The sequence below is a fragment of the Hemibagrus wyckioides genome, linkage group LG23 (assembly GCF_019097595.1).
Source record: "Hemibagrus wyckioides isolate EC202008001 linkage group LG23, SWU_Hwy_1.0, whole genome shotgun sequence".
Taxonomy (NCBI): domain Eukaryota; kingdom Metazoa; phylum Chordata; class Actinopteri; order Siluriformes; family Bagridae; genus Hemibagrus; species Hemibagrus wyckioides.
Window position 1 is genome coordinate 9,489,594 of NC_080732.1, and position 72,089 is coordinate 9,561,682.

Genomic DNA, 72,089 nt, shown 5'->3' on the forward strand with positions numbered 1-72,089 from the left:
AATTTCATTTTGCTGGTTTTACCCTGTTTTGCTCTCACAGAAGAACAACAGCATAAAATAATTATTTGTCCCAGTGCGGTGGCTGATTTAGTGCCAAATGCAACAAAAGACAGTCAGTGATGTTCTGGCAGTGCCAGACATTTAGATTAAAGTCTCAGAGTGTGAGCGCAGTTACGATGCACATCTAAAAACCACCAATAGCATAACTGAATAGTATGAAATTAAACTCATGCAATGGATAGAAATATAGTAGTGGCAAAGACAAAAGTTAAAGAAACATGCTAACAGACAGGAGAAAAAAAAAATCACTACCCAAACTTACTTTCTGTGTATGCTGCACAAGCCTTGATCTCACTGACTGATGGCATAAGCAGAGCACAGTAGTTTATTTGATCACAATTACAGTGAGGGAAAAAATTATTTGATCCCCTGCTGATTTTGTAAGAAATGATCAGTCTGTAATTTTAATGGTAGGTTTATCTGAAGAGTGAGAGACAGAATAACAACAAAAAAAACCAGAAAAACACATTTCAAAAAGAGTTATACATTGATTTGCATTTTATTGAGTGAAATAAGTATTTGACCCCTTTGCAAAACATGACTTAGTACTTGGTGGAAAACCCTTGTTGGCAATCACAGACGTCAGACATTTCTTGTAGTTGGCCACCAGGTTTGCACACATCTCACATCTCAAGGAATTTGGGCCCACTCCTCTTTGCAGATCCTCTCCAAGTCATTAAGGTTTTATGGCTGACCCTTCAGCTCCCTCCACAGATTTTCTATGGCTAGGCCACTATAGGACCTTAATGTGCTTCTTTTTGAACCTCTCCTTTGTTGCCTTGGCCGTGTGTTTTGGGTCATTGTCAGGCTGGAATATCCATCCATGACCCATTTTCAATGCCCTGGCTGAGAGAAGGAGGTTCTCATCCAAGATTTAACAGTACATGGCCCCGTCCATCGTCCCTTTGATGCAGTGCAGTTGTCCTGTCACCTGGGGATGGTGTACTTGGGGTCATAGGCAGCATTCCTCCTCCTCCAAACACAGCGAGTTGAGTTGATGCCAAAGAGCTGGATTTTGGTCTCATATGACCACACCACTTTCATCCAGTTCTCCTCTGAATCATTCAGATGTTCACTGGCAAACTTCAGATGAGCCTGTACATGTGCTTTCTTTAGCAGGGAGACCTTGCGGGTGCTACTGGATTTCAGTCTTTCACAGCGTAGTGTGTTACCAATTGTTTTCTTGGTGACTATGGTCCCAGCTGCCTTGAGACCACTGACAAAATCCTCCAGTGTAATTCTGGGCTGATTCCTCGCGGTTCTCATGATCATTGAAACTCCATGAGGTGAGATCTTGCATGGAGCCCCAGACCGAGGAAGATTGACAGTCCTTTTGTGTTTCTTCCATTTGGGAATAATCGCACCAACTGTTGTCACCTTCTCACCAAGCTGCTTGGCGATGGTCTTGTAGCTCATTCCAGCCTTGTGTAGGTCTACAATCTTGTCCCTGACATCCATGGACAGCTCTTTGGTCTTGGCCATGATGGAGAGTTTGGAATCTGATTGATTGCTTCCTTCTGTGGACAGGTGTCTTTCATACAGGTAACGAGCTGAGATTAGGATCACTCCCCGAGAGTGCTCCTACTGTAATCTCAGCTCTTTACCTGTATAAAAGACACCTGGGAGCCAGAAATCTCTCTGATTGATAGGGGATCAAATACTTATTTCACTCATTAAAATGCAAATCAATGTATAACTTTTCTGAAAAGCATTTTTCTGGACTTTTTTTGTTGTTATTCTGTTCAGATAAACCTACCATTAAAATTATAGACTGATCATTTCTTTGTCAGTGGGTAAACGTACAAAATCAGCAAGGGATCAAATATTTTTTTCCCTCACTGTATATTCATAGAAGATCTTAAATTTATAATCATGCTATCTCACTGTCTGTTGTAGGATCTAGTCAAGATGTGAGTGGGATCATATCAAAGATTGTAACAAGAACGGCAAAAAATGAGCCTTATTTGCTTTCAAGGCTGGTGTATGTACAACACTAACTTGAAAGGCATAGAAAGCAGAAGGATGTGGAATGATCAGAGTTATTTCCGACCAGTCTTATTCACTAGGCTGTGTATTACCCCCACAAATTATACATCCACAAGCTCACTCTCCAAGCCTGCATGAATAAAATCATCATGCCAATTTGCAGTGAACAGACATTTTGTGGAGTCTAAATGTGTCTAAATAAAGCAACCACTGAATAATTCATGGTTTCAACATAAGAAAGCTTAATAGTAAATCCATTAAGAAAGTACATCTACATACATATGGCTGTAACTCAAACAGATTTATTATTTGCATCTTTAAAATCATAAATACTCCACAATACAAAAGATATAAACTAGAAATGAAAAGGTCATAGCTGAGGAGTAGTAATTTAGTAATTCAGTTGTTTGTGGCAGCAGAGAGAGATACAGCAGAAGATAATAAGGCAGTACATTCTTCAGTACTGCGTCCCTTCAGATCCCTGTGGCCAAAAATGTAGTCCTGTTATGTAAGATACTCAAAATAGCTGACTGCTGCCTTGTCACTGAAAAGCATACATGAAAAAAACTGACGAATATGATAAATATGAGTGAGAGCAAGACTGCACAGAGACACAGAAAAGAACACAGAGAGAGGCACAAGTGGGTGTGGGAGTGTGAAGACAATGAGACCAAACAAACCTGAATAATTCACTGTATTCCACAGCACTGTTCGAATTCCCGAATCAGAAGGTGTGCATTCATTTTCCTTATTCCACAGTGGGCATGAATTCTCTAATCTAATTGGTCAGAAGGTTCATTGTTTCTGTATAACAGCAGTTTAGACAGCAGTTCTGACATTCATTAATAAATGAGTATAATTGTTTGAAAATCACAGTGGTATAAGAGGAATAAAACACTCGTTTCACGTCAGATCATTTCACACCAGCCCACTGTGGATTATTAACATATAACAGCACAGTCTGTAATAAATTAATATGTAAGTGTACAGAGCTGATACATAAAATGATAGAATATTTCAAATAGGCTGAACATAATAACGTTTCCTTAAAAGATGGCATTAGAGTTTCACATATTTTACAGCTATGACCATGACCATCATAATATCAAGCTCTTTTCATCACACAGCTGTCTATTTCTCTGAGCAAACACAAGCTTTCATTTATTTATGCATCATCTACACACTGCTGAGAAAGGTCAAAAGCACTGCATCAAGATTGCACTTCGAGTCAAACAATCCACACCTACTATTTTGGAGCACTCAAAGCGACCTCAGACCTCAGACGCCCTGTCATCTACTTCTGCTACACAAACTAGTGTTATGTCTTAAATCACATACTTAAACATCATTCTAGACCATTACTGAGTACTAAAACTAACCAGGTTTTAAATTATGATTATTATTGGAATTTTAAAAACCTCTTACATTACCTTCACACTTTCTAGAGTTTCTAGATTAGTAAGGTCAGAGTTTTTAAGGTCACAGTTAATGTAACTGCATATGAAATCGCTAAAAACTGTACAATTCCAAGTGGACAACTAAAAGGTGTAGATTGGCCTATTACTCTTATAGATATGCGTTTCATAAATCCGATACAATGCTCATTTCCTCTAATAGCATGTGATGCTATGTGAGGTAAGCCTAGTGTTTGCTGCCACGCTAATGAATAGACGATGCCAGTTACAGTGATGTGAGGATGTTTAATGACTGAATACTGTTCAGTCCAAATGTACAGTAGCTAGCTAATGCAATTTGTTTAAAATCACCTCGCTAACATTATTTAAAAAATACAAGCGCACTGTTAATTTTTCCATGATGTTCCTGACTGATTAATACCACGTAGGTCGATTATTTAGGCAATGGTACCTTGTATCAGTGAGTACCAAAAAACACTTGGCTCAATCCATGTGTGCCCCTAATCATGAATCTATATAAAATAATTCAAATTAAACAAATTCAATATTTGATAATCGCAAAAATATATACCCCATCAAAAAATTACGTCTTAAAACTGATCTGAAACACAGGCACAAGTGTAGCACTTTGTCCAAACCGAAAGGATTACCATCATGGAGTTACTATATTAAGATGTTTTATGTAGCTCTATGTTGTTTTACGTAGCACCATGGTCCTGGAGAAACATCGTTTCAATTCACTATGTACAGCGTCAGCTTTATAAGATTGAAATGATAATAATAAGCTTGACTCTTAACTTGACTCTCAAATGAAACCAGTACTAATAATGCTATTTTAAGCAGTAGTGTCACACTAATATAAAATAAGTATGATTGTGCATCCTCCATTCTTATCCAATTAGATAAGAATACAATACATGCACACAGACACAATCACACACACACACACACACACACACACACACACACGGTTGAGTGTTTTAGTTGCCCGGGTAATGGAGATGACCATCTGTGAGGTGGCTGGGACAGAGGGAGTGAGTCACAGCTCCCAAACAGAGACATGCATACTCACACACACACGCACACACATGTGTGCTCACATATACACATTCACGCACACACATACACACACTCCTACACACTTCTGCTAACAAATGCATAAGCAGGAGATAAACATGCAAGCAAAAAGAAAAATTATGCAACAATCTGGGCTGTGCCCTACCAAGGATTTATACTGTCCTGTATGTTACTGACCCCAAAAAAGGATCAAAGAACTTTTAATTCCATCACAAAATCTTCTAATATATTTAATAACTGTAGTTAAAAAGTTAAAATGCAAGCTTTGATTCTGAATGTGATTCATATAAACTACTTACAAATTTACGCTTTTACTCTTTTACTACTTTCAAACTTGCACTCTAACGTTGTACTGTAGTTTTTAGTGAAATGTACCAGGTATGTTGCACAACTGCACATATCAATAATATTCATTCAAGTAGAAAATGTTTAAACAAACAAAAACTTTGTAGCTACATATTTACAAGTATAAGCAATAACTCACTAATAACCATCTTGTAACATGTAGAAATCGTTTATTGTGAAATAGTCAAGTCTTGCATACAGTCCTGCTGGGCTATTGGTTTTTATTTTGTAGTGGCCCACCAGACAAGTAGGTTCAACACCCAGAAAAAAAAAGAAAATAAACATAACCATGTACTAAAAAATTTAAATGTGCTGTACTTCACATCATATGATGCACCCTAATGCTGTGTGTGTGTATATATATATATATATATATATATATATATATATATATATATATATATATATATATATATATATATATATATATATATATATATATATATATATATATATATATATATATATATATATATATGCTCTAACTATAGAGTGTACTAGTAGCTCTGCCTTCCATGACTTGCTGTACTACTGCATGTGATAAGTGTGTTCATTTTTCCAATTCAGATGTATTTGGAAACACACACAAAAAAAAACGTCACATCATCTCATCGAACCACACACAAGTCTCACTAAATGTGCAACACTTATTAAGACTGCACACTAGCATGTCTCTGCATCTCTCTATGTCATGTTTATCCATGATCTCCTCTATGTTTTGCAAATACATGTTAATGCAGAAGAATAAACCAGGTGTCTCTCTCTTGTTTCCTACATAGTCACCTCACACTGGAGATGAAATAAAAACACTAGTCAGACTCTAAAATCCTTTACATGTGACAAAACATCACCACATCTCATATCTCAGGACAACAAATTGCTGACTTTGTTCTGAGGGGTAAGTACACAACGACTGTGTACTTATTTGCTTTTCTTATTCTGTATCAATGCATTTAACTAGGTAAATAGTTCACAAGTTATAACATCAATACATATTTTCCATCCATAATTCTAGGGACCTGATGTGAAGCAGGTTTGTTTTATGTTGATTTTCCTTGCTTATGAGTTGCCGTTTTAAACAACTGCAATAAATTAGTTAATTGTGCAGAACTGACAGCATACATAAGACAGGCAAATAAGGGTTTCCATCATCTCAATTTTAAGGAAAATACAGGAGGGCATAACAAGACTACGCTCAGTTAGATGCAGCAACCTCCAGCCAGGAAAAACAAAGAAAAACCCCCCTCAACTCTAAATTTTTGGAACACAGAGCTCCACCAAATTCACTTAATGACAACAAATTAACATGTGTGCTCACAGCATTAACTGGGAATTAGCACTTATGGAAGACATTATTGTTTTTTCAGCTGCTCCCTGTTCAGGGTCGCCAGAGTGGATCATTTGGTCCGATATTTGTGATATGAAAAAATTAAACCAAAATAAATCATATCAGAACCTTTTCTACCTTTTCATCAGAGTATTGCTGCATAAGGGTCCACACCCATAAACTAATACTCAGTTGAAGCACCTTAAGATTCTGTCATGGCATTGAATCTTTTTAGGTAAGAATCAGTATGGCGCATCGTGACTTAGCAATATTTTGCCATTGTTCCTTATCGAACTGGCCTGGTATCACCTGTGCATAGCCCTTGTAAGTTCACCCCACAAATATTTGACTGGATCTCAATCCGGGCCATTCCAGAACCTTGATTTTGTTTGGGTCTGCCATTCTTTTGTGGATCTGAAGGTGTGCTTCAGGTCATTGTCGTGCTGAAAGGTTAAATTCACTTAATCTTATGTTATAGCATAAGCCCTAGAGTATTTATTATTCCTACCAGCCTGATTAAAGTCAGGGTTTTAGCTGATAAAAAAGAATCATGATGCAGACTCCATGTTTCATAGTGGGGAGGGTGTTTTTCCCTTTTTTGTTGTGCTGTTTTTTTTTGTGTGCCAAACATATTTTTATGGCCAGAAAGATAAACTTTGGTCTTGGTTTGGGGAGACTGGATGTACTTTTTGTGTAAAATTTAACATTATCCAGGTTAGGGTAGGCATTTTATTTTTACCAACACAAATGTCACATGTAGGGAGCATGTACTTGCCAGAAAATGCTTCAATTCTTTAAATGTTGCAGTATGTCTCTTACAATTTTTTGTTTTTCTTTTATTTCCTAAAACATTTCTGATTTGTTGTCACTTGATTTTTACGTGGCAAATTTCACTATAAATATCAAAAAGGTTCCGTTAAGACTCTACACACACACTTGCACACATGTGCATAAAGAGGAAGAGAGTGAAAACTTGGTTTCTGACTAGCATACAGCACTGGCAGGGCTGCTGGACTCACCAAAAGACAACTGGAATGAAGGATAGTGTGGCAGAAATCCAGCCACACTATCTTTCATCACTGCAGAACCACTGGCAGTCCCACTCTCAGAATGTCAGATTTTCGCAAAAATACTTTACATTTTACAAAATCCCAAACTATTAAACCACAATCTCCTCCTTGAAGAAAGCAAACAATAACTATGCTCCTTATAGAAGACAAAGGCAGCAACACTTGTGTAAAAAAGAAAAATATCATTATGCTTTTAGAACTAAAACACCTGTTCATAGGTAAATTAAATGTGGTATTTAGCCAGAAAACAAGTCACTTTCTTCTAGTTAACCACTGATAAAAAAAAATACTTTATATGACTTGTTTTTTTACTATAGAAAACATGATTCCATTATGCAGACACACACTTCTCCAATATTTACAGAGATGACATTAAATTTGGATAAATTACAGCATTTTGCAACAATTATAAGTCATGCTCATCATGCATTTCAAATGTACAGACACACAGACTGATATACACAAGCACTCATAAGGCCAGATTTTGTAGAACAAGTGTCGAGGGTGAACAAGAGAATCTACCACTTACCAGGTTAAAATAGACTTTGAAAATTTGTAAAAAAATTTTGGTAGAAAAATGCTGCAGCAAGCAAGTCGCATAAAATAGGGCTGCAACTTTATCCACTGGGATCTATTATCTATGGGAGAAAAGCAAGTCATTATGAAGCTTAGAAAAGAGGGAAAATGTCTTAGCTCATATGGAGTTGTAGGAAATACAACCCACTAGTAATTCGCTCCTTCTATAGCAAGTTTATTATTGTCTGGATGTGAGAATTTTACCACTGAAGAGACGTAAAAAATTATTTGTTGAAGATGTCGCTCTGATAAAGTAATTAAATTGTGAATGGAAAACTGAGACCATAGAATTGCTCCAGACTTGCCAGGGGCCGCAGTCCTCTCTTGTTAGCTCACTCCACAGGTTTTCAAAATGGTTTTGGTCAGAAGACTAAAATGGCCATGAGAAAAAGTTTGATTCTGTGTCATTGAACCATTTTGTGTGGATTTGGATGGATGATATGAATCACTGTCATCTGGAACACCCAGTTGTGGTTTCTTGGCAGAATTAGCCACACTACATTTAAACACTCCTGATACATGAGTCCATGATGCCAGTATAAACACGGTTCTTATAGTCTATGGAGAAAAGACACTATACCCTGTAGCTATGCTTCTTTTAAAATGCCTGTTGTGAAGTAACTCTTTTCTGAGCATTCTTGTGTACAAAAGAATAAAGAAAAGGGAGTGAGGGAGTGACATTGCATCCTGCTGGGAAACATTTGCCATGTTAGCTATTTTAAGCTTGAATGTATCTTAATATCTTACCGCCTATTGTTACAACTAGTGCATTCAAAACAAAAACAGCCCAGAAAGGAAGTCTAGACTGTTACAACCGGAATAATCATGTAGTCAAAATGACATGCTAAAACTCACAAGAACACACCACTGCTGGGCTGTGAAACTACTTGAGGTCAAAAATAAAACACCATGCCTTAAGTAAAAAGACAAGTTCTGCTCTTAGTAACCTGTAAATGATTTATTTTAAAGCTCAAACAAACTACTTAGCAACCTTGATGGACAGGAAACATCTTCAGTTGCTACTGAGTCAAAAACCTAAAATAAACTTTTAGGAAATACCATACATAGCCCACAGTCACTGCTTTTAACAACACCACAGACAAACAAGTCTCTGTCTGGAATCTGATGTGTAACTATAAGGAAACCAGTAGCCTAAAATTAAGTACATAGCTATGCAGTCACCAGAAAAAACACTGAAAGTAGAAAAGGTTGTACTGAAGACCTCAGTGACATAAAACATTGCTCTGCCATAGAAAGCCACCTTTGCTACAAGTCATTTTGTGTAATACACAGTGGAGATCAAAATTCACAAACTATTTAGACTTTTTTCAAAAATATTGTTAATCTTCATCGCTCAGAATGTGAAAGGAATATCAGCTGAGGGTATACAACTGTTAAACTAGCATGCTTTACAAAATAACCAGGGTGCTTTAACAAAAACCTTTATATTGTAGAGAATACATTTTCAACAACAAACAAAACAGACCTATAACCATTATAGCACAAAATAAGATTGTAATCTTGTTTCATACTAAAGGTTTTGAGGGTTACAGCTGTCAAACATTAGTAGGTAGTAAGTGTAGTGAGTGTGATGCCCTTGCATTGAATGTCTTCAGCACATCTGAGGCCGCAGGGCATCAGTAGTTTCTCACACTGCTCTGGTGTGTTCCTGGTACACTCTTCAAGTCTCTTCCACAGTTTGGTAACTGTAGTGAGTTTCCTAGCAATAGCTTTGTTGCCAAAGATTTTCCAGAGATTTTCAATCCAGTTTAAAGCAGGACTCAGGCTAGCCATTTCATTATTTCAGTGTTCTTAGCTTCATGAAACCCATTTTGCAGTGAGACAGGGGACATTGCCATTGCTGGTTGGGATACGCTCACAGGGATGAAACTGCCTGTTGCCATAGGAGGTTCTGTAAACTTAATCTACAAGATCCCTCTAATTTCTCACATTTTGCAGATTTATCAAGGGGTATATAAATGTATAAATGTACGACCTCAACATTTTTTATATATATATATATATAATATATATATATATATATATATATAAACATAAACACCTGGTTTTAGACCACAATAATTCATTAGTATAGTGTAGGGCCTCCTTTTGCGGCCAATACAGCATCAATTCATCATGGGAATGACAGATACAAGTCCTGCACAGTGGCCAGAGGGATTTTGAGCCATAGTCAGAATAGTGGCCAGGTCACTACGTGATCCTGGTGGAGGAAAACGTTTCCTGACTCGCTCCTCCAAAACACCCCAAAGTGGCTCAATAATATTTAGATCTGGTGACTGTGCAAGCCATGGGAGATGTTCAACTTCACTTTCATGTTCATCAAACCACTCTGTCACCAGTCTTGCTGAGTGTATTGGTGCATTATCATCCTGATACACGGCACCGCCTTCAGGATACAATGTTTGAACCATTGGGTGCACATGGTCCTCCAGAATGGTTCGGTAGTCCTTGGCAGTGACGCGCCCATCTAGCACAAGTATTGGGCCTAGGGAATGCCATGATATTGCAGCCTAAACCATCACTGATCCACCCCCATGCTTCACTCTGGGCATGCAACAGTCTGGGTGGTACGCTTCTTTGGGACTTCTCCACACCGTAACTCTCCCGGATGTGGGAAAGACGGTGAAGGTGGACTCATCAGAGAACAATACATGTTTCACATTGTCCACAGCCAAGATTTTCGCTGCTGGCACCATTGAAACCGACGTTTGGCATTGGCACGAGTGACCAAAGGTTTGGCTATAGCAGCCCGGCCATGTACATTGACCCTGTGGAGCTCCCGATGGACAGTTTTGGTGGAAACAGGAGAGCTGAGGTGCACATTTAATTCTGCAGTGAGTTGGGCAGCTGTAGTTTTGATACAATCCGGGTTAGCACCCGGACATCCCTTTCAGACAGCTTCCTCTTGCGTCCACAGTTACTCCTGTTGGATGTGGTTCGTCCTTCTTGGTGGTATGCTGACATTATCCTGGATACCGTGGCTCTTGATACATCACAAAGACTTGCTGTCTTAGTCACAGATGCGCCACCGAGACGTGCACCAACAATTTGTCCTCTTTTGAACTCTGATGTGTCACCCATAATGTTGTGTGCATTGCAATATTTTAAACAAAATTGTGCTATTACTCTGCTAATTAAACCTTCACACTCTGCTCTTACTGGTGGAATGTGCAATCAATGAAGATTGGCCACCAGGCTGGTCAAATTTAGCCATGAAACCTCCAACACTAAATTGGCTAGTGTTTCAGTTTCATTGTCCAACCCCTGTGTGTATATATATATATATATATATATATATATATATATATATATATATATATATATATATATATATATATATATATATATATATATATATATATATATATATATATTTCATGTGATGTGTATATAATTCAAAATATATGTGTGTGTGTGTATATATATATATATATAGTTTCGATAAGCTTATGCAATTCCACAACATTTATTTCTGTCCAGAGCTGCATTCATTTCCCACCAAAATCTTGTACAGATGATGGGAAAGTTGGACCACTGTCTTCAACACATCCCAAAGATATTCAAAGGGGTTAATGTCTGGACTCTTGTGGTGGCCAATATATGTTAGAAAATTGCTTTCTGGACAACTGAGTCTGAGTCAGTTTGAGTCTGATGTATATTCAGGTAGTCAGCTGATCTCATTTTTTGGGCAAATAATGTTGCTGAACCTACACCTGACCAACTAAAGCACCCCCAGTTCATAACACTGCCCCCACAGGCTTGTACGAGAGGCACTAGCCATGATAAGTGCATCACTTTATCCCTTTCTTTTTTTTACCCTGATGTGCAGGTCATCAGACCACATGATCTTTTTTTATTGCTTCAGAGTCCAACCTTTATGCTCTCTAGCAAATTAAAGCCTTTTTTTCCTGATTGGTCTCACTGATAAGTGGATTCTCTATGCATTGTGCATGTGGAACTTCTCTCACTTACACTATTAAATGTGTGATTTCTTCTACTTTTTTTTTCACCAAACATTTAAGAGTTCTCTGATCATGATCATCCAAGACTTTCTGACCACATTTCTTCCTCAAAGATGATGGTTCACCATTATCCTTCCAGGTTTTATTAAAGTGTAGGACAGTTCTTAACCTAATTTAAGTAGTTTCAGCAGCAAATTCCTTATTTGCTTTCTTTGCTTGATGTAGGCCAATAATTTGACCTTTAGTTCGGGTTAAATAACTGGTTGCTAACTGAAACTTATTAATTACTGCAGTAATTATCCAATGGAAGGCCCTTGCATTTTTGCTTAGACAGACAGACAGACAGACAGACAGACCAACTTTAGTTAGCACAAGAACACTAACTGACTTTGGGGAGGTTTGCTAATTTCCCTGAAGACTATTCTAACCTCAAGTTACAGCAGCATTAAATATTGACCCTGTACCCTGTGCATAATTTACCATCAACATACAAGGGGGAAATGACTCAGCTTTTATAAACCATAGACTGTCATAAACCATGTAAATGACATTTAAATGAATTTCAGAATGTGTGTGTCTAAGCATTTGAGTGAGTGAGTGATTACAGTGTGCTGAATCTGCCAATTATCTGCACAATACACTGGTGCTAATACTTCAAATATACAGTGGACACCCATACATGCACAGACTCCTTTCTCAAACTGCCTTTCCATAATGATTCAATACAGGCTAAAAAACACCGCAATTATGTTTCAGTTAATGTAATTTTTTATAATGCTGAATGCTGTGGAGGCAAAGGCATGGCCCAGAACAGGTTTGTGAATGGAGGGCAGAGCCAAGGGCAGTGAGTGGAAAGGATCACACACCTGGGCTGAACGTCAGTAATGACTGTTTTCTGTTGCAGTGAGCTTCAGGGATAAAAGAGGGAGAGGCAAGAGCCAAGGAGAGAGAGATGAACTCACAGAGCCTTGTGTGTGTGTGTGTGTGTGTGTGTGTGTGTGTGTGTAGATACAGGGTGCATGTTGAAAAGCAATATATAAACATGAAGAAAGGATAGGATCTTTAAGCCTTCCTCCAGTTTCCTCTTTCCTGAACCTTCCAGAACACACTACACTGGTGCCGAAACCCAGGAAGAGCGAAGATACACCATAATGAAGTCCTTGCCAATGGATGAAATTGTTAAGACCCTTGCTGGCATCCACCAACACAACCTCAAACGCTCCTGGACTTGCAGACAGAGCAGCCTAGATGGCATTCTGTTCCATAGTACAGAAATATCAGACCAAAGTCATTATACTACAGTATCCAGGGTAAACAGGAGCACAGGGAGGACAGTCATGCCAGGATGATTTGGATGTCACTTTACCAATTTGTCAGCACCTTCAAAGTCTATATACGTGTTATGAGCAGTGTACATACATGCTGGAGTCTGGCTGTTAGACAAGGCATTAAAATTACAGCTGTGCAACACATCTTGCAGGTGTATATTAACCGCATACCCTCAATGGCATTTTGTAAAACTCTCCAATTACAGTTATTTGAGATATCTGAGGGAGTTTTCAGGTTAAATCCCAGGAGAGAATGTCATTTTTACAGATGGTAAAGAACAGAGATAACAAAACCTGAGCCATCATTATATATATATATATATATATAAATATAACAAGCACAAACCCTACAAGTAAAAAAGTGAAACCAGTTGTATTAAGAGATGTATGTAGTTCACATGGAATTGTTTTGTTGTAAAAGCCATGCTAACACTGTGAAGACACTCCCATCTTTGTCATTTATACTCAGATCACTGATCAGAGGCAAACTGTTCATATTGGCATTACAGATGTCCTCCAGCAGCATTATTTAGCAGATATATGTCTGGAAATCCTCTGCTATATGAATAGAATAAATGAAGTACTTCAATTAAAAATGACTCATTTGAATAAGCAATAGTTTAAAAACAGGAGTGATATCAGGAGATTATTTTGCACAGTTTGCCATGCTTGAGTGCTTATGTGGGAAATAGAAATTAATTCTCAAAGTAAGTTGTACCTTTTTGTTTGTATTGTTTCATACAGTTTTTCTGGGTGAGGGTATGTAGGTGATAATAATATTATTATAATTATTATTATTATTATTATTTATAAGTTGTACCTTTTCCTCAAACTGACTGGCTAGAATGATGCACTCTCAAGTTAATGGTATTCTCACAACAGTGTTGTCATGAGTTAAGATCACAGAAAACAGGTCTGGCTAATGTGATTTTAAAATAATAATAATTATCATTATAATTTCTCCATTAAAGCATATAAATACATTATTAAAATTATTTAAAAATTAAAATAAAGAAGGCATTACATAAAAAAGGAAGACATCTCAGTTGCCACATGGCTTTGCAATGTCTGAAGCTAGCATGCACCAACAGAGTATTTATTCTACTGTGTTAAAAGCCCTCACATTTTCCCCACATACTCCTTCTGTCAATTCTTTTCCTATCTTTTTTATACCATTTGTACGGAAACCACTCCTGTAATCCTGTACTAAATCAATTTCTGACCTCTCTTAGTTATCTTATATTGGTCTTACTTGGTCTTTAGCAGATCAACCTTGGTGATCTGAATCCTTATAGCTTAAATAATGGAGTTTAAGCATTTGCACTAGCAAATTTACAGGAATACCAAATGTCAATCACCCACAACCATACTGCTCAATATACATTCACACACCCATAAATGTGGCTGATCAGAACATTGCAACACAGCTGAATCAGTCTATATGATATTCTATGATATTCTAAACATTTTTATACACCGACGGAAATTGGATCACTGCTGTGTCGACATCACAAACCTGTTTGTAATAACCGTTCACAGCCTTGGTCATTTGTCCACTTAGATGGCCTAGAAGTTATGTGCATAACACTAAAAATTGTTTTATTGTTTGGGGATGTCAGGTGAACGTTCTCTCAGCATTACGTACGCTGAGGGTTTTTTAAAGAAAAAGAAAAAAAAACAGGTGATTAATAATTACTAAAGTTGGTTCCATAGGAGACATTGCTGAGACATTACAGCATATGCAATGTCTGAGTGTAAGACAAGTGGCGTGTCATTTATGCCACAGGACTACACAGCCACAGCACAGAGCAAGTGGTGCATAATTTTACAGGCTCTTGGGTCAAGAATCGACATTATCTTTAGCATCATATTCACATAACTAAGCAAAAGAAATAAAGGTCTCCACTGCCTCCAGGTTCACCGCCTTGCAGGGCTTTTGTCAGGTTATGATTGTCCCACCTGTAGAACAGATTGTATTACTGATATCAGTGGTTCATGTAGTGATATGGAAACACAAATCATCATCTTTTTTTGTACAGGAGCATGCAGTGTAGTTACAGAACTCATTAGTTCCTCACAAGATCCTGGAATTCTTTAGTTCCTCAAAGGTTTCTGGAACCTGTCTGGAACAGGGCATATAGTCACATGAGTGCAAATGTAATTGTGTAACTAAAAACAGACTCAAACACATATCATATATCTACATGCGTTTTTTATAAGGTTTTTATGATAGTCTTTTTCTTTTCCTATTATTTCAAGCTAAAAGTGTACAGCAGATGAGCTAAACATTACATAAGAGTCCCATAAAGACTCTTATATAGTTATATAAAACAAAACAAATTTTGGCCATAAAGTAACATAAATGGCTGTCTCAAAGTCAAGCAGCCCCCAGCAATATGTCGAAGTACTTATTTTAAAATACAGTGAAACCTAGACTTATGAGTGACTCAACTTAAAAGTTTTCCAAGATACGAGCCGTCGCTCGGTCAATTTTTTGCTTTAAGATACGAGCCGAGATCTGAGTTACGAGCGTGCAAGCTTACGCCACCCGCCACTAGGTAGCCCAGAGAGCGGTCAGTTCACGTGGTTATCTCTCCAGGTCGTGCGTTGGCGCTGTGTAATGACACTTCATCACTCATTTTCCAAACATTTTGAAAGGGAGGAAGAAACAAACCTCCTTGGACAGGTTTTTATTGAAACGCCCTGCAAGTGAACGCAAGGAAAGTGTGGCGAAAAAGGCAAAAGTCAGTGAAGAAAATGATTAAGTGAAGTGAAAAAAAAAGTAGCAATTAAGTTTAGCGATAAAGTGTAGCATAGTGTATAAGTTAAATTTAGCAATTAATTGTAGCATTAAGTGTGTAGCGAGTAATGAAATTAAATGAATGAATGAAATAGCCTTTATTTGTCACATATACATTGAAATTATACAGTGAAATTCTTTCTTCGCATATCCCATCCTTGGAGGTTGGGGTCAGAGCACAGGGTCAGCCATGATACGGCGCCCCTGGAGCAGAGAGGGTTAAGGGCCTTGCTCAAGGGCCCAACAGTGGCAACTTGGCGGTGCTGAGTTAAGCGATAGAGCACGAAATGAAAAACTCCGCCTATCTCCTCCGCCTATCTCCTCCACCTCCGCTAGCATCTTCGTCTGATCTTCAACGTAAATACACTTAATAAAACCAGTTTATTTCTTTACATTCTCTTTTATTATGTATTATTATTTTTTATACATTACTTGTTATTTATAAAGTACATTTTTCTTATTTAAAAACACGTAACAAAAAAATGTTGTGGTTTTTGGTGGGCTGGAACGGATTAATAGCATTTCAATTCATTTTAATGGAGAAATTTGATTTGATATACGAGCAAATTGAGTTATGAGCTCGGCCACAGAACCAATTAAACTCGTAAGTCAAGGTATTACTGTACATTGAATAACAGGCCAAGGTTCGGCCCTGTGATGATATCTTAAGTTAATTTGCATTTAAAATGGATCACAAAAGCCACATCAGCAATCTGAAAATGTATACTAAAAAGTTGTAGGTGTTTCATCTGTGCACACCATTTACTGGACTACTACAGAGCTAATGTTTTCTAATGAATTAATTCCAAGGTCTATAGACAGATTGGTCCAAGTTAACACTCCTTGTATGGTTTTAAAAGTTAAAACTAGAACCCTAATGACTTCCGTAGTGTGACACAGTGCTTGCAGTAACTGCCAAAATAGGAGTGTGGTTCGTGTGCACTTTAAGACTGGCACTTCTCTATTTCAGCTGGTTTTTTTTTTTTTTAAGAAGAAGAAGAAGAAGAAATTGGAAATATTACAACATACAGAAGCACTGCATATATTACAAGTGGTTTAATAAAACTGATGACATGATTTCTCCTTTCACTACCTACTACCAAGTGGTAAGTAGCTTAATGAAACAACTTTGCCAGAGATGTTCTCCAGGGTCAAATCAACTTTGCTAAGCTAGGTTCCAATATTGATTTGGTAACAAAAATCATAGCGCAGCCACTCTGCTAACTGGCATTTCTTTCAGCATTTGAAGCAAAGTTTTACCAAACAATCTACAACAAGATAGATCCAAGACACTGTTAACAATTTAAAGTAGATTCCGCTTTGTTCACACTCATGCAATCAAAGAAGTCACTGTGACTGGGGTAAAGCTAAGTAAACAGATACCTAATATTTAACATTGTCATACACCTGATTACTTCTATCAAATATTGTCCTACCCAACTCGAACATTTTATATGAAAACAGTGGAAAAAAATCAATTCAGAAATCTCTTAACTGAAATGCTAATATTTTTCTTTCTTTTGTAGTAAATGGTAAATTCACTACAGGCAGTACACCTAATGGTAAGAAAAGACTAATAAACATAAGCTTTAAAGCGAGGCAGCAACTCTTCTATAAATCATTATCAGACACTTCAGCTCAAAAATGCAGTTCCTCACTCAGGATATCAGTGTATTTACATTAAATGGCCATAAATGTATTACTTTACAGTGATTTGCAGAATGCATTATGCAGATGATTTTAACTTGTGCTCAGAGTCTTTTTATTTACTGCTGTAGAGTACAACACTGAGGTGTTCAATATGTATGGTCATGAAATAAATTCTGAACTCTTAAATATGCCATCAAGCTTCAACTATAAATGCAAATCCATTACATATACAGTGGGTTTAACATGCACGGTGTATCAAAGTAAAATAAAGAAGTCATTTTCCACAGACCAAACTGAATCACAGGGACGTGAACAACAATGAACTGTGTACGTAAAATATATTACTCTGTGTTAAAATACTGACAACTAAATATCTTTTAAATTTCCAAACACTAAAAAACTCATTACTTCTACCATGACATCCAAATCACCCCACAAACAAAACTGATCACCAAAGCTGACTTATCACTTATCACTGTTGTCCCTAATGACCAATCACTGATCACCACTGCTCCCACCAACCAATCGCTGTCCCCAATGCCCAATCACTGAGCACCACTGCTCCCACCAACCAATCACTAATCGCGACAGCTTACAACAACCAACCACAGATCACCAGAGCCCTCAACAACCAACCACTGTTCGTCACAGCTCCCAATTCCCAATCCCTCATCACTTGTGCTTTTCCCAACTGTGTACACTTTGTTCTCACAGTTGTACACAGTTGTTCACACTTCTTGGTTATATAACACGTAATAAATTTAGACCATCACTGCTTTATTTGTGTCTCCCTAATACTTCCACTGGCTATTTTTTTTATGCATTCATGATTCATATTTTAAAACACATAGGGTAGCATTGTGGTGCAGTGGATAGCCCTGACACCTCACAGCACCAACAACCATGGTTCAGTCATGAGCTCAGGTAACTGTCTGTGTGGAGTTTCACACGTTTTCTCCATGTCATTGTGGGTTTCTTTTGGGTTCTCTGTAGTCCTCCCACCTTCCAAAAACATGCCATTTGGAGGACTGGATATACTAAATTGCCTTTAGGTGTGAATGGGTATATAAACATGTGTACATGGTGCCCTGCAATGAACTGCCATCCATAGAGGGTATATCCCCCTCATACCTACTGTTCCCAGGACAGGCTCCTGATCCACTGAATGAAGATGAAGTTAGTATATGGTGCTCTGACCAAAGATAATTTATCTGTATGAAAAAAAGTACAATCTCTTATATTTTATTCTGAGACCTCCTTCACGTTTTAATATCCAAATCATGACAGTGCAATGAATATAATCTAGCTGGTAACTTAACTTTGAGGAACTTTCTGGACATGCAGTAGCTACATTATCCAGAAAAGTGTTGGCAACATTGTGAGAGCCTATGACAGACTTGATTTATTTATTATAATGATTAGATTAATTTATAACAGACTTTTGATTGCACTTCTAAAGGCGTTGGAAAGGGGAAATTGAGCATGACTGATGCTAATACTGAGAAGAAGTGAATATGCTAAACGTTTTCAGGAAAAGGACAAATTACTTTTTTTAAGGACAAATAAGTGCATATGGTATTTCTAATTGCACTGCCAAGCTGAAATAATATTATAAGAAATGCAAGTTGAATGGTAAAGCTTTCTGTGCGCCATCTGAAAAGCTCTGACTAGCTTATATTTGTCAGCTGGTGAAAAACTGAAGAAAATCGCCCACTCTGCATCTGTTTCTTTTCTTGGACTCATCACCATCACTGCGGTTTGATAATACACCCTGACATATGCAGGCCATGTTTTTTTTGCAGCTCTTACCTCCTCTAGCACACTGACGCTGTTCCTGCAGCTCTGGAGGCGGGTCGTGAAGCTGGACGTCGTGGGGGAGTTGTAGTCCTCCGTCGTCTCCGAGAGAAACTCGGACACCGATATTTGATCCGGCATCCTACAACGAGGTGTAGTCCAAACAAAAGGTGGAAATGTGTCTTGAGAAAACGGAAAGTATTCACAGAAAATAAACTTCCGATGCGCTGTGTGTAGCGGCGCGCGCAAGATGCCAGCCGCACGCGCAGCACACACCAACGTTAGCGGACGGAGTGGGAATGCACAAGCAAAAGCTTTTGCCTTCAAGAAACAAACCTCTGGGTTTTTTAAATCATATGTTAAATACTGCCCCGTTTCTTCTTTGTTTTTAACGTTTATAAGCCCCGGACGCGCCTGTCTCAACGATCTGGTCCCAATTCCATCACACGCCGTGAAATGAGCTAGCGACGGATGGACACATTCCCGGTGGTGATGTTCAAGTGCCAAACAAGCGTCGCTAATGCTAGCTGCTAATAAAATGGCATTTCGCAGTGCCCACCGTTTGAAATCCACGAACTAGACAACAACCGGACTGTCTGATTATCAACTGGATTTTAAAGCTAACTGCATCTCTCTCTCTCTCTCTCTCTCTCTCTCTCTCTCTCTCTCTAGCCTCTGCTTCATCCGCCCACAGTGACGGATGTAGCATTGCGCATGCTCTGAGTCACGCGCCGGTCTTGTGAAGGGGAGGAGGGTGGGGGGGTTGTAGGAAATAAATGTTACTTACCGAAATCATGACATTAGTGGAAAAAATTGGTTCGATATTTTATAAAGCGTTATGTAGTGCTATTTAGAACACATCGATGGTGATTGACTTTGTCTAACAGCAGCCCTGACAAGGTGAACCACAGGATAATGTTAATATTACGCTTGTTAAAACTGACTAAAGGACTTGTATGGTGAACCATCCACACAGGTCACATGGGCTTTAAAAATCGTGAAGCTTTTGCTTATTATGTTGTTTTTGGAAGGTGTCTCTAATATCAGTGCTCTGTAACAGTTTGTCTGTCAATAGCTGTAAAAACATTTTAAAGTAATTTTCTATAACAGCATGCCCCAAAGTGTTTTTATTGTTTATTTATACCATTTACATTATGTACAATAACTTGCATAAGTATTAAACACTGATTATGAACACTTATTTATTAACTACCTATATTTATTAACTATATTTGCATGCCAAAATAAGTTTTATTTCTTACCGGTTCCATAAAGGGTCCCTTGAGGAAAAACTTAACCGGGAGGTTGATGCTCTCATAACTTTGCAGTCAGTTTTTGGCCTTAATAAATAAATAAAATCACAGGGTTTCAATTATTGAAGGAAAGGTCCACAATTTGTTTGCTTGTTTGTTTCTAAATTTTATATAGTATAATATTTATTAATACTAATATTTAATCTTAGTGCTCTGGTCCAGATGGTGATGAAACGTAAATGAAACTAGGTATAAAAAAATATCTGTTGACATTAATTTTTATTTAAAAAACAAACAAACAAAAAAAAAAAACAGTATGTTCTTTAAGCTTCATTGTTGATGCCTTGTCTTTAATTCGTCAGACCTGAACTATACACACTTACCCCAAAAGTGTCTTCTTGGTGTTGCCTGATTACATCAAGTGATCATCACTTGATCATCACTGAACATCAAGTAAAGTGTCAGGGCAAGAAAAGTTTCCCCGTGTGCAATTCATGGCATCTCTATACTCATAGCCATCCTTAATGAACTCAGCAGAGAGATTTTGAGCTTTTGTAAGTGTGTGTATGTGTGTGTGTGTGTGTGTGTTTGTGTGTGTGTGTGTCCCCTCCATTCAAGAGGAAGGGAGAAGCTACGAAGTGTGCAGAAAAATAGCCAATGACAATAGAGACAGGATCCAGAAGTTATAGCAGCAGGAAATGAGGAAATGCACTAGCACAGTGGAAGGAAATGGCAGAGATGTGGAGGAGTTTCCTCACGTGTATGAGTATCTGAACAGCAAGCAATGTCTGGAGTTTTACAGAATAACCTAATCTCTCTCTCTCTCTCTCTCTCTCTCTCTTTCTGTCTCTGAAGAAAGTATGTCTGTCTGTCTGTCTGTCTGTATGTATGTTGTAGCTCACAGTACCTGCACAGAAGAAAAAAACTAGACAACAAATCTCAGTCACAGTTTTGCTTCAATAGCAGGAAGACTAAAAATAAAAAGATTAAAAAGCCTCTACAGTTCCTAGGAAACAAAGATGATGGCAATAGTATGGAGAAGGAAAGGAACAGCTCATCATCAGAAGTACAGTCATTGGGGAAAAAATGAACATTATGGATAAAACAACAATTGTGTGGTCTTCACTAGCTTCTACAAAATATAAAAATATACATATATAAATATGTAGTAATTTTATCCAAAAAGTAAATCAATATTCAGAAACAGGTGGTAAAAATTAATATACCCCAATTCAGTAACACGTAGGACCATGCTTCACAACAATAACTTGAAGTTAATGTTTTCTGAAGATGTTTGTCTCTCATGTTGTTTTGATGAATTTTTGCCCATTTTTCTTTACAACTTTCTTCAGTTGATTGTTGTTTGGGCATTCTTTATGAATGATGACCAACTATTTCCACCTTGATCTCATCAATTCAAAGTTTATTGTTCCAGAACACTTCTGGTTCATTCAGATGCAATTTTGCAAACCTAATTCCTGCTGCCATATTCTTTCTGGAGAGTAGGGTTAGGGTTAGGGTTAGCCAGGTTTACCAGAATTCCCACTGTGGCCTTGAAGGCTATCCATTTGTAAATAATCCTTCTAGAGAAGTTAACTTTAAACTTATACTTATTTTTCCCACCTGGTATCTGAATATTTTGTTATTATTAGGGGGTATACTTTCTTTTTTGAAAGACTGTATGAATGCTAATGGCTGCTAATTTTTGTTGATGTGTATGCTGACAAACAAAGTAAGATGAATTGTGAAGGGTAAAGGGCTATATTATCTGCTCTTATTCAGCCAGATGCTTTAAAACCCATTGTATAGTGCTTCATGGAGAAAATGAACAATGAAATGAAATGTTAGGAAGCATAGAAGCAAACCAAGATGTTTGTAATGCAAAACTGTAATGGCCAAGTCAATCAGCTGATCTGAATCCAACTGAGCATGCATTTCACTTGCTCGTCTGTGGATGGCAGATTAATTGACTGTTTTATTTCTGATTTCAAAATAAAGCTGGAAGTCTAAACTGAGTAATATTCATTATTTAATTTCAGTTCAAATATACTGTAGACTTTATCAATATCCAAATATTTGTAGATTTGACAATATACACTATATTGCCAAAAGTATTCGCTCACCTGCCTTGACTCGCATATGAACTTAAGTGACATCCCATTCCTAATCCATAGGGTTCAATATGATGTCAGTCCACCCTTTGCAGCTATAACAGCTTCAACTCTTCTGGGAAGGCTGTCCACAAGGTTTAGGAGTGTGTTTATGGGAATTTTTGACCATTCTTCCAGAAGCGCATTTGTGAGGTCACACACTGATGTTGGACGAGAAGGCCTGGCTCTCAGTCTCCGCTCTAATTCATCCCAAAGGTGTTCTATCGGGTTGAGGTCAGTACTCTGTGCAGGCCAGTCAAGTTCCTCCACACCAGACTCTGTCATCCATGTCTTTATGGACCTTGCTTTGTGCACTGGTGCACAGTCATGTTGGAAGAGGAAGGGGCCAGCTCCAAACTGTTCCCACAAAGTTGGGAGCATGGAATTGTCCAAAATGTCTTGGTATGCTGAAACATTCAGAGTTCCTTTCACTGGAACTAAGGGGCCAAGCCCAGCTCCTGAAAAACAACCCCACACCATAATCCCCCCTCCACCAAACTTTACACTTGGCACAATGCAGTCAGACAAGTACCGTTCTCCTGGCAACCGCCAAACCCAGACTCGTCCATCAGATTGCCAGATGGAGAAGTGCGATTCGTCACTCCAGAGAACGCGTCTCCACTGCTCTAGAGTCCAGTGGCGGCGTGCTTTACACGACTGCATCCGACGCTTTGCATTGCACTTGGTGATGTATGGCTTGGATGCAGCTGCTCGGCCATGGAAACCCATTCCATGAAGCTCTCTGCGCACTGTTCTTGAGCTAATCTGAAGGCCACATGAAGTTTGGAGGTCTGTAGCGATCGACTCTGCAGAAAGTTGGCGACCTCTTCGCACTATGCGCCTCAGCATCCGCTGACCCCGCTCCGTCAGTTTACGTGGCCTACCACTTCGTGGCTGAGTTGCTGTCGTTCCCAAACACTTCCACGTTCTTATAATACAGCTGACAGTTGACTGTGGAATATTTAGGAGCGAGGAAATTTCACGACTGGATTTATTGCACAGGTGGCATCCTATCACAGTTCCACGCTGGAATTCACTGAGCTCCTGAGAGCGACCCATTCTTTCACAAATGTTTGTAAAAACAGTCTGCATGCCTAGGTGCTTGATTTTATACACCTGTGGCCATGGAAGTGATTGGAACACCTGATTCTGATTATTTGGATGGGTGAGCGAATACTTTTGGCAATATAGTGTATGAGTTGGGATAGAATTGTAATGTTTCAGGCAATAAACATGGTAACATTATGGTAAGAGTAAATAAAGAAAAGAGTATAATATAATTTATAGTAAGAGCCCTGGCCTCTAACAATCTAATCCCAGAACCAGGATTAGTGATGGCCCAGGGGAATCTGTTGACATGTGTCAGTTGACAATACATCTGATTAATCAAAAATGTAGGTTGTAGCCAAGGATCAGGCATTGTGCACCCTAAGCCTGTCTATACACTATAATATAATAATGGCATTCTGTTCCACATCACCCATAACACAACTTCAAACATACCTTATCCTATTGCTGCACTGTTTTGTTGTTGCTATTCCTGACTTCCACAGAACACTAAAGGTTGTTTTTATTTTTGTACTCGTATAAATTGTGGCATTTGCTTTCTGTGCACAACTTTTGTCCATCCCTCGGCACGCAAACTCCTCATTATGTGTCATTTTCCTGTTTTTCACAGTCTTGTGGTTGTCTGGGCAAATTTTATGCTAAAAAGGAAGCACAGTGATTTTAACCGAGAAAAGTCTCTGTGTATAGTCAAGATGATAACAGAGCATTGTCTAAAACAGGCACAGCTGAGGCAGAAAGTCACTACAAAAAGTCAATAAATAGCCTACTGGAAATCACAGAAGCTCACAGCTCAGTTACACAACAATAACGTTTGTAAGAATGAAAGATGGATGTCCCAATGACATTGGCTTTAACCAAAAAAAGGAAAAAGTTTTTTAAAAAAAAAGATTTATTTTATCAAAACCCCTAAACTGTGTCTTTAATGTTTGCTTAAAAAGGTTTTTAAATGCAGTTTTAATAGAATCTGTAGGTTGGGTCTTCTCAAGTGCTGTGCAAGGCCCAGGGCCTGGTATAGTAAGCATTTTTAAAATACTTAAGGGCTTGATGTCAGGCATTTTTTCTGTGTACAGACATGCCTGACAATGTAGATAAATTATTTCGCTGACAATATTCACAACAGTAATGTGTCATATGTCATAGAGTCTCCATCTGACTCATTAAGAATGTTGCAATAAATGCCATCCATGACTGTGCTGCATACAGAGTCTGCACGCCATTTAAAAGTCTAATCTCTCAGTTGGCTGCTGATCAAAGTTAAACACTGGGCACATTTCAATGAATTAGATTATCGATGCTCATCTACAATGCAGGCTTGAATGGCTAATGAAGTTAGAAGCCTGCTATTGTACAGCTCCTACAAAAATGTTGCTTTTTGGGTGCAGAATTACAAATAACAATTTGTCCAGCTGGAAGCAGTTTGGATCTTTGAAAGGTTGAGAGCTAATATATAGGCTATATTTTGCAAGTACTGTTCATTTCATAGTAACCAGACTAAAGCCCTACATTTGTTTTACTGAATTTTAAATACATGTAAATAGCTATATGATTTCACAAGTGTCTTTATAATATTATTAATATATAATAATTTAACTCTACTATACACATACACCAGCATAACATTATGAACACTGAGAGGTGACATGAATAACACTGATTATCTCCTCATCATGGCACCTGTTAGTGGGTGGGATATATTAGCCAGAAAGTGAACATTTTGTCCTCAAAGTTGATGTGTACCAAGGCCAAGGCTCACTGATACACATGGGGAGCGAAGGCTGGCCTGTGTGGTCCAATCCAACAGATGAGCTACTGTTGCTCAAATTGCTGAAGTTAATGGTTCTTATAGGCCTCCTGGTGGTCCAGCAGCAGGATCCCACGCTCTCATTGCCACAGCCTGGGTTCGATTCCCAGGCAGGGTGCCACCCCAGCTGCTGACTCTCAGTGCCAGTCCCAAACCTGGATAAAAATGGGAGGGTTGTGAGAAAGGGCATCCGGCGTAAAACCTGTGCCAAATCATGCAGGTCGATTGATCCGCTACAAAAACGCTATGAAAAAAAAAATTGCTGGTTCTTATAGAAAGGTGTCAGAATACACCCTCCATCGCAGTTTGTTGCATATGGGGCTGCATAGCTGCAGACCAGTCAGGGTGCAGATGTTGATCTCTGTGCACTGCCAAAAAGTGCCAACAATGGGCACATGAGCATCAGAACTGGGTCATGGAGCAATGGGAGAAGGTGGCCTGGTCTGATGAATCCCATTTTCGTTTACATCACCTGGATAGCTGGGTGCATGTGCATCTCTTACCTGGGGAACACATGGCACTAGGATGCACTATAAGAAGAAGGCAAGCCAGGGGAGGCAGTGTCATGCTTTGGCCAATGTTCTGCTCACAACTTACAGGATTTAAAGGATCTGCTGCTAACATCCTGGTGCCAGATACCACAGCAGGGATCTAGTAGAGTCCATGCCTCGACGGGTCAGGGCTGTTGTGGCAGCAAAAGGGGGACCAACACAATATTAGGCAGGTGGTCATAATGTTATGGCTGATTAGTCTGTCTTGTGTAGCATGTGCTGTTTATTTGCCTACCCAACACAACCAAATTAAATTTAACTGCATTGTGCACCTGAAGTCTGAATAATATTTGCATGTACCCCAACTACCTCTTTTAGCACATCTTGCACTTTACATAATCATTATTTGCACTGTATAAAAATATAACAATTCTATGTTCATACTCATTAATTCATCTCAACATATTACTGTATTTTATTTTCAGCTATTTATTTTAGCTGTTAGCACTTTACTGCAAATGTCATTATTACCATACCGTCGCTTTATTTCCGCATATATTTCGTTATTTTAACTTACTTCCATATACTTCCATATGTACTCTTTTTATATTAATTCTATTTTTATCTTAATGTTAATTCTATTTCTGATTCTATTTCTATAACATGACTTTTGAGTTTGTGAAAAATATAATTTAAACTTGAATTTTAAATTTGAATCTATGATTATTTTAAAATAAGATCCATGATTTATGTGAAGCTTCTCTGATTCTCTGAGACATAGCAAGTGGAAATTTGGTCCTGTCAGCAGAATGGCATGTCATTGTAAACCAATGTGATTGTAAATTATTGATACAGGCAACACATATCACAGACTTTGCTCCATTGTCTAAAGATACTAAGATACTAAATACACTTAAAGAAAAATATATACATAAAGAATAGCGTCAAGAGAAGTTACAAATAAAAAAAATATGAAAATGTGAAAATATTTCAATTTTTTTAAAATAAATCTGCATAAAAACAGATTATACAGTAAAAAAATATTATTTTACTTCTGGAGAAATTATAAAAATGTGTAATTTCACAGGAGACACAATAATAAATTTTAGTGTGTAAACGTTACATACAGATTTATAATTTGTAAGTAGAGGTTAAATGATTAAGTCTCTCTAAGAGATCTAGACAGCAGCATTTCAGATTAAATGTTTAATGTAATACCTTCATGGGATATTTGACATCACATGTCTGCAGCACCTGTATAACCACTTATTTATTGAAATCATTCCAAAATCTCAGAAAACTACAAACTACTTGCTGTTCTCTGCCCAACAGACATATTTGGCCAATGATGTCCTTATTAATTAAATATATACACAGTAGCATATACACCAACCAAGCATAACATTATGACCACCTGCCTAATATTGTGTTGGTCCCCTTTTGCTGCCGAAACAGCCCTGACCCGTCATGCACTGTGTATTCTGAGACCTTTCTATCAGAACCAGCATTAACTTCTTCAGCAATTGAGCAACAGTAGCTTGTCTGTTGGATCGGACCACACAGGCCAGCTTTCGCTCCCGACATGCATCAATGAGCCTTGGCCGCCAATGACCCTGTCGACGGTTCTCCACTGTTCCTTCCTTGGACCACTTTTGATAGATACTGATCACTGCAGACCAGGAACAGATATTGTTGCCCACCCACTAACAGGTGCCAGATAATTCACCTGTCAGTGTTCATAATGTTATGGCTAATTGGTGTATAATGGATATAGTAGCATATCCATTTGCTAAACATGGTATTAAAAATCAGGTTTAAATTCAGGTTCTAATGGATCATAAAAAATATATACAAATGCCTCTTTATCTATGTGTTCAAGTTGTTAAAAAGGTCCATGATTCAATGTCCACGATATAGCACAAATCTACATTTAACATTAAGTTACAGCAGTCACTTGTAGTGAATTGGTTTTTGGGTCGACTCATTCACACATTAAAATGAAAGATGAAAAAAGTTTCCATTATATCTGCTTTCAAATGTGCTAAAAGGAGCACAACAAATAGGAGAAGACACTAGATTGGATCACACTTTCTTTTAATTACAGAAATTCTACTGATTGCAAAACTACATCACAGAGACATGCAACTATTTAAACTGTTTCAACAATTGTTAATCAATTTATATATGAGCAGATATATTAAACTCCATCTGGAACTTATTGTTTAATACCATATATCTCATGACCTTCTCAATTTTATGTTTTTAATTAAATATAATCATCATATACCATCAGTGCATCAGCAATAATCTCTTCATTATTATTCACCGTTGGCTGTTTCACTGTTTGTCTTGGTGAAAGCTTTTCCATTGTCCAGTTTGACATTCTGTTGAATATTTATACTTGGTGCAATGAAAAGAGCCCTGCAATATACAGTTTAAATATACAGAAGTCAAAAGAAAAGAAAAATACAACAGTCAAAGAAAAGCGTTTTTTACTCCATTTAAAATGTTCCCCAAAAGTACATTTTAACAACAAACAATAAAAATATTTTTTTATATAATATAAAAAGCAAAACATTAATGTTTTTTCAAGTGTGGCTAAACAAAGGTTCACAATTCCATTGTAATAATAACAACAATAATAATAATACATCTAAACAAGAAGAATACAAATTATAGATTTCTGCCCTTCTTTCAGATGTATTACTATTGATCATGCTCATGGTGGTAATTGCAGGTTTTAGTCAAGGCACAAGTTTGGTTTAACTGTTTAAAAGAAAATGAGAAATATTGGGGTTTGTATCTAGGTTATACAATGTCCAGTAGCAGTTTTAACTCTAGATTTTGATACAGTAATGGCATACTAATACAAAAGAGAAAAAAACTAAAAGAAACTAAAAGTAAAAGAGAAAAAAAAGCAAAATTAAACGAACAACTAGTTTTTATAATAGTGTAAAAACTTCATTAGAGCAGATCAACTGATTCTTATTTTACATCCAGTATGTAAAATAAATACATCCCTTTGTGGTTTTAGGTAAATAAATAGTAATTTCCTGTAGCTGCAGATATTCACCAAATGGCTTCAGATAAAGGAATGTAATGAAGCAGCACAAATTCACTCTCTGGTCGCCATCTTTTTATCAGATACTTCTTCCATCAAATCTGTTGAAAAATCAGAGAGAAGAAAAAGATTAAAAATGATTTTATGGTGAGGAAAAATCCAGAGATCCAAGAAAATTTATATTTTCTAATAGAAAATAGAAAAATTTTACAATAGCAACTTAAGTCCCAAGAACTTATTCAGTTATTCCTTTTAAAGAATATACAGCAGCAAATAATGTGAATTATTTAGTAACTACAGTGACTTCACAGAGACATCTGTAATAAGGGCTGAACTAAGAACAGGTGCACAGAGGGAACAGACCAATGATAGATCAGGGGAGATAAAACCATAAATCAAAAAAGCACAAAAAATGTTAGGGGTAAAAGAAAACAACCCCTTATCTAAAAAGTGTTTTCACTTTACACACAGTAAAAAGTATTTATAGTACAATGCCAAACAATAAAAGGCATTAGCTTACTATGGGTACTCTCCGCATCAACAGTCCTGCACTGAGCTGAAGGAACAGTTCTGTTTGGGCCGAGCTCCAAGCTCACGCTTCTCTTTCATCTCTTTTGGGTTTGAGTTCTCATCAGTAGCTTCAGCTGTATCCTGATTCTGCACTTTTTCCTCCTCTGTCATGGGTCTGAAGTGCCCTCCCTCCTCAGCTACCATCTTTTCCACCTTCTCAATCAGTTGTGGGACCTGTGTGTGCTCTCCGAATGTGTCATTGTTGATGACATGGTATCTCTTCTTGCACTTGTCCATCACCCACTGCAGTGCACTACCCTGACGATGGATGTGTCTCTCAATTGGCATGTTCTTCAGCACCTCGGCCCATGTAAACACCACCACGGTGTGCCTCCACACAGCCTCACCAAACAGCACCAAGTTCTCCTCGATTCTCGCCCGGTCCATTTCTGTGAACATGCCTACAGGAATGACAAGCAGGAAAGCATGTGGCCCCGGAGGGCACATACCCAGGCTTCGAGCCATCTCCTGTTGATAAGCTGTTGGAGTGGTCTGAGCTGAAAACCACCCTGGCGTGTCCACAATAGTCAGCTTGCGACCGTTGCGCTCTGCATCACGTTTCACAGAGAATTCAGCCGCTCGTTCTAGCCGAAACTCTTCACGCCCAAGGATAGTGTTTCCAGTCAGGCTTTTCCCAGGCCACCGCCAGCCCAAAAGGATAAGCCGCAGCTCAGAGAGATGGTTGGAAGCAGCTAATGTTTTTTCCTCTTCAGAGTTAAAATTATCATTACCTGTAAGAAAAAATGTATTTGTGATGCTGCAAGCAAATATGAAGGCATTTAATCATCCAATTCATTTTTAAAAATCGAATAGTAGTAAGTGTGATGGGCTTGTTATTACAACTATGTTGCCTGCAACTCAAAATGTAATGATCATAATCTCAAAATTGCAAAATCTGCTGAAATGATTAGTCCACCGATCAGGAACCTATTATGTTTAGAGTAATCACTGCATTAGATGTCACATTACTATTAGGGCATCCCTGTGAATACATGAAAAAATATTAAAATGAAGTCCATATTAAAAGTTCATTGCATCAGTGTTTAGGTAGACTATTGCACACTTTCTGAAATATCCATTAGCAACAACATGGGGTTTAACAGAACACTGAATATTGAAGTTTAACTTAGCGTGTACCTTCCTGTCTATACCAAGCCTTTTGTTCTGTGTTTAGCTACTCCAGTTCTTGATATTGTTCTGTCCCAAAGTCCTGTCCTGTCTTCATCATCTTCTAAACGCATGACCTCTGCCTGTTTATCATTTCTAATTAATTCTGATCCAAGTTTTGGATATGTCTACCTGTTCTTTACAACTGCCTCAGCTCTCAGTATATGACAGAAAACTTTGCTAATAACATCTGCCATTACATCTGTCAGTTGGTGACAGCAAGGAATTGGTGCCTATAATGAACTCAGAAACTACAGTGACCTAATAGTTCATCATGGGCCCTTGATTGCTGTTGTAGAAAGGACCTTAATTAGTTCAGTTACATTATTAACTGTCCAGTGTCACCCAAATGAGGATGGGTTCTCTTCCGAGCCTGGTTCCTCTCAAGGTTTCTTCCTCATATCATCACAGGAAGTTTTTCCTTAATTCTCTCTAATTCTCTGTTTCTCTTTTTTTGTAAAGCTGCTATGAGACAATGTCCATTCTAAAAGGCGCCATACAAATAAATTGAATTGATTTGAATTGAATTGAATTAATAACACAGATGTAGCAGGAAGGCAACAGGAGCACAGCCAGGATGACAATGCCGCAATTTAACTCCCTCCATTTCCCAAAGGGGACTTTCATGTTGACAGGGCAGCTTCCTCAATGAAGAACCAGCAAGATGCCAGTATGGCCTTTTTTGTTCTTCTTCTTCAGCCATTCAGATGACAATTTACTGGTATGCTGAGGCCGCTGGACAGAGGGCCTTACATTTGTCAGAAGAATATATAATGTATAGAAGTATATGATATAACTCTGGTACATGATATTCAAAAAGCATGATGTTCAGTGTTCAGGACACCTAACCATCACACACACACTCTCACACACACACATATACATATATATATATATATATATATACTACTCACAAAAAGTTAAGGATATTCGGCTTTTTGGTGAAATTTCAGGATGCACCTAAAATGCACTATAACCTTTACAGGTGAACTTATTTTGACCATCTCTACAATTTTGAATGCACATGTCCAACTGTTCAGTGTTTCAGTACTTTTTGCATAACTTACTGTTCTCTAACAAGGTGCTTAACGGCAAAATTCACAACAGGTGTTTGATCCATGAATCGACCAGTAAATTTTCTGGTTCAATTAGAATTGGTATTTAAACAGTCCTCTTCATCATGCTGTTCACATTTTGACATCATGAGAACAAGACAACACCTAACAACTGATCAACAGTACCTCGCCATTGTGAGGCTTCAAACAGGATGTTCTCAGAGGGAAGTGGACACTGAGCTTAGGGTGTCACAGAGTTTCATCAGCAGGTTGCGACAGAGATACAGAGAGACTGGAAGAATCATAGACAGGCATTGAAGTGGACGTTCTTCAGCCACATCCCACGTTGATGACTGCTTCATTGAGAACAGTGCCCTGCGGAACCGGATGATGAATGCCACTCAACTCCAGGCACATTTAAGGGAGGTGAGAAGCACCCAAGTGTCACGTCAGACCATTCGAAACTGTTTACATCAGCGGGCTAGACGACCTGCAAGGGTCACCAGGCACAGGCGTCGGGCCAGGAGCATTTACGCTGGACGAGGGACCAGTGGGCCTCAGTGCTATTCTCTGATGAAAGTCGATTCACGTTGAACAGAAATGATGGCCGCCAACGATGTTGGAGACGTCAAGGAGAGCGCTATGCATCAGCCACTGTTGTGGTGGTGTTACAGTCTGGGCAGGTGTTTCTACTCAATACAGAACTGCCCTACATCTTGTGAATGGTACAGTGACAAGCCAATACTATCTGAATAACATCATTAATTCAGTCATTGTGCCCCTGCATGAACACCACAGACCAAATTTCATCTTCATGGACGACAATGCTCCATCTCATCGAGGTCGCATCATTAGGGAACGGCTGCTGGAGGCTGGGGTACCTCAAATGGAGTGGCCTGCACTTTCTCCAGACCTGAATCCCTTAGAAAACCTATGGGATCAGCTGAGTCGCCGTGTAGAGGCTCGTAACCCTGCACCCCAGAACCTCAATGACCTGAGGGCCGCCCTTCAAGAAGAGTGGAATGCTATACCACAGCAGACAATAAGTCGACTCGTGAACAGCAAGAGACGTCGTTGTCAAGCTGTAATTGATGGTTAATGGCACATGACAAATTATTGAGACATTGACATTTTTTGTTGTGGTATACCCTCCACTGTTGTTGGCTTGTGTTTCAATAAATTGTTTGAGATAAGGAAATCACTATTGCATGCTTCTACTTAAATGCCCTACTTTCAAGATATAATATCACTGTAGCGTGAACTTTTTACATTTTCCAGAAATTTCACCCAAAAGCCAAATATACTTAACTTTTTGTTAGTAGTGTATATATATATTCACCTAATTTATGTATTAATTTATGTAAGAATGTACATATTCTTAAAGTAAGACAATAATCATTTACAAACAGATGTGAAAGGTAAAGTACGTTTTTCATTTCCCAGAAGCTATGAGGAAATAGTTCAATAAAGTAAGCTGTGCTGGGATGACATCAGCAAAAAACAAATATATTATAAAAAAAAAAGTAAATAAAAGCGTCGATTTCAAAACATCTGCTATAATAAAGAAACTTGATAACGTTAATCATCCTGGGCCAGAAGACTAAAGTTAGCCAAATGTACACTACATAAACGCGTTGTTAATGATAAATATTTCATCAGCTTCAGTTGCATCAAATCACCGAGCGAACAATATCAGATAACTGACTCACAGGCATTCTCACTGCCTTTTAATATAAATAATAATAATAAAAAAAACTCGGTTTATTAGCCAGGGTAAGTGTAAAACTGGCAGCTGAAACTGAAATGTGTCAGTTTCGGTGTCAAACTCACACAGCGACCTATAGAGAGTGTTTTTTTCTATTGATTTAACCCCCACATTTGCTAATATTATAAAGTCTTTATTTTCAGCACTTACCAGATAATTCTGTTGATTGGTAAGATTCCATTATAGTGTTTTAATTCTTTAGGTTTATTGTTTCTTTATTCTGAGCAGAGAGACTTCCTGGTTGATGGGTTGGCAAAGCGTGTCAGCCTGTGGGTGTGGTTTATTCCTTTAACACACACACACACACACACACACACACACACACACACACACGTACAGCCGAGTGAACGTTAGACGAGTTCAGTTTCACGCAAGTTGCGCAGCTCGAGCCACGCGTGTTGTCACTACTCGAGCCGTACCGGAAACACGATTTGAACTGCGCATGCGCGGAAACTCCAAAATTGCTGCCAAATGCTTTCTCTTCAAAGGAGAAATTCCTGACAGTTCTGCAGATCGTTGGAAGGTGAGACGGGCGTGAGTCAGTGAATAAATAAATTGAATAAATAAATATTTTGTGTGTTTCTTAGATGCAGACATTTGTTAAAGTATGCTGAAATAAGTAGAACAGTTAAGTAGAACATGAAGGATGGGAGGAATTCATTCATTTATGAATAAATAAATTGAATATAAATAAATAGAAAGCTGTTTAATCTGCTCCCCGACGACAAGAAAACAAACATTATAACTGGAGGGGACTTCAGTTGTGTTTTGGACCCTTATTTAGACCGATTGTTTTCCTGTCCCCCACCCAAAATTACAGCACCTCAAATTTTATCAAAAATTTAATCAAATCTAGGAATCTTGTCAGGTTAATAATTCACTTCTGAGACCGAAACAAACGCAGTTTGAATTAGGAGACAAGCCAGAGAAGCTGTTAGCATGGCAACTTAAAAGCTCTTAAGCTACTTGGTCAATCTCTAGAATGAAATCAAATTCGGGTGTTTTGCTTACCAACCCTAAGGACATCAACAACAGGTTTAGAGAGTTCTATAGGGACCTTTATTCCTCAAAATGTAATGTTATACAATCTGACCTAGATATCTTTTTTGACTCTCTGGATAATCCAAAGCTCAGCGATTCAGCTAGAGAAGAATTGGACTGTTTTTGTTAGATTTTACCACAGAAGAACTACTTTCGGCCATTAAATCATTTGCTTCCAGGAAGGCCACGGGGCCTAATGGATTTTCTAACTAATATTCTAAAACATTTTCAGATTTATTAACTCCACTCTTACTCAGAATGGTCTGTCATTCTGCAGAAGAAAAGACATTACCTACAACTCTGAATGAGGCCAACATCTGTCTCTTACTGAAAAAAGGGAAAGAACACAGTGACCCTGCCAGCTACAGGTCAATTGCTCTTCAAAATGTTGATAGAAAATGTATTCCAAAGATGCTGGCAAACAGATTAAGTAAACATCTCACATCTATTATTCATCCTGATCAGACCAGGTTCATCCCAGGAAGGTTTTCCTTTTTTAATGTTAGACAACTCCTTAATACAATATATGCAGATCATGGCAAGACTAATCAAACAGCTATTATATCCGAAGATGCACAGAAGGCTTTCGATCAAATAGAATGGCTGTACTGTATATGCTCAAGTCCTTATAGCATTTTGGCATCTGTGAATTATTCATCTCTTGGGTAAAAATCATCTATAGTCCATTGTGCTCGATTTTGACTAACAGTGACAAGTCAGCTTTATTCCCTCTACATCTTTCAGTCCAACAAGGCTGCCCTCTTTCACCCACTCTTTTGGCTATTGCACTGGAGCCACTTGCTTTAAAAATCAGAGGTCACCCTGAAGGCCTAACAGTGAGAGGCATTGAAACACTCATTAGCCTATACATTGATGATATACTGTTATATCTGCGAAATGTAGAAAAATCTGTTTTGTTGGAATTGATTAATTCATTTAGATTGTCAGGTTACACCATCAACTGGACAAAAAGTGAAAACTCTCCCTTTACCTACGATTGGCCGTATCAGCTCTGTCCAAATAGTGTCCCTTCCCAGATTTCTTTATCTGTGTCAAAATATACCTATCTTTCTCACATCTGCATTTTTCAAAACCTTGGATTCAGTTATTCTTTCCAATATCTGGAACTATAAAACCCCCATCATATCTAAAGCTCACCTGCGAAAGCACAAATCTAAGGGTAGGCTCGGCCTTCGACTGTTTAGACGGTACTATTGGGCTGCTAATGCAAGGGCATTAATATATCGGAACACCTGCAGCACAATGGATTACACCCCGATTCCCCTTTAGGTTTAAAAATGGAGGCTAATTTAGTTGGTAACTCTTCCTTGCAGGCTTTGTTGTTTTCTAAGCTGGGTAAACCTAATACCCTTGTTAACCTAAGATATATAAAAAGAGACTCTATCAGAATTCTTAACCAGATCAAGAAGGTGCTTAATATACCAGAGACTTTTGTAAGAACTCCCATTTGTTTTAAGCACTCTTTCCTGCCACCATGGTCAGACAAATGCTACCAGGCCTGGAGTAGGAGTGAACTACCAGGATTTTTAAATGAATGGTAGATTTGCCTCCTTAGGGACAATTGTTAAGGACAAATTCCAGCTTCCCAATTCACATTTTTCCCTGGTATTTACAAGTCAGGCATTGTGTCAGAGGTAAAATAAACAATTTTGAAAATATGCCAATACAACATCCTTTTATTGATGTCTTGGTGCACCCCCCTGACTCCAGACAGATGATCTCATTGTTTGTATCTGCTTTCACCCATTATGTTAAAATATCTACTGATCATCAGCGAAAGGCCTGGAGTAGTGAGTTGGGCTTTGACCTGTCTAAATCCATGTGGATTGAAATCATGGCCAGAATACATTCCTGTTCCATTAATAGTAGACACCATTTGAGTCAGTTTAAAGTCGTACACTGTCTTCACTACTCCAAATCCAAACTACAAGATTTATCAATCTGTTTCAGCTCAATGTGTGACAGGTTTAAAATTTCAGAGGGTGACTTGTCACACACTTTCTGGCATTGTCATACAATTGCAGGATACTGGTCGGACATTTTTTCTTGGTTTTCCAAAGCATATGGCAAAGATATTAGTCCACATGCTGAATTAGCAATCTTTGGCTGTTTAGAATCTACGCTGCATCTACATAAAGCCTTAAAGAAATCTCTGATGCTCGGTATGAAAACCACCAAGAGACTAATTTTAACATATTGGAAATCTCACTCTCCTCCATCTTTTCAAAGGTGGATTTTGGAAATGATGTCTGTTATCCATATGGAAAAACTAAGGTACACACGATCCAAATCCTTGGGAAAATGTACACATATTTGGGGTCCATTTCTTGAAAGATAGGACCGCTGTTCATACTTAAATGTTCACAACCTACTGATGCATGTTGTACATTTATTGTACCCTCTTGGCAGCTCATTTATTTATTTATTTATTCATTTTTAATTTTTATTTGTATCTATTTTTATTTTTCTTAGGGTATGTGCTCAATTGTTTAATAATGTTATTTTTGGTGTGTTTCTTTCAGGTACTGTGTTAAATGTGTAGTTGTTATGTTTTCAGTCTGTTGGTTGTTATTAAAATGTACAATTAATAAATATAATATTAAAAAAATTATCTTGTGTGTTTCTTTTTCTAGAACATCTTTAGAAAATTAAATATTAAATGTTAAACACACACACACACACACACACACACTTATATACACATCTGTATTACCCAAATGGAGTCTAACAAATGTAAAATATTTCATGTATTTTTTTTAATTTAATCTTATTTAATCAATATAATTTAATTGATATATTAAGTGTATTTATATCAAGAGAATCAAGAACTATTACGGCACGGATCGGGTAGTGTCAACAACACATTATAACATATATTATTAATAGTATTATAACAACAGTATTGTAAATACCTGAAACAGCTGTAAATTCAATTCAGTTCAATTCAATTTTATTTGTATAGTGCTTTTAACAAAGAGCATTGTCTCAAAGCAGCTTTACATGAGAAACAACATAAGAAAACAACAAACATATAAACAGACAAACAGTCCTAGATGTTATCCCAAGTGAGCAAGCCTGAGGTGACTGAGGCAACTGTGGCAAGGAAAAACTCCCTTAGATGGTATGAGGAAGAAACCTTGAGAGAAACCAGACTCAAAAGGGAACCCATCCTCATTTGGGTGACAGCGGAATGTGAGATAACATTGTGCATTTATGTGTAGTCAATTGTGTGATGCCGATACAGCATGTGTAAAATATTATGTAAATTAATAAGGAGGTTGTTGTTTTCCAACAGCGTTGCTTTGAATACCCCAATCCTCACAAAGCAGAACCCGGCTGGAGCTGGTCCATCTCCGGATGCCACTGGAGCCGGCACAGTCTCTGTATGCCTCGGGATGGGTAGAAGAAGGGAAACAATGGAAAAGAATTAGCGTAGCTGTTGATAATGTGCATTTAATCAGATGTATTGGAGCACAAGGTTATGGGATGTGTTAAATGTATGCCAGGCTGAAGAGATAAGTCTTTAGTCTACGTTTAAACTGTGAGACTGTGTCTGAGCCCCGAACACTGTCAGGAAGACTATTCCAAAGTTTAGGAGCTAAATACGAAAATGCTCTACCCCCTTTTGTGGACTTTGATATTCTGGGAACTACTAGAAGTCCGGAATTTTGTGATCTTAAAGAGTGTAGTGGATTGTAACGTGTTAGAAGATATGTTCGAGCTAAACCATTTAGAGCCTTGAACATAAGTAGTGCTAATTTATAGTCAATTCTAAGTTTAACGGGTAGCCAGTGCAGGGATGATAATATTGGGGTTATATGATCATATTTTGACCTGGTAAGAACTCTGGTGGCTGCATTCTGAACAAACTGTAGCTTGTTTATTGAAGATGCAGGACAAACACCTAGTAATGCATTACAATAGTCCAGTCTGGTGGTCATGAATGCATGAACTAGCTTTTCTGCATCAGATACAGATAAAATGTTCCTAAGCTTGGCAATATTTCTAAGATGGAAGAAGGCTGTTTTTGTAATATTGGAAATATGATTTTCAAAGGACAAGTTGCAAGTCTAATATTACGCCCAGGTCTTTCACTGTTGAGTAAATCGTTTCGTCATACCTCAGACAGGAAGCAGATGCATTTCCGCACATGTACAGTACAAATTGTGTTACTGGTAAGGATTGAGTAGTGACATGTGTCATTATGTGATCTTCCGTCCTCCAAAATGTCTGTAGCAAGAAGTGTTAAACCAAAACTCTAGAGAGTTGGAATAAATTGACAAAAAGATCAATGCAACTGATCTTGAAAGGCTACAAAAAAAAAAAAACACTTTGTGAGAAAGGTATGGAATATAAAAACATTGAATGTTTTCAAACATTGAATTAGAATGTTTTATTTATTTCAATTCATTTCAATTCAATTTATTTGTAGCGCTTTTAACAATGGACATTGTCTCAAAGCAACTTTTCACATAGAAACACAGAAAAAAAAAAGTTTAAAGTTAAGTTCCTAGTTATTTTATCGCAATTTTATCCCTATTTGCTTCCCTAGTGAGCAAGCCTGTGGTGACTGTGGCAAAGAAACCTTGAGAGGAACCAGACTCAGAAGGGAACCCATCCTCATTTGGGTGACGCTGGACAGTAAATAATGTAAATGTGTCCTTTCTGCAACAGCAACCAAGAGCTCTTGAGGAACTATTAGGTCAGTGTAGTTTCTCAGTTCATTATTGACTTAGCACTAATTCCTTTCTGTCACAAGCTGACAGATGCAACAACAGTTCAGAGACAGTGTGATAATCTCCAAGTTCTATCCACAGCAGTCCCTTGGGTCACAGGCTGTCCACGGAGATCTATCCCCAGCAGCAGTGAGCACCATCAAGATGTTTCTTTTTTTTCCTCTTCATCCTCAGGCTCTAACAAATGCCTAAAAATGTTTTGCCACATGTAATAATTTGTGCTAATATTATTATATTATATTATTATAGTATTATAATACAAAAACAACAGTAACCTAGTTGCATAAGTGTGCACACCACTGAACAAATACTTTCTTGAAGTTCTTGAAGTGCCTTTTGAATTTGTTATACCACTCAGGGATCTCCTGATAATTGGTACAAGATAATTGGACCTCATTATTCTGTTTCTATCCTATTATTTCAATTTTTTGTTTTTTTAGCATAATCTAATAAGGAGCAGGATGGGTTTTCATTTCACTGTTTTTATGCTGTATAAAATTGTGTATGTAAATTGAATATGTAAAATCTGGGAAACTGCAGACTGCTCTAGTACTACAGTATAATGTTAATAGTATTACAGGTTTGTCAGGGTGACACCAATTAAGGAATGGCATATTAATTGGAATGAATCAATAATCAAGGTTTTTCTTTGACTTTTAAGGAAAAAATGGCCTATGTCAATACTTTATTTCAACAAAAAAGTCATTTAACTTATGTTGACTTGACATTAGAACAAAAACTTTATTTTATAAGGTATATTAGAGTAAGCATTTACAAACATTTATGTAGGGGTAGCTCAAGTGTGATCTAAGCCTCTATAGTACTAACAGTACCATTAAGAAAGCATTACCAAAAGGCAAACTTAACAAATATTACATGAACTTGCTTATCCTTATCTTATTGCTTTGTACTGTAAGTTATAAAGAATTGATAAACAACTTATGTCTGTTCAGGTGCTTTGTGCACTTTACGACATAACAATGACAATCCCATACATTAACACTTTTTATTTTATGACACTGAGCAATTCCACACAAACATGAAGCGTATTATGAAAAGTAAAAGTTGTCATTGCTCTTTAGATCAGTGTGTACAGTAATTACTCTGGTTGTTACACTTTCCTGTAAATTTATAATCATATATGATTGGTGTATCCACATGGAATACCAAAATTCAATATCTATGTATGTCTTTTTAACTGGATCGGAAGCACATTTACTACCAGTAACAATGTTACTTTTGTTCATTAACTGACAGGCAGTGAAAAAAAACTTGTTAAAACAACTTTTAATTGGACAAATTTGAACACTTTGATTGAAAAATTATTAAATAAAAAACAAAACAAATAAAATAATTTGCTTTTCAGACCAGTTATAGTGTCCTCCCTTTATTGTTGCCCATCAACCCTTAAATGACATGCTATTTACAAGCAATTCTCTACAATCCTTCATTCAGCCGATACTTCATTTTTACAATAAATGTGTTTTACAATATGTGTTGTCAAAAGTGTGGAATTTGGAATTTCATTATGTCCTGAAATCTTAAACTATCAGCCTTTTCCCAGCCCAGTGTGCATGGTATATGTGTGTGTTTTTGGATGACTAAGAAGCCCAGGCTGCTAACATCTTCATGTCATCTTCATCCTCCCCTCTTTTCTTAGTTGCTGTTGAATAAAAACAAAAAGATCCATTGGCAATGCTCTTAGTAATGTTTTCAGTGTGGTTTCGACTCAGCATAACTGAGTAAAGTACAGAGATTCTTACTTGTACGATGACTAGGTCTCGTGCTGGGTAGTTTGGATGCTGGTACACTGGGCAGCCTGCCCATGTTTTTCATACTTTCCTCAAGTTCTTCCTGCTCCAGCTCTTTCAGCTCAGCCAACAACTCATCCTAAATAGACAGACAGGAGAAATGGAATAGCAGGAATTACTTAAGCCAGTCCACATACCTGGAGAACTAAATTTCCATCTGTCTTATGTATTTCTAAATATCGTATGAAGTAAATATACTCTCTGATAATTAACTGTATAATAGTATTTCTTGCCCCTTCTACTATACCCAATGATGGTTGGTTTTTATAGAATGGGAAGCTGAAATATAATATCTATCAATAACTCAACAATAAAATTATTAGGGGGCGAAAATGCATAATATGACAAGGACAAAAAGACAGTCATGCATCTGCAGTCATTGATGTTTATGCGTTTAAAATTTATAATATTCTACTGGGTTCATGCCACTGAATATTAAAATGGTGAAGAGAAACATGGTAACACTGTAATAAAAACAAAGAACAACAAAAAAAACACTAAACAGACTTGTGTAACTGCTACTTTGAGTAGATAATATGTTAATCTGCTGTTACTTTCTCCTTCAAAGACATTTTGGGAAAAAAGGATGATGTGAAATCCTTGTTCTTGTTCATTACACTTTTTTTTTTACTATTGCTACTGTATTTTTCTGTACTTTTATATGTGCACCTTCTCAGTCACTGCTACCTATGTATTACAAATGTATCCATGAGGTGGGCAGAAAAATATCAATGGAAATAAACTCTATGGGGCATTTCTCTTTGTGTACTCACGAAATACAAATGTCACTGATACATGAATCTACAGTCTGGGCTAAAAAGAAATGAACCCCACCACTCTTTTTAATACCACTATGTATTTTTTTCATTTTATAATATTCATTGGTTGGGCTTATCCACGTTCTGTGGACACCCCTGGCCCTTTGCATTACACTGCCTCAGCTGGCTTGCCTTCTTTCCATAGTGCATCCTGGTACCATTTCTTCCCCACATAAGCAGCTCACACACCCGGCCAGTCAAAAGATGTAAGAGAAAACTTGCCCATTGTCCCTGCTTCCAACTCATTAACTTCGAGAACTGACTGTTCACTTGCTGCCTAATATATACTACCCCTTGACTGGTGCCATCATAAACGTTATGAGCTAATAAACAAGACAATAATTGATATTCACATCACCTGTCAATGGTTTTAATATTATGACTGACTGGTGTGTATTTTTTCCACCATTATGCTTTTATGCATCATGGTACAATAGATTACCACAGATTAGGAGAAACACATGACTGTATTATTGATGGTGGTACCTCATCAAACTGATCTCCGAAAGGCTGTGAAATAGCATCACTAATTTCCTGAGCTATTTGCTGTTGCTCTGTGATATCCTCCAAGAGAGAGTCAATATTATCCATATCTCTGAAAAACACAGAAAAAAGGTCAAGGTGAATGACCGACTCTGGAACAATTTTCATATAGTAACATTTTCATAGTGAAATTATAATTCACTGTGGTAAATACATTCAGTGTAGAACTGTACAATATGAACCAAAACATCCAATTTTAATTACTGTACTATGTGTTTGCAATCATATTGCAATTTGTTATAGCAAGCTGGTGAATTCTTGGTACGTTACAGTTAAAGCCTGGCCTATGTTAATGTAACTAATTGCTTTTTTTTTTTTAAATCCCAAATGGGGGCCAAACAAAGTTAATCTGAACGACCTACAATATACTACAATTCTACATTTTGATCCTGATGGAAGTAGCCTTTTTCAGTGTAATTCCACCCCTATCCACAGGGTATGAAGGATTACTGAACGGCTTGATTAGGTTTAAAAATGCTTATAAACAAAAGTTATGTCATGTAGTATGTCTGCCACAATCCAACACCCTTGGGTGTGCAGTGGTGTTTTACCACCATGATCAAACACCAACTAAAAGAATATCTGCTGAAAAAAGTTGTTCATCTCAGCAGTACAGATCCAGAGAACAGTGCAAAGGTACACTGCAGCTGATCTGATAGCTCGTTGTGGCCTAACACATTAAGACATTTTATGTCTTATGTCTTTTTTCTACAATTTCTTGCCTATTTTTTTATATAAATATTGCATTATACACAAATAAACAATTATAGCTTCTTGCAACTTACATGCATTTTGTAATAAACAGATTATGCCATTAAAGCAATAAGTAAAAAGCAATAATAAGCAGTTTACTTGAGATTTACATATATTTGCAATGTTTCTGTCTTGTCACTTGATGGTTGATGGTTTCTTACATTTTTTCATGGACTCCTTTGATAGCTTTAGCAGCCATGCTCATGTTTTTCAGGACCTCTGTGTTTGTGTTGGCATTCTCTAGTGCCTCCCGCTGAAACTCAATGGTGGACAACGTCCCATCAATCTGAGTCAGCTGCTGCTCAAGACGTTTCTTCCTCTTCAGAGCCTGAAGTGCAGCTAGGTGGTAATAATAATAATGACAAAGATGAAACACCATAAATTTTACATTTGCAGGCCTTGAAGTCAGAAAATGGAAAATGTGAATATAAAAGTATAGTTATCGAGGGCCACTGCCTCCCAAGGCCCATCCCTCTGGCCTGACCTTACTTCTTGTGACTAAATAGCACAGCTATAACTAAGGGTGGGACAACATACTGATTAATGCATTGAATTGTACAACGTTAAGGAAGTAATTGTGCCATTAACCTAGCATTGTTGATAATGTCACCTTAAAATATAGACATGCCCCTTGAAACAGGCAAATGTTTAAAATGGGTTACCTTACTTTATAAAGAACAAACAGATGACAATAGAAGGAAATGATAAATTTAATATTGTTTTAATAATCTACAAAGGATTAAGAGCAGGCATGTTTTCTTATCAAAAAACAAACAAACAAACAAAACTAATGCTGCAGTTCTGTCTAAACCAAGTGAGCACTTATCTTGAAATTCTAGGGGAATTCTAGGGGAATAGCTTTTCAGGACTTTTACATATTAGCAAATCTTAGCACACTAACAATGAAATATAAAATATACTAATTCAAGAATCTAAATTTCTGAACATGCATGTTCAACAGATTTTAACACAAACAATCGGACGTAATTAATGACAAATGAAGCATTTACTCTTCTACATATTCGGAATTATGGATGAAACTGAAGATATTTTCTCAGCATTAAATACGAATTTTGAAACCACACTAAGAGAGTGACAGTGCAAGGTGTGATTAAGGTTGGAATATGAAAAGACTCTAGACCAGCAAGATGTTTTGGGTGCAACTGAAGGTGTGTCAAATGAGGCAAAGAAGAGAACTGTGTCAGCCAGGGTGTTGCACACACACCTACTGTACTGCTAACTGCAGCTCAAAACAATGATTATAATTACAGTATTAATGGGTGTAAGTATGATTACGCAGAACATTTAAAAAATAAAAATATAATTCTTGTTTTCATATTTCAATGAAATAATTTTGAATAATATTTTAGTGAATAAAAATGATTCAATTTATTGCAAGAATAGTGCATTTGAATTAACTGTACCTTTTCTTGCCACTGTGATGGTAAAATAAAGGGCTTTTATACCTTCATAATACCGCTTTCACAAGAAAATGTGGATATAATGCATCTTTATTGAAAATATTCACTCTAATGGTCCTAAATGTGGATACTTCAGTGTACCACCCGAGGGAGTACAGGAGCAGTTTACCCTCCTTTTTTTAACACCGAGAATAAATATAATAATATTAAACGGATTTTAGTTTACGTGTAAGACGTATTCAGTTCATTTTTCTTTACTTTTTCCCACTTTCTCATGAAAATGAATTGTGGTCTGTCTGATTTTGTAGAGCAGGTGCCTTGTGGCAGATATTTGGTTGTGCATGGGGAATAACTGAAAAGCGTTTACATTCACAATTAAGCTACTAAACCCACAATTTAACGTTTACCTCTTTTGTTTTTTGTGCCGTTCTTCTTTGCAATCATTATTTCCTGCTCGATTTTCTTCTCGAGATACTCCTGTTTCTTGGTGAGCATTTCCTCGGTCTCGCGCAGTTTATGAATCGCCTCCTGAGGCGTCGGGCCTGAGCGCGAGCGGTGTTTCCCCTTCGAGCTCGAGCTGTAACTCGATTTACTTCCAGAGGAACTCGAAGTCCTCTTAAACAACTTAGCAACTTTACTCATTGCGGCTGCTTTCTGATATCTGCGTTATTTTCCCTCTGTCTGTTATATCCAGAAGGTTTTAGCCTAGTGACTGCGGTTAAGAGTGGACATTCCTGACTGTCCACTTTCCAAATTCAACTCTAAACAACGACACACCTGAATGACGTAGAAACCTGAAACAGGGGCGGACGCATGTGATAGCGAGACGTTTCTTTAAAGCTGCTTTGTTTTCAATCACAACAGAGCAGTAACTTTTGTCATGTGTCATACGATCCATTTGTTGCCTTTCAGGGAATGATCAAATATGATTTAATCTAAAGTTTTTAAAAAACGGTTTGTTATAAATTTGGAAAATGCTGAAGACTTTCTAAACCCTGTTACTGTAGTTATTGCTGTAAGAAATTAATTAATAATCTAATTAATAATGCATCATAAAATTTAATGTTATGTTATTTAATGTAATGTTATGTTATTGAATGTAATGTTGCCTAGGCAGTCATCTTAATATGGACTTAATTTTAATCTACTGTTCTTAGTCTACCATATTCATCCGGTAATATAATACTGTAGGTTGATAATAAAACTGGTGGAGATTTTTTTCAAAGCCTGTTATTTATAGTAGACTTTTAGGACATGCTACCATTGTACAAATAAATAACAATTTAAAAAATTGAGGGTGAAGTAACGACCTAAATCAATTAAAACATGTGCCCTGAATAGTTTTGACAAAAAGGGAAGTCATAATTAGGAGTAAGTTTAAAGTCAAAGTCAAAAGTCAAAGTCAAAGAAGCTTTATTGTCACTTCAACCATATATAGCTGATACAGTACACAGTGAAGTGAAACAACGTTCCTCCTAGAGCAGAGGTGCTACACATACAAAGACAAAGTACAGACAAACATAGAACTAAACATAGAGATAAAGACTAAACTATACTTAAGGTGCAATAAATAAACTAGACATACAACAGAAGCGCACAGGATGACAAGACAAGACAGTGCAGACAAACAACATATAGACCGACTTTTGTGCAGATAGCAGTGTATACAGTGAGTGCAAATAAGAAATTGACATTTTGTGCAAAGAACAGTGTATATATATATATATATATATATATGGATATTATTCACATCTATTTATTATATAAATATTTATTATATATATATATATATACACTACACTGATAACAAAATCAACAAGAGCTAGATATGATTTATTAAGTGTTCACAATATATAAACCTCTCAGTATGTGATTTAAGATACAGGGAGATGTGGAAAATAAAATGATATTTCAAGAGTGCTTATGATTAATTGTGATTGCAGACACGGTAAACAATCTCTGCAGTTTTACGTGAGCAGGGACAGATTGAGGCCCTGGCCACTAGGGGTCTTCATAAACGCATAGATGGAGAGATGTAACCAAAAACAAACAAACAATCAAAAATAATAGTAAAAAAAAAGTTATTATTAGGAGCTAGAATATATATATATATATTTTTAAATACACAAGGCTTAAAATAATCCCAAGTTGATTTAATAATTACATTTTAATTTCATCATCTCACATTACCAGATTTCGCTCTGGGTTTATTAAACTTTTATTAATCGTTTACGGCTTTTACTTTGAAAATAGGTGTCGAGGCGCTCTAAAATGGCGGAATTGGACGTCGGTAAACATTGTCAAATTGAGTGTTGCAAGCAAAAAGGTCATAACTGATATTTTAAAATGTTTTAAATGTGTATGTTAAAGGCAGCTAAATTGCTGGTTCTGTGTGAAGAAAGTAACTAATCATCTTTATTGTAACTCCCCTAGATCACTAGTGACTAGCTGTAGTCAGGCTACCCGCGAGTCAGCATCAGTTGCTAGCTGACTGTAGTGACTATATTTTTTTCCCTGTAGCTAAAATAACATTTGATAGACTACGTGACAACAAGCTTGATGAATCTTGAATAAAATTCACTTTTTTTTATTTGCAGACTTTCTGCCGTTTGTATGTGACATCTGCTCCGGAGTGTTTTGGTAAGATATTCAGTAAAATGTATTATTATTATTTTTAGTTTGCGCTTATTCATAGTGGTGGCATGCAATTCCGTATAAATGAACAACTTAATGATATTAATCAGGCCAATGTAAAATGGTGGGTTGGTCATATTTACACGTGTTTACTGTTTATTTAATATCTTTTAGTCTCGAACACAGAAGTAGAGATTCACACTCCTGTCCAGAGGTAAGAATCTGACACTTACTTTTACATACATACAGGGACGATTTTAGGATTTTCATTTAAGGGGGGGCTCAGCCCCCAATGAGGGAATAATAGTAAAATTAATTAATTAATTAATTAATTAATTAATTAATAAAAAAAAGGTTTGACTAACAGGGTAGGATGGTAAACTTATTGCAGCATTCCATTGTATTGCATAGATATGTATAACATTTGAGTACTGAACAAGCCAATGATCTTCCTGATCACACACACACACAAACCCTGATCCTCGCTCTGCGACGCCACGGTCTGCGGATTGAAGAATGCGCTGAAAGACAGGGAAGAGCCGAAGTCTGCCACCGTTTTCATATGAAATTTAAAGGGGACTGAGGAGGTCACCAATTTGTGTAGAGTTTATGGAGAATTGCAGAATATTTAAAAATGGCCTAACGATGCCCATGCATGCATACATACATACATACATACACACACACACATATATATGTATTTATATATATATACACACACACTGCTCACAAAACAGATAAGTATATTTGGCTTTTGAGCGAAATTCATAATTCATGGAAAATGTAAAAAGTTCACACCACAGTGATATTATATCATGAAAGTAGGGCATTTAAGTAGAAGCATGCAATGGTGATTTCCTCATCTCAAACAATGTATTGAAACAAAAGCCAACAACAGTGGTGGGTATACTACAACAAAAAATGTCAGTGTCTCAGTAATTTGTCATGTGCCCTTGACCATCAATTACAGCTTGACAACGACGTCTCACGCTGTTCACGAGTCGACTTATTGTCTGCTGAGGCATGGCATTCCACTCTTCTTGAAGGGCGGCCCTCAGGTCATTGAGGTTCTTGGGTGCAGGGTTACGAGCCTCTACACGGCGACTCGGCTGATCCCATAGGTTTTCTAAGGGATTCAGGTCTGGAGAAAGTCCAGGCCACTCCATTTGAGGTACCCCAGCCTCCAGCAGCCGTTCCCTAATGATGCGACCTCGATGAGCTGGAGCATTGTCGTCCATGAAGATGAAATTAGGCCTGTGTTGTTCACGCAGGGGCACAATGACTGAATTAATGATGTTATTCAGGTAGTATTGGCTTATCACTGTACCATTCACAAGATGTAGGGCAGTTCTGTATTGAGTAGAAACACCTGCCTGTAACACCACCACCACCAGTGGCTGATGCATATGGCTGACGCTCTCCTTGACGTCTCCAACATCGTTGGCGGCCATCATTTCTGCTCAACGTGAATTGACTTTCATCAGAGAACAGCACTGAGGCCCACTGGTCCCTCGTCCAGCATAACGATGACGCCTGTGCCTGGTGGTGTGGTCAGGTACCCTTTCAGGTCATCTGGCACGCAGACCACGCTGATGTAAACGGTTTTGAATGGTCTGACGTGACGCTTGGGTGCCTCTCACCTCCCTTAAATGTTCTTGGAGTTGAGTGGCATTCATCATCCAGTTCCGCAGGGCACTGTTCACAATGAAGCGGTCATCAATGTGGGATGTGGCTAAAGGACGTCCACTTCTATGCCTTTCTGTGACTCTTCCAGTCTCTCTGTATCTCTTTCGCAACCTGCTGATGACACTCTGTGACACTCTAAGCTCAGTGTCCACTTCCCTCTGAGAACATCCTGTTTGAAGCCTCGCAATGGCGAGGTACTGTTGATCAATTGTTAGGTGTGGTCTTCGTCTCATGATGTCAAAATGTGAACAGCATGATGAAGAGGACTGTTTAAATACCAATTCTAATTGAACCAGAAAATTTATTGGTCGACTTATGGATCAAACACCTGTTGTGAATTTTGCCGTTAAGCACCTTGGTAGAGAATAGCAAGTTATGCAAAAAGTACTGAAACACTGAACAGTTGGACATGTGCATTCAAAATTGTAGAGATGGTCAAAATAAGTTCACCTGTAAAGGTTATAGTGCATTTTAGGTGCATCCTGAAATTTCACCCGAAAGCCGAATATCCTTAACTTTTTGTGAATAGTGTATATGTTTAGTTTTATCTCTATGTTTAGTTCTATGTTTGTCTGGGTCACTGTACTTTGTCTTTGTTGTGTAGCACCTTTGGTCTAGGAGGAACGTTGTTTCACTTCACTGTGTACTGCATCAGCTATATATGGTTAAAGTGACAATAAAGCTTCTTTGAATTTGATATATATATTTATATACAAAAAGTGTATATAAATTTCAGGATGAAATTTCAGAATAAATTTCGGGTGAAATTTCAGGATGCACCTAAATGCACTATAACCTTTACAGGTAATCTTAATTTGACCGATACAAGTCCTGCACAGTGGCCAGAGGGATTTTGAGCCATTCTTCTTGCAGAATAGTGGCCAGGTCACTACGTGATCCTGGTGGAGGAAAACGTTTCCTGACTCACTCCTCCAAAACACCCCAAAGTGGCTCAATAATATTTAGATCTGGTGACTGTGCAAGCCATGGGAGATGTTCAACTTCACTTTCATGTTCATCAAACCACTCTGTCACCAGTCTTGCTGTGTGTATTGGTGCATTATCATCCTGATACACGGCACCGCCTTCAGGATACAATGTTTGAACCATTGGGTGCACATGGTCCTCCAGAATGGTTCGGTAGTCCTTGGCAGTGACGCGCCCATCTAGCACAAGTATTGGGCCTAGGGAATGCCATGATATTGCAGCCCAAACCATCACTGATCCACCCCCATGCTTCACTCTGGGCATGCAACAGTCTGGGTGGTATGCTTCTTTGGGACTTCTCCACACCGTAACTCTCCCGGATGTGGGAAAGACGGTGAAGGTGGACTCATCAGAGAACAATACATGTTTCACATTGTCCACAGCCCAAGATTTTCGCTGCTGGCACCATTGAAACCGACGTTTGGCATTGGCACGAGTGACCAAAGGTTTGGCTATAGCAGCCCGGCCAAGTATAGTATATATACTATATATATATTATATATGTATGTGTATATAAATATATATGTGTGTATATATATATATACACATTTTATTTTGTATGTTTTGGTGCCCTCTGTATTTTCAGATGTGAATTGGTTAATTCAGTTGCTGCATAGTTACTTTCTTCTAAGTGTATACATTTTATTCCAGGTGTACATCAGCCTTAAAGTTTTGTAATAAAAAGGTCATTACACCATGATGTATGATGGAATCATTTAATTTTAAGTCTAATATATAATCATTAGAAAAAAGTTCAAAGTTTAAAAAAATACAGTGTATTTGTGTGACTTCTGTGACTCCAAGCTTCATATTCCATTTTTTCATCTTAGAACCTTAAGAACTAATAATTTTAAACTTTTTTTCTTGATTTTCTGCTTTTTTTTTTATTTTATTTTTGTTAGGTCTCTGTGATGAGGAAAAACTTGGACCCAGAGGTTCATACATCATATCCATGCACATTTCAAGACTGCAAAGGCAGGGAGCTTCTACCTGTGATCTGCCAACATTGTCAGAAACATTTCTGTCTTGTGTATGTACATTTTTCTATATCCTTTTCAAAATTTTTTCTTGTTTTAGTTTTTTTGTATTAGAGTATTTGAATATAGATGTATAAAAACACTTAGAACATGGTAAATTAATGTAAATTAAAATAAAGAACACTTAATTAGGTTGCATGTCCCTTGCTTGCACTAACTGCATCACCAAACTGTTAAATTTTTATTTGATGCTTTTCTAGGCTTGTATCATGGCTTCTTTCTGTTACATGTCTACCTTGAAATAGAGCAGTTGAAATTCATGTACAATTGGGTTAAGGTCTGGCGATTGACTTGGCCAGTCTAAATCTTGCATTTCTCTGTAAATTGTTAAAATGTTTTACTGAAATAGTGCCAGGCTAGGATATGTACTGCCATGTGGATATTTACAGCCCTCATCCATCTGTTGTTGTCTGAGTGGATTATCATTTCAAGACTGTGCACACAATACAACACAAACATACATGTTTAAAGATGGACAATACCACTGCTCCCATCACCTCATTCCACTTCATGACCACCCCGTACTGCTGCTGTCTACACCTTGGACACTATTGCACACTACACACTTCACTTTATATAATTTTGCAAAATTTTGTACTGCTGCTGTCTGCACTTTGGACAATATTGCACTACACACTATTCACTTTATATAATTTTATAATTTTATATAATTTTGCATCACAGTTGTTGTATTTCACACTTCCTGTATGTACATTTCACACTTCCTATATATATATTCTATCTTATTTTTATATACATATTCTATATACATGTGTATATATATATATATATATATATATATATATATATATATATACCTTACTTTATTTATATTTATTCTATTTTATTCTATTTTTATTCTATTTTATTTTTTGTTTACTGTGAACTTGTTGTTTTTATATTTTATATTTCGTATTTTTAGTATAATGCATATTCTTATTTTTTTATATTTTGTATTTTTATATTTTATCCTTGTCTTTTGTTCTGTCCTTATTCCTTTTCCTAGGGTCGTAACAGTCGTGTAAGCGTTTCACTGCATATCATACTGTGTACGATTATGTATGTGACAAATAAAATTTGAATTTGAGAAGGCAGATTTTTTTAAATAAACACTTTCCTCACCCATCCCTTTTATTTTCCTTTCTCCTTAGTCATCGGCATCAGGAAGACCACAGATGTGAGAAGTTGGAGACACCAAAACCACGAATGGTAGCAACACAGGAACTTGTGCAAAAAATAATAGGTTAGTCTTAAGGTTAGTTATATTCATATTCACTGGGTCATTAGTGAGTCAACCAGCTACTGAAGCAAGTTATTGTTCATGTTGTTCTTGTTAATATTTGAATTTACGAAGTCTTTGGCTAAAATATATAATTTTTTTTATTGGTATTTTTCTTTCTCACTTTTAATAATAGTAAATTAAATGAGTATAACATCTCACATTAAATAGCCTGCAAAATGTTTACTTTCATTTTAACATTGCTGTTTTTGGGCACAGAGTATTACAATTTTTTGGAATGACATGACATGTTGATAACTTCTCAACAGTGCTAGATTTCATTTGCTAAATTTCTAAAAATTAGTTAAAATGATTTGATTAGTTTAAATTATTTGGCTGACAATGTTGATATTAATAAAAATTAAGTTTTTTTATTTCTTGCATCCACAGAGGGGCAGTGTATCATGTAGAAATTTGACCAGTGTGAATATTTTCAATTTATTTATCAGAATCAAAGAAGAATGCACCAACCAGTAAAGGGAGAAAAGGGGCAAAAAATAGTGCTACAGCTGCTAAAGTTGCCCTTATGAAGCTAAAGCTGCATGCTACTGGAGATAAAGGATTGCCACAGGTATTTACACCAGAATGAATGCATAATTATGTCATTTTAAAGTTGTACTCCAATGTTAAAAAGTGTGAGTGCTTATGCTTAGTTTTTGTTTAAAGGCATCACATGAACAATCATATGTAGACTTCTACAAAACATTGTTCAAGAAATTGTCTAGGATAAATACAGAATTGTTTGAGGTAAATACAGAAAAAAACTGTATTCACCTCAAATACTTAGTAACAGAGGTCAGAGTGTAACTTTTAAGTTTTACATCACGCCATCACTGATTTTCTTTTCTTTGAGTTTGAGCCCATAATTACAGAATCAGCATCTGCATGCGTGCATTCAGTTTATTTATGAATTCCTAACCCAGTTGTTGAACATTGCCATGTTACATTAAGAATATGGTACAAATTATCTCTATAAAATTTTATTTTAATCTTGACGTTAATTAACTATCAAACAAACCACTGGCAATGGTTATTGGAATATTAGGAATCTTTTTTATTTAGGTATCTGTATTTATATGTAGAAAGGGTTAAAACATATGTAATTATTTTGTTCCCTGCAACTGACCTTATATTAATGACTTTCACTATGGATAAGGTAAGCTCCTAAGAGTCAGACTTCTCTCCAGACAGAGCGGACGTATTTCCAGGTGTTTCTGCCAGAAAGCGTGAAAACATGCAGCATGCCCATATTCTTTAGCTCCAAGTGGACTGTGGGTAAAGTGATCGATTTTGCAGCAGCTCAGGCCAGCCTAAAAAACAACAACAATGTGCTCACAGCCAAGGTAACCCAACATTTCTTAACACTTCACTTAAACTGTTCCTACAACCTTAAGGCAGCATATGACAGGGTTTATGTCTTGTAATAAAACATAATTTTAGTGATGACATAATATCGCAATGTAAGTTGTTACCATTATTTTTCAATTTAATTCTGGGTGTCTTAAGGTTTGATGTCAAGATATCTTATGTCATACATTTACATTCATGGCACTTGGCACACGCCCTTATCCAGAGCAACTTACATTTATCTTATTTATACAACTGAACAGTTGAGGATTCAAGGCTTTGCTCAAGGGCCCAGCAGTGGCAGTGGTGGGATTTTAATTCACAACTTTTTGATCAGTAGTCCAAAGCCTTAACCACTTTGCTAACACTTCCTGTCATATATAGATATTTTTTGCTAAGTGTGAAAAGTAAGTATTTGTGATTTGGGGTTAAATATTAGACAGTTTCAAAAAGCTGTTCCTTTTATTTTTCTTTTCAAAAGATCTATATATTTGTACCTAATTCATCAATCTGGCTGCAAACACTTATTTATAAATTGGAGCCTATATATCAGAATCAGCTTTATTTCCAAGTACTGTGGCTTTTACAAGGAATGTACAAGGAATTTGCCTTGGTGTATTGGTGCATAGCAGTGTAAAGCAAGGGCTACAAATGGTGAGAATAAACAAAAACATTAAAAGAAAAATCTAAGAATTCTAAGCAAAAGGAAACAATAACTGTATAATAGTACATTATAATATATAATTGAAGTCTGATGTTTAAGTCTGATGCCTCACTGACAGAACACATTATGTTTCAAGCCATCATTTCCCCCATGTTAGAAACTTTGTTTATTTAATCTAAAATTAGATTGTAATATATATGCAATATAAAGAGAATGACAGCGTGCAATAGTTCAGTTGGAGTATATGTCACTTTTGTTCGCCACAGCATATTCATTTAATGCTGATTACCCAAAAAACTGATCTCTTTGGGTATTTTGAATACATCAGGTTTTCTTAGGACACGTCTTAGTCAAAAATTGTTAAAGGAGGCCCGTAGTAAAAATAAAGTAGATATGGAAAAGATGTATTTTTTTTTTTAGTATTTTTCATAGAGTGTCAAGATTATTACAGGTTTAAAGGGTTCCCTTGTGTAAAAAATAAATAAATAAATAATAATCATGTACTAGTCGTTGTGTTAAAAATTTGCTGCTTCATATCATAAAAAATACTCAGTATAGGTACAGTATTTTTAAGTGTCATGATGTGTACATTACATTTCCATAGACTTTTTTTTTTAGGTGACAAGATGGTATATGATATATGACTTAGATATATGACTGTCATACAGTGTGTAAATAGAGCATATTTAAAAATTAGCATGACCAGGACTATTTTACTTGACATAAATTGATTTTACCACTTATGACAATATATGACATCAGGCATAATAGCTTTATGTTATTGTATGTATTTGATTTATCCTTACATTCTAAGTCACAGAAAAAAATGTATTATGTACAAAAAATAAACACAAATTTGAAATAATTTGGTTAAGTTTTACAAAAGAAAATGCTATTTGACCATCTCTTTAAAATGTTTTATTTACAGAAACTGCGACTGTGCCATCCTGAAACTGGGGAGGCCTTTAAAATGGATGTATGTCTCCAGTCGCTGCTTTCACTCTCAGAGTCTCCTCTCTATAATGGCGGCAACGTTATCTTGGAATATCTGGATAATGAGAGCTTTGGAGTTGAAGATGCCACAGCCTACATTGCTTCTTCTTGATCTAAAAATGCTAACCTATAATCAAGTCAGATATGAACACCTTGTTCTCTTTCTTATCATTTACTGGCCACTGACCAGACTCCAATGCTGAAATAGGATAAAATGAACATTATTCTGATGAAGATTATGCAGGCAATTATTGGATTATTCAGTTGAGTTCATGCACTGTTTCTGGCCACAAAGACTGATTGTTCTACATGCCATCTAATATTTGTAAAAACATGTTTTTTTTCATCTGGAAGCTGGTCTTTGTGTTTAATTAGCTTAATCTCACCCTGATTATATGAGCAATATCTAACCTTTAATTTTCGAAACCCTTATTTCTTGTGTTATTGAGATTAAAGAAGACTTGACTTAGCGATTAAGCCCAAGATGTCAGACCAACTGAGACATGACCAGGATGAAACAATATTCATAATTTCAATTTATTGCCAAAGTTATTTAGATGTGATAGTGCCCATGTTGAGGAAACCTGTTGTGACCCAAATTTGTTGTCACTCCTCAAAATTGTCTATTCTAAGGCTGAAGTTTCATGATAAGCCATTTCAACATCTATAAATATTGTCTTGTCATGATCAAACAATGTCAAAATTCAGGGACACTCCTAATATGTGGTCACTAAGATATACACGACTCTACAAAAGCCACATGCAAAGAAATTCTGTAAAACCTTTATAAGCAATGACAATTAAATGTTTTACTAGATGTAATTATCTCTGTAGACTTTGTCACACTCACTTTTGTTTTTGCTGGTAAAATGATAAATCCTATCATTTTAATTATTTATATATAGAATAGAATAGAAAGCCTTAATTGTCCTTGTATAGGTCTGCCTATAAATTTATACTGCCTATAAATTTGGAACACTGTTCCTGTCAATGTCAAGTAACAGACACAATGATATTAAGAATACGAAAAACTTTACATAGAGTGAAAATGTTTTAGTGCGTAAGTACTCCCATGAGATACACTGCAAATATTGCACAGTCCTTGCTAATTTCCTGAGCAAAACAGAAGTTACCATGGTAACAGACAAATTGAATAAAGTGTCTGCGGTCATAAAATGACAATAATAAAGTGACCAGGATGTGATATTACACATCTGATATTTTGTGTGAGTGCATATGTGAGTTTTAAATACAGGCAACAGGGTGAAAAGCTGTTAAAGTTACTGTAGTAGTAAGGAATCAAGTAGTAGCAAATGCAATAAAGTGATGCAGTAGTATTGCACATCTGATATTCTGCATAAGTGCATGTGTAAGATAAGCGAAGCAAAACAGCCTTTATTTGTCACATATACATTACAGCACAGTGAAATTCTTTCTTCGCATATCCCATCCTTGGAGGTTGGGGTCAGAGCGCAGGGTCAGCCATGATACGGCGCCCCTGGAGCAGAGGGGTTAAGGGCCTTGCTCAACAGTGGCAACTTGGTGGTGCTGGGGCTTGAACCCTTGATCTTCCGGTCAACGACCCAGAGCCTTAACCACTTGAGCCACCATGTTTAGGATCATGCATGTTTAGGATCATTGTCATGTTGAAAGGTGAATGACTTGCCCATCTTTAGCTGTCTAGCAGGGGGTGCAGGTTTTCCTCAAGAATTTGAATGTATTTGGCAGCATCCATTTTCTCTTCAATTCTGAAAGATTACAGTGTGTCCTGTAATTAGCATCACAACTGGCTTCAAACAGTCAGTCAGTCATTCAGTCATTCAGTCAGTCTGCCTATTCAAAGGGTGAAAAGTAGTCACTGTGCTCTTTGGTATTATGGTGTGCCCCACACTGAACATGGACCACAGAAAGCTATGAAGAGAGTTGCCTCAGGAGATTAGAAGGAAAATTATAGACAAGCATGTTAAATGGCTATAAGACCATCTCCAAGCAGCTTAATGTTCCTGTGAATACAGTTGCACATATTCAGAAGTTTAAGTTCCACGGGACTGTAGCCAATCTCGCTGGATGTGGCCGCAAGAGGAAAACTGATGACAAATTTAAGAGACTGGTAATACAAATGCTAACCAAAGAGCCCAGAACAACTTCCAAAGAGATTATACGTGAATTCCAAGGTCAAAGTGCATCAGTTTCAGATTGCACCATCCGTCACTGTTTGAGCCAATGTGGACTTAATAGAAGATGACCAAGGAGGACTCCACTGTTGCAAGCAAATCATAAAAAGCGAGACCGGAATTTGCCAAATTGCATATTGACAAGTCACAAAGCTTTTGGGAGAATGTCCTTTGGACAGATGAGACTGGAGCTTGAGACTGAAAACTGGAGCTTTTTGGCAAGTCACATCAGCTCCATGTTCACAGATGCAAAAAAGAAGTATACAAAGAAAAGAACACTGTACCTACTGTGAAACATGGAAGAGGCTCAGTTATATTCTGGGGCTGCTTTGCTGCATCTGGCACAGGGTGTCTTGAATCTGTGCAGGGTACAAAATACCTGTCCACAGGTGCAGAAGTCTCATTAAGAGTTATAGCATCGCTTGATTGCAGTGATTGCCTCAAGGTTGCGCAACAAAATATTAAGTTAAGGGTTTTAAGTTTTTTTTTTAAACGCTTCTGTGAAACCACAATACACAAGGTGGTCAAAGTAACAGCCACATCAATGCCAGGTCCCAAGGTCATTGCACAGAGCATTATATTGCCTCAGCATAGTTGCCTTCTTCACAAAGTGCATACTGGTGTCTTCTCTTCACCAGATAAGCCTCACTGGGATCAGCTGCATTGTAAGATCAGACCAGAAAGGCTAGTATTCACTGTTCACTTGCATCAGTGAGCCTTGTGAGCTCTCATGATCCTGTCATCAATTCACAGGTTGTCCATCCTTGAATAATTTTTAGTATATACAAATCACAGCATACCGTTTTGGAGATGCTTTGACCCAGTCATCTAGCCATTAAAATTTGGTCTTTGTCAAAGTAGCCCAGATCCTTAGGCCTGTTTCATGCTGGATGCGTTAGCAAAGTGGAAGTGGTGCATAAGCAGCAAGTAAGCTGAGCAGAAGCAGTGCATGCACATTGTTTCTTTTGCAATGGCAGTGATCGGATTGTGCAGCTGAGCTGTGGCTTGTGTTCTGCAAATACATGTGTAAGTTTGCATTACTTTAACTTAATTTTAAATGCAAATTGTGTTAAAGTTAATACATACAATAGACTTATTTGCTTTTGATGTAGTTTATAAAACTTTGATTTGCTTCTGTTCTTTTTGTTTTCCATGTTGTGCAAGAAGTAGACAGTTTAAAAAAAGAAGATGCAGAATTTGAGTTCACTCAGTAAACCTGAAAATGAGATAATTCTTGTCATCTTGTCACTAAACTGTGGCTTGAAGGTGCATGCCATCTGAAATACTTCATGAGTGCAGAGCAGATAGATCACTTTCTCTGGTTAGAGCCAACTTTACAAGGCAAACAATAAATTACGAGAAGGCCATTGAACCCAAGTAGCGACTTGCGGGTACACTGAGGTAAGGCCTAATACAGTTACTACAGTAGTTCTCAGAGGAAAAAAGGTTGGAGACCCTTGGATTATACCTTTTTCTTAATGGCTTCTTTTGCTAGGGGTTGACTGGGCAGGCTGATGTGGCTTGCTGTCTCTGACTGAAATAGCCACGTAACCCATTATGCAAATTTCTGCTTTAGTTTTCGTGATGCAGCCTGTTTAGTTTTCGGAACTAAACTCAAAGCAAAATAGTACATTTCACCCCCTAGTCTGGGTATGAGTGATGTTGCTGTATGTATGGCTTTGGATACTAGGTCCAGCAGTTATTGCTCTACTGTACTCAGTGAAGTGGTTCTCCTCATTTTCTTTCTTTGTATTTCCCTTATTAGTCCAATAACTTATTAGTCCTTGTACTCTGGGATCTGGATTAGAGGTATGCATGCCATGTGTTAATAGCTCTGGTTCCACCACCTCCTCAGCCATAATCATATCCAAAGGATCCTCCATAGGCTGCAAAGTGAGTCTGAAACTAAACATTAAATAACAACTGTTATTAATATATTGCCACCATCACACAAGTATAGTTATAACAATGCACTTATGTTCTATGAGACCATACTGTTATTACTTTGTCCAAAAGAATATTCAGTAAAAAGAATTAAATACAAAAACATTTACAGTAATTTGAAAAGAATTTGTTTTTAATAATTAAATAGAAAAATGCTTACAGTAACTTTAAAAGCAAAAACAACAAAAACACAGATTATAACAAATATATAATATGTATAACAAAAAAGGTAAGGTTAGAAACATATAAAATGTCACCATCCCAAACAACAGCAACTGCCTCCTATGCCTGTACATGATATCCTGTACTCCTCCCCCACCCCATCACATCCTGTTGTCTATGTTTGCCAGCAAACTCTGCTGTGATAGTGTATAACATTCTGTGTATATGTAGTTTATATGTGAAAATTTATTTGTAACTTAATCTAGAATTGTTGCATAAATCATGCTTTTGTGGTTTGGTTAAAAAAATTCTGCTGAGTGCGTTTTCATATATATATATATATATAGGAGCGAGGAAATTTCACGACTGGATTTGTTGCACAGGTGGCATCCTATCACAGTTCCACGCTGGAATTCACTGAGCTCCTGAGAGCGACCCATTCTTTCACAAATGTTTGTAAAAACAGTCTGCATGCCTAGGTGCTTGATTTTATACACCTGTGGCCATGGAAGTGATTGGAACACCTGATTCTGATTATTTGGATGGGTGAGCGAATACTTTTGGCAATATAGTGTATATACTGTATTGCCAAAAGTATTCGCTCACCCATGCAAATAATCAGAATCAGGTGTTCCAATCACTTCCATGGCCACAGGTGTATAAAATCAAGCACCTAGGCATGCAGACTGTTCCAGTCGTGAAATTTCCTCGCTCCTAAATATTCCACAGTCAACTGTCAGCTGTATTATAAGAACGTGGAAGTGTTTGGGAATGACAGCAACTCAGCCACGAAGTGGTAGGCCACGTAAACTGATGGAGCGGGGTCAGCGGATGCTGAGGCGCATAGTGCGAAGAGGTCGCCAACTTTCTGCAGAGTCAATCGCTACAGACCTCCAAACTTCATGTGGCCTTCAGATTAGCTCAAGAACAGTGCGCAGAGAGCTTCATGGAATGGGTTTCCATGGCCGAGCAGCTGCATCCAAGCCATACATCACCAAGTGCAATGCAAAGCGTCGGATGCAGTGGTGTAAAGCACGCCGCCGCTGGACTCTAGAATCGCGCTTCTCCATCTGGCAATCTGATGGACGAGTCTGGGTTTGGCGGTTGCCAGGAGAACGGTACTTGTCTGACTGCATTGTGCCAAGTGTAAAGTTTGGTGGAGGGGGGATTATGGTGTGGGGTTGTTTTTCAGGAGTTGGGCTTGGCCCCTTAGTTCCAGTGAAAGGAACTCTGAATGCTTCAGCATACCAAGACATTTTGGACAATTCCATGCTCCCAACTTTGTGGGAACAGTTTGGAGCTGGCCCCTTCCTCTTCCAACATGACTGTGCACCAGTGCACAAAGCAAGGCCCATAAAGACATGGATGACAGAGTCTGGTGTGGAGGAACTTGACTGGCCTGCACAGAGTCCTGACCTCAACCCGATAGAACACCTTTGGGATGAATTAGAGCAGAGACTGAGAGCCAGGCCTTCTCGTCCAACATCAGTGTGTGACCTCACAAATGCGCTTCTGGAAGAATGGTCAAAAATTCCCATAAACACACTCCTAAACCTTGTGGACAGCCTTCCCAGAAGAGTTGAAGCTGTTATAGCTGCAAAGGGTGGACCGACGTCATATTTAACCCTATGGATTAGGAATGGGATGTCACTTAAGTTCATATGCCAGTCAAGGCAGGTGAGCGAATACTTTTGGCAATATAGTGTATATATATATATATATATATATATATATATATATATATATATATATATATATATATTTATATATATATTTTTTTTAAGTGTCACAGTGCTGAAAGTCATATGGTAACTATGTGAAACACAGCAGACATCACTTCTATGCTTTTATGGTAAAATTTTGATTTCAGTGGTCAATGAAAATAAAAATCATGCTGGATTCAATATCACACTACGAATCAAATTAAAAAATTTAAATTACAGGCTGATCCATTTGCATGAATTTCATCACGGCAACTCATAATGCAAGTCAGTAGTGTGTATGGCTCTGAGGATTTCATTCTGGTACCTAATAGCAGTAAGGGTACTGTTGGCTAGCCCGTGTACACTACCAGTCAAAAGTTTGGACACACCTTTTAATTCAATGTTTTTTGTTTAGGGATTTATTTTCTACATTCTAGAACAATACCTGAGATTTTAAAACTATGAAATAACACACATGGACTTAAGTAATCCATATGTAATGACAACAAAAAACAGTCAGTTTTTTTAAGACACGAAGGTCAGGTGTTCTGGAATAGTTCTTGCAAGAACAGTATTGTCAAGTGCATTTGCAAAACCCATCAAGCACCATGATAAAACTGGCTCACATGAAGACCATCCCAGTAAAGCAAGACCAAAACTTACCACTGCTGCAGAGGAGAAGTTCATTTAACAGCACCTCAGATTAGAGCCGTTATGAAGGCTTTACAGAGCATAAGTAGCAGACATACACTATATTGCCAAAAGTATTCGCTCACCTGCCTTGACTCGCATATGAACTTAAGTGACATCCCATTCCTAATCCATAGGGTTCAATATGACGTCGATCCACCCTTTGCAGCTATAACAGCTTCAACTCTTCTGGGAAGGCTGTCCACAAGGTTTAGGAGTGTGTTTATGGGAATTTTTGACCATTCTTCCAGAAGCGCATTTGTGAGGTCACACACTGATGTTGGACGAGAAGGCCTGGCTCTCAGTCTCCGCTCTAATTCATCCCAAAGGTGTTCTATTGGGTTGAGGTCAGGACTCTGTGCAGGTCAGTCAAGTTCATCCACACCAGACTCTGTCATCCATGTCTTTATGGACCTTGCTTTGGTCACTGGTGCACAGTCATGTTGGAAGAGGAAGGGGCCAGCTCCAAACTGTTCCCACAAAGTTGGGAGCATGGAATTGTCCAAAATGTCTTGGTATGCTGAAGCATTCAGAGTTCCTTTCACTGGAACTAAGGGGCCAAGCCCAGCTCCTGAAAAACAACCCCACACCATAATCCCCCCTCCACCAAACTTTACACTTGGCACAATGCAGTCAGACAAGTACCGTTCTCCTGGCAACCGCCAAACACAGACTCGTCCATCAGATTGCCAGATGGAGAAGCGCGATTCGTCACTCCAGAGAACGCGTCTCCACTGCTCTAGAGTCCAGTGGCGGCGTGCTTTACACCACTGCATCCGACGCTTTGCATTGCACTTGGTGATGTATGGCTTGGATGCAGCTGCTCGGCCATGGAAACCCATTCCATGAAGCTCTCTGCGCACTGTTCTTGAGCTAATCTGAAGGCCACATGAAGTTTGGAGGTCTGTAGCGATTGACTCTGCAGAAAGTTGGCGACCTCTTCGCACTATGTGCCTCAGCATCCGCTGACCCCGCTCCGTCAGTTTACGTGGCCTACCACTTCGTGGCTGAGTTGCTGTCGTTCCCAAACACTTCCACGTTCTTATAATACAGCTGACAGTTGACTGTGGAATATTTAGGAGCGAGGAAATTTCACGACTGGATTTGTTGCACAGGTGGCATCCTATCACAGTTCCACGCTGGAATTCACTGAGCTCCTGAGAGCGACCCATTCTTTCACAAATGTTTGTAAAAACAGTCTGCATGCCTAGGTGCTTGATTTTATACACCTGTGGCCATGGAAGTGATTGGAACACCTGATTCTGATTATTTGGATGGGTGAGCGAATACTTTTGGCAATATAGTGTATCTCAATATCAACTGTTCAAAGGACATTTTTGTGTATTTCGGCCGCCTTCAGCATTGTTTTACCATGTAGAAAGAAATAAACATCAGGAAAGACCATGGAATTAGAAGATGTGTCCTAACTTTTGACTGGTAGTGTAGTTCTGTGTGACCTTCCAAAGATATTCCTGCCTAGACCATAACTGACCCACGAAAAACAGGCAGCATAACATTCCCCACAGAATCTCCAGACTCTTTCATGTCTATCACATGTGATCAGAGTGAATCTGCTCTCATACTGTATGTGAAGAGAACAGGACATCATTAGCAGACCTGCCAATTCTCTAGGTGTTCTCTAGCAAATGCTGGGATGTGAGCACAAGTCACACTAGAGAATGTTGCGCCCTCATGTAACCATCATAGAGTCTGTTTCTGACAGTTTGTTCAGAAACATTCACACAGAAGCCTCCTTTAGACATTTTGAAGGGCTCTGGCAGTGCTCCTCCTGTTCCTCCTAGCACCAAGGAGCAGATACTGGTACTGCTGCTGGGTTGTTGTCCTTCTACAGCCCTGACTGGACCTTCTCCCCAGTGTAATGGACCTTTTCCTGGTATCTCCTTGATGCAGGTACTGCCTCATGCTACAAATAGTGAAAGGACCCTAACAAAATACAAAAGTGGAGACAATTCAGTCATGAATGATAAGGAGCGAGGACTTTTCTCTGGCAACCACCTGCAAAATCATTCCCTTTTGCTGTTAATCTCCAGTTAATTAATTAATTAAATATTACACTGATCTTCAGACTCTTAAATTGACTCTTTGTTCACAATAACAATATTTAGGGGAAAAAATAGAGAGGGGGGATTGGAGAATGACATTGCAGATATAACAATAAAAAAATGGAAAGCATACCCTTTCACACTTCAAACCCCCAAGCTCATGTCTTCAGGTACTGTAGACAGTGTTTACCACTTATAATTGTGTAAGGTTGCACAAAATGTACTGAATTTACATTTAAGAGGTAATGCATATGCATAAGCTTACGTGGCCAGAGCATAGCTGCTTTGTTTAGTTTGTGCGAGCTGCTAATTTTCTCTTAAACACATGCGCTTTCACACACAGCTACACACCCTCATGCACAGATCAGGTGCTAATATTGAACGGTTCAGGACACAACAGTGGTCTACTGCTTTGGAGGTGAGTAAGCTAGTGTTAATCAATGCTGCAATCGTCCCACTCATACATCAGGTTAAGAATCATGGCCTTGAGGCTCCGGAAAGCCTGACACCATGAATGACTTTTCATTTGATTTGAGGTTCTTTCAGGTAGAGCTGCCTTTATCAACTTGCCACAACAGCCACACTCCTGAACATCTGCACTCCCACACTTTAAAAACATTCATTCAAACAAAAACCCTGCATACAAATTAAGTATGTAATTGTGCTTTTTTCAGTAAATGAATTACTGTGAAAAGGGCAGAGCTTGGGAGAAGTTCCATGGAAAAGGAACTTGAATGGGAAGATGTCGTAGGACATGCAGAAGCTGGATTGACTTTAACAGAGACATATGACCACTATGAAAACACTTTAAAGCACAGAGAACAAACCGTGGCTGTGGCTTCTTTTTAGCAGGATAATGCACCACAAAGCAAACATGGTTCAGGAATGGTTTGATGAGCACAACAACATATTTGAGGTGTTGAATTGGCCTCCAAATTCCTCAGATCTCAATCCAATCAAGCATTTGTGGGATGGGCTGGACAAACAAGTCCAGGATCTGCAGCTAACATCTTGGTGCCAGATACCACAGCACACCTTCATCTAGTGGTGTCCATGCCTCGACGGGTCAGGGCTGTTTTGGAAGCAAAAGAGGGACCAACACAATTTGGCAAGGTCATAGTGTTATACCTGATTGGTGTGCATGTGTGTGTGTGTGTGTGTATATATATATATATATATATATATATATATATATATATATATATATATATATATATATATATATATATATCCCTTATTTGTGATATTTTTAATGTCTCTTTAATAACTTTAAAGTTTAAAGTTAAACTGTAATATTGTTTTGGTTTTATTAGATCAGGAAAATGTGTTTGATATGGTTGAACACCCTTAGTTGTGGAGAATTCTAGAAGCTTTTGGCTGTTGCCAACATTTCATAGGCAAGGTCAGGATTCTCTATAGTGATGTTGAGAGCATACTCAATGTTAGTTGTGGTTTATGCACTTCTTTTAGGGTTCATAGAGGTGTAAGGCAGGGATGATCTCCAGAATCTTATATTCTCTGAAAGTCTGATTTGGCTCCCATCTTCAAGCAGAGCTTCAGCAGATCACTGGAGCAGGGTCAAACCCCATGCTCCTTCATCACAGTCCCCCAAAAACCCAAACAGGGCTTAATGACTTCAGACCTGTCTCCCTCACATAAGTGAAGTAGTTGTATGAGAGATTTCCAAATTCCTGACAGATAGGCAGCAGCAAGTGAGGTTGGTGAAACTCACATCTGGGACCCTCACCCTCAACTCACATGCAACTCATAGATGCACGCTCCACTGCTCTGCTCTGTATATGAATGACTGCACTGCTTAAGGCAGCTCTGTCCAGCTCCTTAACTTGTATACAGACAAGAGTTTGACCATCTGGTGCAGTAACAGCAACTTTGAGCTGAATGCTTAAAAAAGTGGAGATGGTAGTTGACTTCAGGAGGAACCCCCCAGCATTACCCTCCTCACCATTCTGGACAGCACTGTAGCTACCATCTCTCAGGACCTAAACTAGCAGGCAAACACTGATGCTATTGCGAAGAAGAAACTACAACGAACAATCAGGTCTGCTGAGAGGATTTTTGGTGCCTCGATTTTTGGAGATACACCTACTTATAGTTTTATCCTGTTTATATTTAATGTTAATATTCTGTGTCTTTCTCCAGCCCCATAAAAAATCCTTTTGTGTGTGAACTTACTTGGCAAATAAAGCACATTTTCATTTTTCTAATTCTATGTTACTGTCTTGAAGGTACTTGAAGTCTGCAGATTCCTTATCTAGAGCTGTGTCAAAATTTTTTATAAGGTCCAATTTGATACCTTTCAGCTGGTCAACCAATGGCTTCCCTTGATGTTTCTTGCCCCAGTGAACTCTGTCCTTTGTGGCCAGTTTCACCTTTTGTAGTGCACCCTGGTGTCCTTACTGTCCCAAAGAGAAAGACCTGGTAAAAAAAATAAAAATAAAATAAAAACTTGGTTAAACCTCCACAGAGACCCATTACTAATCTCTGGCTACTTATTATCTTTATAGAGCAACACAACTTTGAGGCTCCTGGATGAGCTATCATTGGTGGCATTCATTAAGGCAACTGGCACAACTGATTGCCTCAACAGACTTGCCACATTGTGGCAATAGCAGAGGCAGCCCATCTTGATGGGTCAAGAAGATGCAATATTCTTGATGATGCTTTCTAGGACTGCCTTATCCATGAAGTTCCACTACTTGAGCCTAAATGACAAAGGTTTGGCATTGGACTTGATAAGACCAAATTCTCTGATCAAGTCTTTGAGGTCTTTTTCAGTTAGGGTAGTATGGTCTTTTCTCCTTCACCTCTGAAATTGTAATTTGGATCTCTTGCTGCTCATTTCTGATAATGATCTCTTATACTACCATTTATATTATTGAAAAGTTGTAGAAAGTTCTAGAAGTTCAGATCTGTTTCCCAAAACATCAGACTCATAAGCACACTTGTAGAACTTGCTAGAACATTCACATTTTTTCACATATTTTGCTTGTTTGTTTTGCATATTTTAAATAAAAAATCTGCATTTGCCCCCAATGCCTGACAGAAAGCTTGACCTAAATAATGGATGTAGCAGATTTTTTTATTTCCCAGGAAGCCTTCCTGGAGAGTAACCACATGCTGTGGAAGCAACAGGGGAAGGGATGGTGGGTTAGACATTTACAGCATTTGGCAGACTTACATTTATCTCATTTACACATTGGAGCAATTGAGGGTTCAAGGGCACAGCAATGGCATCTTAGTGTTTCTGGGATTCAGGCTCACAATCTTCCAATCAGTAGACCTGCACTTCAACCACTGAGCCATGAGAATATTGCTTCTCCCCCTGCTTTGCTGTGTACATTGCTATTGCCTTGCCTTATAGCATCCCCCATCTATCTTTGCCTTGCCCTTTGCTGTCATCATGATGGCTGTTGCCCCAATGCTTGTGTTCTGCCTTGGCTGTCCCTTCAGTCATGCAGAGGAGATTGTTTAGCCTAATTGCCTAGATGCATATTCTGCTGGCTCAGCAATGAGTAACATGCCTAAAGAACCAGATCAGCTAAGGGACATACAGCTCTGGAAAAAAAAAATAAGACCCCACTGCAAAATAATCAGTTTCTTATGTTTTTTCTTCCAGGTTCATGTATTGGTGAGATGAACAGTTTTGTTTCATTTTTTTATGAACTGCTGACAATATTTCTAAATCCAAAATATAACTATTGTTATTTAGAGTGTATATTTAAAGGAAATGACAACACATCAAAATAACCCAAGATCATGCAGTATTTTTAACTCAAATAAAACAAGATGCAAATAATTTGTAAACAAATTGTGTTAATGCTTTGGCTAAATAACATTAAGAAATCAGTATTTGGTGGAATAACCCTGATTTGCATGGGTTTTGGCTCCATGCTCTCCACCAGTTTTTCACATTGATGTTGGGGAACTTTATACCACCCTTTTTGCAAAAAACAAACAGCTCAGCTTTGCTTGATGGTTTGTGACCATCCATCTTCCTCTTGATGACATTCCAGAGGTTTTCAGTAGGGTTCAAATCTGGAGAATGGACAGTGGTCTCTTATCTTTTTCCAGAACTGTATTGTCTGACTGCCTAGGACTCACTATCGGGAGCTTTTTTTTTTTTTTTTTTTTTTTTTTTACTTTGGGTGCTGTGTGTTAAAGGGACTTTTTACTTTCATGGTGACTTTTGACAACATCTGACATTTCCCATCAGCACGAGCATGCCTAATTTTACAACCTGACTAGCTCCATTATGTGGTTGCTGTGTTTCAGTGTCTTACTGTCAAGTGTTTGTTTCTGTTATGTTTGTTGTGTGCCACAGCCTTGCTCATTGTCTTTGTTTTTGCCTTGCAAAACCAAGTTAATAGTTCTTATTTGATTTTGTTTTGCACTTTAAGGTCATGCTTACTTGATCTTATCAAATTATCATCAGATATGCTGGTGTATACTATATACCACTTACTTTAAGACACCTCATTCTGAACTATAGGCTATTAACAATTAGCTTATGTTGTTTGCTTATTAGCTAAGCAAACTCATAATCTCATCAACACCTATTAGGTTCCCTCAGTTTTTGAGATATTTTATTTCTCAACAAAATTAAGAAATTAAGATATTAACTGCCCTAAAAAAACCCTAAAGGGGAGGCACAGTGGGTAGGATTACCACCTTACAGCTCCAGGTTTGGTGGTTCGATTCTGAGTTCAGGACTGTGTTGATATCCTTTAATTCAGTTATTTTTTATTGACATTAATCGCTTTTACAAATAGAGGGCATTGGTGTCTCAGTGGTAGGTTTCTCGCCTACCATGTGGAAGGCCCAGGTTCGATTCCCAGCCAATGCCCAAACCCCAGCTGCTGGATGCAGTGCTGGTCCCAAATCTGTGGCCACCCCTCAGACACAGGGAGCAGTTGAAAGATCAACAACAATTGCTTTTATAAATAGACAAAGCCAGTGGACATCAAATATGCTTTGGATTGCCTCAATATTTTACACTGTCCTCAATATTTTACGCTGTTGCTTTCATTTGTCAAATTTTTTTCAGGAGACGCTTTTTGCCTTCTGTCTTCAGACAGGAAACCCACTTCGGATCTTTACAATATCCAACTCGTATTCACTTAAAGGAATGGAATTATTAAGTATGGCAGAAGTTCAGCTTGTACAGTGTGTGAGCTGCATGATGTTTAGCGTTAATTTTACTTGTTATAAGTGTATTCTACTTAGCTCTCTGATGGGGAAGAATTTGGCTTTTGAGGTGCACATCCAGATGCTAGAGGGGGTTAGTGATAGCGAGAGTAATGTAGTGTCTGTAGGGTGGAGTCTGGATGCCTTAGGTGGAGTAAGTAAACCCCAACTCCGCCATAAATGGTTGCATTGGCAGCATAGTTGCAAAGCCAAGACTAATGCTACTGCTTGCTCATGGGTTCACCACTCCTCTCCGCTTCACATGTCTTATGCCGAGTTCAACTAGTTGGCGACTTCGCAAAACTAGTCGTGCAGTGTGAAAGGAGCTCTGACTGAAACATACCTCAGCGATGACCTACAGCCAATGAGAGAATGAGATACAGGGCAGAGGGCAGTTCGGGAAAGAGTTATAGACCACAATATCAGCAAGCACGGCATCAGTTGGGGCACAATATTAAGTTTAATACAGTTTATAGGTTTTTATCAGACTAAAATGTCTTAAATATAGTTATATCACAATAAATAAGTTACATCAAACAGAAATAAAGCAGAAATATTTGCTTGACCAGCCACATCAGCAGCAGCACATTGCAAAATTATTCATTTGTTTAATTATTGGCTCACAAACTTTTTGTGGGGTAACATTTCCAGTCTCGTGCGAGAACTCATGTGTGATCTTCCGTTATTTCCTTATCATTTCTCGCGTACGTTCAGTTGTGAAACAGTTTGCAGACCAGACAGAGACTAGACCAGTGTCTGTGATTCTTCCTACTGTGAAGTCATGCAGTGTGAAAGCTCCTGTCATCCATCGTGCAGTGTGAACACAGCAGCGACTGAATGCTACCCTAGATAGTTGTGCAGTGTGAAAGCAACAGTGATCCGATGACTGTGAAAATCATGCAGTGTGAACCTGCATTAGTGGTTTGCTCTCCTCAGTGAAGCACCCACTGAGAAACCTGAAAGATCTCTGGCTATAGGAGACTATCTTAAGGTATCTGAAATTAGCTAGGACTTTAGGGGCTCCATCAGCACTGGTCAAGTGTATTCTGGGAGCCAGTTCACCAGACATAGCAGGTAATCTTAGGGTCCTTGGCAACCATAATTTAATTAATTTAATTTAGTTAGTTTTCCATGTAGGAACTAATGATATACACCATTGTCAGTCAGAGGTTACTAAGAGTAATATTGTAGAGGTGTGTAAATTAGCAAGGCAATGTCTGATACTGTAGTATGCTCTGGCCCCATCCCAATTTGGCGTGGTGATATAGCTTGCAGCAGGTTATGGTCTCTGATCTGCTGGATGTCCAGTTGGTGCTTTGAAAACAATGTGGGCTTCATAGATAATTGGAACTCTTTTGAGAAGCAAGCCTGGCCTGTTAGGATGGGACAGTATCCATCCCACTCGGGAAGGTGCTGCTCTCATTTCTCGCAGCATAGCACATACTCTTAGAACAGGTCTAGTTAATCGGTTAAGCCAGGGCCAGGGAGCAGACAAGCAGGCTAATCTGACCGTCTGCTAGCTGCAACGAGTCATCACTCAGGGTTCAGAACATAGAGACTGTGTTTGTTCCCCAAGCTAAACAAAAATGTATAAACAATCAGAAAATCTGTTTTAGTAACCTGATTAGCATAAAATTAGATCATAGTAAATGCACAACCAGCACATTTGATCTGAAGCTATTAAAATAAGATCTTTTGCAACTTAAGTACTTATTGTTAATGATTACAGATAAGAATTTTACTGTTCTATGCTTAACAGAAACATGGATTAAACCAAACAGGAATGTAGCATTAAACAAAGCTTGTCTGCCCAGTTATAGTTATATACATGAACTACGCCTAACACACAGAGGTGTCATATTTATTCATTATTATTAGCTAGGTGCCACGCAAAAATCTAGACATAAATTTAACATGTTTTAAGTTCTTTATACTAACTTATGTAGCCACAAAAAATAAGTCTACCCAATCGATTCCACTAATTGTTATTTACAGACCTCCAGGGTCATATTCCGAGTTCCTCTGTGAATTTGCAGATTTCATTTAACTTAGCTGTTTTTTTAAACAAAGCATTCATTGTGGGAGGCTTCAATATTCATTTTGATAAGTCAGAAGATTCTCTGAGAACAGCAGTTTTATCCATCTCAGATTCAACAGGTGTTAATCAGTAATGTATGAATAGTAATGAATAGTAATGAATGTCACAATGAAGTGGGTCTTATTCTAACATTCGGATTAAACAGGGGTGGGCCATCAGGGCCAGCAAGGCCTTCTCTGCTGGCCTAAACAGCAGTGATCTGAATCACTGACTTGCATTTTAATATATTTAATATATTTTTTCATGAATGTGCAAATTATTAAATTATTCACAATAGTCTATTTTGTAGCTTTTCTCTTGGTTGCGCTGCTTCCAGTAGTGTATATTTATGAAAAGAGTATTTATCCAATCATATTTCAGCCAGTGGCTGACATTATGTGTTGCCAGAGTGAAAGAAATCTGCCTTAAGGCCTTCAGAATCAATAGTGCAGGCAGACTTTTTTAAGCTTAAAATAAGTGGCAATGAAATTGTTACATTAACCAATCA

The 72,089-nt window shown here is 37.8% G+C and overlaps 4 protein-coding genes across 9 annotated transcripts in view; 1 reads left to right on the top strand and 3 right to left on the bottom strand.

The window, feature by feature from the left end:
• The window catches only part of asap1b (ArfGAP with SH3 domain, ankyrin repeat and PH domain 1b), a 65,912-nt gene extending 44,687 nt beyond the window's left edge, over positions 1-21,225 (bottom strand). For 3 of the 4 annotated variants that reach the window (XM_058376886.1, XM_058376884.1, XM_058376885.1), the window contains exons 1-3: positions 21,048-21,223; positions 20,674-20,751; positions 19,427-19,553 (exon numbers count right to left, since the gene is read on the bottom strand). In XM_058376886.1, the coding sequence (XP_058232869.1) occupies positions 19,427-19,553; positions 20,674-20,729 (183 nt within the window). In that variant the 5' untranslated portion in view covers positions 20,730-20,751; positions 21,048-21,223. Of the gene's footprint in view, positions 1-19,426; positions 19,554-20,673; positions 20,752-21,047 lie in introns of all 4 variants that reach the window. The other variant, XM_058376887.1, reaches the window with a different exon arrangement.
• A 7,026-nt stretch (positions 21,226-28,251) lies between these two features.
• On the bottom strand, positions 28,252-34,097 carry LOC131344585 (GTPase IMAP family member 8). The gene is made up of 3 exons (XM_058376988.1): positions 33,943-34,097; positions 29,756-30,536; positions 28,252-29,336 (listed from the first exon to the last, which is right to left on the bottom strand). Exons 1-2 carry the CDS (start codon positions 33,971-33,973, stop codon positions 29,773-29,775), a joined length of 795 nt encoding a protein of 264 aa, XP_058232971.1. The 5' UTR covers positions 33,974-34,097; the 3' UTR covers positions 28,252-29,336; positions 29,756-29,772.
• A 6,485-nt stretch (positions 34,098-40,582) lies between these two features.
• Positions 40,583-45,707, bottom strand: chmp4c (charged multivesicular body protein 4C). The gene is made up of 5 exons (XM_058377047.1): positions 45,344-45,707; positions 43,677-43,854; positions 42,706-42,814; positions 41,354-41,480; positions 40,583-41,253 (listed from the first exon to the last, which is right to left on the bottom strand). Exons 1-5 carry the CDS (start codon positions 45,576-45,578, stop codon positions 41,192-41,194), a joined length of 711 nt encoding a protein of 236 aa, XP_058233030.1. The 5' UTR covers positions 45,579-45,707; the 3' UTR covers positions 40,583-41,191.
• Positions 45,708-47,189: 1,482 nt separating this feature from the next.
• On the top strand, positions 47,190-56,380 carry zfand1 (zinc finger, AN1-type domain 1). 3 transcript variants are annotated; one of them, XM_058376932.1, is made up of 8 exons: positions 47,190-47,262; positions 47,534-47,576; positions 47,745-47,784; positions 51,146-51,273; positions 52,432-52,523; positions 53,009-53,130; positions 53,747-53,902; positions 55,499-56,380. In XM_058376932.1, the coding sequence occupies exons 1-8, from the start codon at positions 47,208-47,210 to the stop codon at positions 55,673-55,675; spliced, it is 813 nt and encodes a 270-aa protein (XP_058232915.1). In that variant the 5' UTR covers positions 47,190-47,207; the 3' UTR covers positions 55,676-56,380. The 3 variants fall into 3 exon arrangements, with proteins under 3 accessions (XP_058232915.1, XP_058232917.1, XP_058232916.1); XM_058376934.1 differs by adding an exon at positions 52,287-52,339 and having other exon boundaries at positions 47,194-47,576; XM_058376933.1 differs by having other exon boundaries at positions 47,195-47,226.
• Positions 56,381-72,089: the final 15,709 nt, after the last annotated feature.

Coding starts and splice junctions, on each gene's coding strand:
- LOC131344585 (XM_058376988.1), bottom strand. CDS start 33,973: ATGGAATCTTACCAATCAACAGAATTATCTG. Junction 30,537..33,942: donor CCAATCAACAGAATTATCTG/GTAAGTGCTGAA, acceptor TTTTTCTTACAG/GTAATGATAATTTTAACTCT.
- chmp4c (XM_058377047.1), bottom strand. CDS start 45,578: ATGAGTAAAGTTGCTAAGTTGTTTAAGAGGACTTCGAGTTCCTCTGGA. Junction 42,815..43,676: donor AAAGGAGTCCATGAAAAAAT/GTAAGAAACCAT, acceptor TGTGTTTTTCAG/AGATATGGATAATATTGACT. Junction 41,254..41,353: donor GAGACCTAGTCATCGTACAA/GTAAGAATCTCT, acceptor TTTATTCAACAG/CAACTAAGAAAAGAGGGGAG.
- zfand1 (XM_058376932.1), top strand. CDS start 47,208: ATGGCGGAATTGGACGTCGGTAAACATTGTCAAATTGAGTGTTGCAAG. Junction 51,274..52,431: donor CAGAAACATTTCTGTCTTGT/GTATGTACATTT, acceptor CTTTCTCCTTAG/TCATCGGCATCAGGAAGACC. Junction 53,903..55,498: donor ACAATGTGCTCACAGCCAAG/GTAACCCAACAT, acceptor TTTTATTTACAG/AAACTGCGACTGTGCCATCC.